The sequence below is a fragment of the Anolis carolinensis genome, chromosome 1, assembly GCF_035594765.1.
Source record: "Anolis carolinensis isolate JA03-04 chromosome 1, rAnoCar3.1.pri, whole genome shotgun sequence".
Classification (NCBI taxonomy): Eukaryota; Metazoa; Chordata; class Lepidosauria; order Squamata; family Dactyloidae; genus Anolis; species Anolis carolinensis.
Window position 1 is genome coordinate 236,079,142 of NC_085841.1, and position 66,032 is coordinate 236,145,173.

At 42.6% G+C, this 66,032-nt stretch overlaps 2 protein-coding genes and 1 non-coding gene across 6 annotated transcripts; 1 reads left to right on the forward strand and 2 right to left on the reverse strand.

Moving 5' to 3' along the window:
• Positions 1-449: 449 nt before the first annotated feature.
• On the reverse strand, positions 450-9,572 carry clp1 (cleavage factor polyribonucleotide kinase subunit 1). Of its 3 annotated transcripts, none has more exons than XM_003214960.3 (3): positions 9,438-9,572; positions 4,811-5,435; positions 450-1,535 (listed from the first exon to the last, which is right to left on the reverse strand). In XM_003214960.3, exons 2-3 carry the CDS (start codon positions 5,414-5,416, stop codon positions 864-866), a joined length of 1,278 nt encoding a protein of 425 aa, XP_003215008.1. In that variant the 5' UTR covers positions 5,417-5,435; positions 9,438-9,572; the 3' UTR covers positions 450-863. The 3 variants fall into 3 exon arrangements, with proteins under 3 accessions (XP_003215008.1, XP_008109221.1, XP_062823234.1); XM_008111014.3 differs by lacking the exon at positions 9,438-9,572 and adding an exon at positions 9,248-9,384; XM_062967164.1 differs by lacking the exon at positions 9,438-9,572 and adding an exon at positions 6,497-8,630.
• Positions 9,410-27,908, forward strand: ypel4 (yippee like 4). 2 transcript variants are annotated; one of them, XM_008111001.3, is made up of 5 exons: positions 9,410-9,545; positions 21,443-21,766; positions 22,402-22,445; positions 25,398-25,506; positions 26,758-27,908. In XM_008111001.3, exons 2-5 carry the CDS (start codon positions 21,626-21,628, stop codon positions 26,845-26,847), a joined length of 384 nt encoding a protein of 127 aa, XP_008109208.1. In that variant the 5' UTR covers positions 9,410-9,545; positions 21,443-21,625; the 3' UTR covers positions 26,848-27,908. The 2 variants fall into 2 exon arrangements, with proteins under 2 accessions (XP_008109208.1, XP_008109196.1); XM_008110989.3 differs by lacking the exon at positions 9,410-9,545 and adding an exon at positions 17,790-18,421.
• Positions 27,909-28,582: 674 nt separating this feature from the next.
• Positions 28,583-28,678, reverse strand: mir130a-1 (microRNA mir-130a-1). The gene has a single exon (NR_129844.1). It is a non-coding gene; the product is annotated as a microRNA mir-130a-1 (primary transcript).
• Positions 28,679-66,032: the final 37,354 nt, after the last annotated feature.

The window sequence follows — 66,032 nt, forward strand, 5'->3', positions numbered from 1 at the left end:
GATTATCAAAGCAGATAATCCACATTATCTGCTTTGAATGGGATTATATGAGTCTACACTGCCATATAATCCAGTTCAAAGCAGATAATCTGGATTTTGTATGGCAGTGAAGGGGGCTGCATTGCCTTGTTCCTACAGCCCTAAATACCACAAATGCAGACTCATGTACCTTTCTGCCCATTAAAATACTAATTTATTTAATTTTCTTTGTGAAATACTTCCCTGACGTGGGAGTATCAGAGCATCAATGACAGAGGCCCAACCTCAGGACTCAAGATTTAGAGTTCCACACTCAGAGGAAAGACCTAATTCCTATGTTAGTCATCATCCTTTCTAGGAAAAGAAGACAGTGGAGAATTCCCATTCATTGCACCCAACAGCTTCTCTTCACTATAGATATGTGTATATGAGAGGTTTTCCATGATAAAATTAATATTTACTTACAAACATTAAAATATCAATATTTTGAAATTTATTGAAGTTTTGAAAAATAAATGTTTTTGCCATCTCTACAAGATCATTTTCAGATGGTACAATGACAATGTTAGGAAATATCTCAGTTCATTTTAAATTGTAGGGGGAACAAAATTTTATAGGAATAATGTGAATCAAAGAAGTCACTAGCAGGCATTGCTTTTGTTCATTATAGCAGTTTTGAAGCCACACTCCAAGAACATTTCTGCTTCATCTTTTGTAATTCTAACTCTGGTTCTGAGTTTCTTTCAAATGCCCGAGGGAAACAGAAAGGAGCATATGAAACGGTTCAAACTATTCTTATCCCTCTTGGTAATTTTAATGGATTTGTTCATAATGGAGCTAACAATGGCCTGGTGAAGTCTGACCATTTCCTACCAGTGCTGGCACTATTTGAGATCCATGAAACGAATGTCCATGATGAGCAAGAAGTTCTTGGGCAATGGCCGAGGTGCTGGTGAAAGCACTGTGAAGACCTGCCGTTCAAGATCCACTCCAGTGACTACAATGAAACCAGCCACACTCGTCTCAGAAATGTTCTCATCGGTGCCATCAGCAGTACTCACACTTAATAGGTGGTGTACCATGTCACGGCCAGGTGTAACTGGTACTAGCTTTAGCTGGTTGTCCTCTTGGGACATGCCCAGGGGCAGGCATGAATCCGGGATGGTGGGAGCTCCCACCTTGTATATCTTCACATCGCAGAACTTGACATCAAAGGCATGGGGGTAGAAGCACCCTCGGAAACCATAGAAATATTCACGTATGCGCTCATCACGGAACTCTCGCCGGAAGTCCTTGGAACGCTCCACCACTCCACCAGACTTGGGGAGCAGCACTGTCCGGACAAAATGAGGCAAATCTCGCTTCAGTTCATTGTAAAGGCGCTCTTGATCCAGCACCACTACAACATCAACTTCAAAGGCGGAAGCAGCATGAACAAGTGCCTGGTATCCAGACCCCTTCACCCAGCCACAGGTATTGATGACACAGCCACTGACTGAAGCACGGCGGTTCACCTCGCAGCGCTGGTTAAATACATCAGCCAAGCGAGATGTAATCTGCAGAGATGAAAAATCAGAACTTCATTAACAGAAAGCTACAAAAAAATCCAGGGACTAAAATATTTGCAACACAAAGACAGCTGGCCACCTTTGAAAGTTTTTGTCTCTGGAGGTCTCACAAACTTATAATATTTTCATTTATAAGCATGATATAACTTAAATACAAAGAACAATGTGAGAAATAGAAGGAATCAGAACATTTTGAGGAGGACATAAGGAACAGCCAAACATTCACAGACTTCTTGCTGTGTGCCTTGAAGTAATTTCTGATTTATAGTGAGCCTTCTTCCCTCCCTCCAGCCTCACTGACAAAGTTCGGCCAAAGCCATTGTTCATACTTAGAGTGCATTTACACTGTAGAATTAGTGCAGTTTGACACCACTTTAAATGCTGTGGCCCTATGCTATTGAATAATGGGAGGTGTAGTTTTACAGGATCCCATAGCATTAAGCTATGGTAGTAACAGTGGTATCAAACTGCATTAATTCTACAGTGTAGATGCATCCTTTGTCTTTCAGAGTTGTAATCCCATGCTCAAATCACTATAGTATGCAAGTATTAACAAAGAAATGTAAAAATTATTGTTTGATTTGAATTTATAAATTGAGATGAAAGCAACAATTCCAGACCTTCATACACTGTACTGGTATGCCATACAGCAAAGGTTCTTTGTCTGCAAAAATAAAAAAATGGGACTAAATAACTGAAAACTGTCTGGTCTGTTTATAACTCCTACTGCTTTACCACCTTTGTCCATACATGGTCTAGCCACCTTTCAGCACAATAGCCATCAAGGTTTTTCCAGCACTCAGTAATTTCTAAATATGTTACAGCAGATAAGAAAAAGATATGTTTTGTGAACAAAATTCTCATTATCACCAAATTACACAGATAACAATGGCAGTCACTGCTGTTTTAGTGGTTTAACAGGAAAATATTTGTTCCAAGCACTGTGAGCTGGGGAGCAAACACAGCCATACTTGGATTAAAGATTCCTCTTTTCCATAGCTTCTCCAGTACATGAGCAACATTAGTTCATGTTACAGTGATGAATGATCTTGGGAGAGTGTTCATATAATTGTGAAGAAAGTAATTTTAAAAGGAGGGACACCTACAGCCAATTCCATTGGAAGCAATTTATAAACATAACTTATAAACATAGCATTCCTAGCTGGTATTATACTCATCATTTGCTCATACTCTGCATCAATCAAGTAGCTATATAATTTGAAAACATGGCTCTTTGCAACATTTAAAGGGTTAAACGTAATTTTGTTTTTGTCAGTCTCAAAAGGCATTGTAATATCTTTGCAAATTTATCTGATGTTTTTGAAACTAAGTAGATCCAACCTCTTGTAATTGCATTCTAGATTATTATTATTATTATTATTATTATTATTATTATTGACATTTATTTCTACAACATTTCCCTTTAATTGCCCTTTCTTCACCATGCTTCATGGAGCCCCCGATGGCGTAGTGGACTAAAGCCTTGTGACTTGAAGGTTGGGTTGCTGACCTGAAAGCTGCCAGGTTCGAATCCCACCCGGGGAGAATGCGGATGAGCTCCCTCTATCAGTTCCAGTTCCATGCGGGGACATGAGAGAAGCCTCCCACAAGGATGGTAAAAGCATCAAAACATCCGGGCGTCCCCTGGGCAACGTCCTTGCAGACGGCCAATTCTCTCACGCCAGAAGCAACTCAAGTTGCTCCTGACATGGAAAAAAACAAAAACAAAAAAACCATGCTTCATGTTGGGTGATTTATCTGCATAGTGAAGTTAAGGATGACCAAGAAGGGACATAAAAATGAGCTAGCAGGACTTGGAAATGGTTTCTAAATTATGGGGATTATTAATCTTATGACTGTAAAAATGAAAGTGATCCAAATGTTAATGCATGATTATAAACTCCCATTTATTGAATCTAATTTGTAAATAAATATTACTATTTATGAATTAAGTATGAACATTAGATTACTGTCCTTGCATAGATGTTATAGTTAAATGTATCATCCATCAACAGCCCAGTCCTGAAATTATTAATGGGCAAGCCTGTTAAAATCGATGGGCTTAGGCAGACCTGAATCAGACTCTGAATTAATCAGGGGTGGAACACAAATGCATGAGGAACCAGTTTAACCAGATATGAAAAAGAAAATACTGATTAGAGAGCAATAATCTTAGCACCATGGCATACCCAGATCTATGCTTTCAGATATGCTTCCAGAACCCCTGTGGAAAGAGTTTCATACCTCTCACAGGAATAATTACTGGTTATCTGAATACATAATTAGATTCTCCATCTTACAAAGTTTTAGAAAATAAAGACTCCTATCAAGATATACTTCTATCTTTCTCCTCCCACACTGTTTGTTTAAATAGACATATTTAAATAATATGGGAGGTAAAAGGCATTTGTCCTTCATAAGAATGTGCTGAGAGCAAAGAGGAGCTCTAGGACAAAGTTAGAAAGAAAAACTTGGAAATAATATAATCATGGAGAAAGGCATATAACCACTTGGGGACCCCCAGGGGGATGAATTGGGCCCCAGGTTCTGATTATTTCTACTTTTGCTGTAAGATATGGTCATAGTTCTTTCCCCAACAGTAACTAATCACATGTTTGTACAAGAGAACTCACAAGAAGAACAAGATGGTGATAAGTATTTCTTATTCAACCCTAACATTTGGAATTCAGAGGTGAATAGGGAAATACTCCTATCACCCCAGATGTCTATCTGAGCACAATATAAAAGTTATCCCTTCACATTCCAATGGGATCAAGCAGAGGAAATAAGGAAACACCGGACTTGAATGATCATGATGATAGGGCTCTTTAGACTGTTACTGCAAACCCTGCTGCATATGGAGGTTCTCCAGCTCATTCCTCTTATTATTTTTTTATTGTGTCAGAAGCCACTTGAGAACATACTTCAAGTCACTTCTGGTGTGAGAGAATTGGCTGTCTACAGAGATGTTGCCCAGGGGACACCTGAACGTGTTAGCTGGGAGGCTTCTCTCATGTGCCCACATGCTAGAGTTGACAGGCAAGAGCTCACCCCGTCTTGGGTATTCGAACCGGCAACCTTCAGGTCAGCAACCCAACCTTCAGGTTAGCAGTTTAGCCTGCACAAGGGTTTAAAACACTGCGCTACTGCAGCTCAATGAGGGCCTAGAACCCCATGCCCATCACTTTGCCTTGAATGACTGTGTAGATCAGAATGCATACAGAAACTCATCATATTGCACATACTTTAAACGTGTTACTCACTTTGTTGTAGAGCTTGATGTTTGTTCCAGGTGTTGTAGACCCAAAGTGATAGACCAGAGGGGCCTGAACTGAGAATCCTTCTTCGACATCTGCAGGTCGCTCAATATAGAGTGCCCCCATTGTGCCTGGGATAGAGATCGAGCCTTGGCCTACATCCAACTCCACAAAAGTGGGTCGGCGGCCCAGCCGGACAGCATAATTCAGGAGCAGGCGGCAGACAGTTGACTTCCCTACATCTGTGGGACCCACCACCATAACCCGAGGCCCCCTTTCATCTTCACGCTCTGCCTGCCATCGCATCTGCTCCAGAGCGGTGTGGGTATTGAGGTACAACAGCATGGGAGTGTCTTTAGAAACATAGGCTACTTCAGTCCGGCCAGTCAGCTGCACTGAACAGCCATGCCAGGTGAACACAGCCACTTTTGCGCCTGCATCAAAGGTGAATTTCTTGTTGCGTGTCAGTTCAGTGCCAAAGATCTCTGCCATGCCTGTCATAAGCTCCAGCTGGACAATTTGTGAAGCTTCAACCTCGAAACGGAGCTCTGTCTCCCTTTCCAGTTCAAACTTGGCTACGAATTTCTTTTCATCCCCAGTTTCCTCCGTCATCTTGTTTTATTTGTAATTTCTATAGACACAAAATATAAACCATTTAATTAGCTTGTGTGTAAATAATAGATACAATCTTGTTAAATGGCATGCAAAAATATTGAGAATTCTTTACTCTCCTCATGTTCCATTTTACATAAAGCCGTAAGTATGTCAAACAACACAAAAAGATTTGAACTAAAAGCAAGTACCCTCCACATTTCCCAACATGAAAATGGAAAAGCCACAAAGAAAAACTGTTATATGGTTTTGCCCGAAAGTCCAATTGTCTAGGAATTGCTAAGTCCTCCAGTGCGGCTTTATGGTCAGCTTCCCTGAGAGTCACATTTGAGGACTTGTCAAATCCACAAATAATCAAATCTGCAAAAGATAAAAATCACAAATGTGGAGGGCCGGCTGTATTTTCCAAAGGCTAAACAAATGTAGCTTTCATATTTAAGAACTCATTTATTTTTTCTCATCTGGAGCAGATGGAAATTGTAGTCAATAATATTTAGCAAGAAACTTGATTTAATCAATAATTGGATCATGGTTTTTCCCACCTTATTGAACAAGTCTGGGAACATACCATCCTCTTTGATGTTACTGCCCTAGGCATTTTATTACACTACATTTTTCCTTCTAAAGACCACCAGAAGAAGAAATTGTGATTATTCCCATTCTCTGATTGTAACATGCCATAAAATGGGCCATGTGTTATAAAACTTGCTTTGTAGGATTTTGCATTGGGTCGGAGCAGGTTAGTTAGTTAGACCATTATAGTCATTTACTACTAGAACATTTCAAAGAAAGGAATGGCCAGCAGCTATCCAACTGAAACATTTTTTTCCTATGGTGCTAACACCATTCTAAATTTAATTTTAAAAGAAACAAAAGGGTAGGATGTATTCTGTAGATGCAGGAGTGGGAAACTCCTGCCCTCCCCATATGATTGGATTAGGATGTTGTAAGCCGCCCCGAGTCCCTTCAGGGAGATTTTTTTTAAAATCATGTCAGAAGTGAATTGAGGCAACTCATTTCTGGTGTGAGAGAATCGTCCATCTTCAAAGACATTGCCTAGGGGACGTCCGAATGTGTTACCTTCCTGCAGGGGGCTTCTCTCATGCAGGGCTGACAGACAGGAGCTCACCCCATCTCACAGATTCAAACCACCAACTTTCAAGTCCGCAATTCAGCCAGCACAAGAGTTTAACCCACCACTGAGGCTCCCGGTGAGATATGGAAGGGTATAAATAAAGTTTATTATTATTATTATTATTATTATTATTATTATTATTATTAATTCCTTTTACATCTGCCAAAAGGGCAAGCGCTGATGGGAGATACAATCCAGCATCCATTTGGAGAGCCACAGGAATTACCTATCCTGTCACGCACTAAAGAACCATTTCTCAGCATTTCAGAAACCATCCATGCTGCAGACTTATAGCAGGCTGACACCACTTTAACTGCCATGGCACAATCCTATGGAATCTTCAATTTATAGTTTAGCAAGACACCAGAGCTGTCTAAATATCTCACAAAGCTACAAATTCCAGAGTTCCATAGGATGGAGCCATTGTTGGAGGAAGCAACCTTCTCAAGCCTCCTCTGTTTGATGTTTGTCTGTTTCCTGAGACATATCTTGTTTCCTAAGACATATCCTGAAGTACAGTAGAGTCTCACTTATCCAACATTCACTTATCCAACATTCTGGATTATCCAACGCATTTTTGTAGTCAATGTTTTCAATACATCGTGATATTTTGGTGCTAAATTCGTAAATATGGTAATTACTACATAGCATTACTGCATATTGTACTACTTTTTCTGTCAAATTTGTTGTATAACATGATGTTTTGGTGCTTAATTTGTAAAATCATAACCTAATTTGATGTTTAATTGGCTTCTCCTTAATCTCTCCTTGTTATCCAACATATTCGCTTATCCAACGTTTTGCTGGCCTGTTTATGTTGGATAAGTGAGACTCTACTGTATATGTCTTATTTAGTTTGCAGTTACCTCATCTCTATATACATAAAGCAGTGGGAGGGGCTGCTGGTGATATGAGTACTTAGTGACATTTTAAAATGTTCGGTTTTAAAAGGATGACAGAGAAGTCAGTTGAGGCTTCAGTCAGCCTGAAGCTAGTGTTGAGCCTTGAGTCAGCTTGAGTATATACAGTAGAGTTTCACTTATCCAAGCTTCACTTATCCAATGTTCTGTATTACCTAATGCAGTCTGCCCTTTAGTAGTCATTGCTTTTGTAGTAAAAGTTGTAATGTTTTGGTGCTAAATTCGTAAATACAGTAATTACTACATAACATTACCGTGTATTGAACTGCTTTTTCTATCAATTTCTTGTAAAACATGATGTTTTGGTGCTTAACTTGTAAAATCATAATGTAATTTTATGTTTAATAGGCTTTTTTCTTGACCACTCCTATATTATCCAAGATTTTCGCTTATCCAATGTTCTGCTGGATAAATGAGACTTTACTGTATCTGTTAGAATGCAGAGGCAGTGTTAAGAACTTGGAAAACTGTTGAGGCTTGTGTTTTCTTAGGAAGTAAAGAGACTGTTAAAATTTATAAATTTAAGATACAAACTCTCTTAACGTTTTGAAGTTTTTAACCTAACAAAGAAATATGCCTGTAGCTCTAAATACATGAAATTACATCAATAAACAATCTTGTTACTTTAAAAGAAGTCTGCTTGCATAATTGTCTGTTGAAAGCATCTAATACAGGCCTGGGCAAACTTCGGCCCTCTAGGTGTTTTGGACTTCAACTTTTGGATGAACGGATTTTTAACCATATGTTTTATATTTTTATATTGTTTTAATTGGATTTCCATTGCCATGTTTTAATTATGTGTAGGCATCGAATTGTTGCCAATTGTGTACGCCGCCCTGAGTCCCTTCGGGTGAGAAGAGCGGGATATAAATGTTGGAAATAAGTAGAGTCTCACTTATCCAAGCCTTGCTTTTCCAAATTTCTGGATTATCCAAGCCATTTTTGTAGTCAACGTTTTCAATATATCGTGATATTTTGGTGCTAAATTCGTAAATACAGTAATTACTACATAACATTACTGCATATTAAACTGCTTTTTCTGTCAAATTTGTTGTAAAACATGATGTTTTGGTGCTTAATTTGTAAAATCATAACCTAATTTGATGTTTAATAGGCTTTTCCTTAATCCCTCCTTATTATCCAAGATATTCGCTTATCCAAACTTCTGCCGGCCCGTTTAGCTTGGATAAGTGAGACTCTACTATGAATAAAATAAATAAACTCCCACAATTCCTAACAGCCTACTGGTGTTTTGGACTTCAACTCCCACAATTCCTAACAGCCTGCTGTTAGGAATTGTGGGAGTTGAAGTCCAAAACACCTGGAGGGTTTAAGTTTGCCCATGCCTAATAGAAACCAAGTATAAGTGCCCAGCGATCCTTCATTACCAAATAAACACTATGAAACTCTGCTATCCCATTAGGTTGTGATCCTAACGGGTCATATTCTATGCCCGGATGGGTTGTGATTCTGAGGTCTAATCCAGTCAATTCCTATTGGCCATGGATGTTAAGATGGTGTCAAAGTACTATAACTCTGCAGTGTGGATGCAGCCTATACCGCATTTGCACTGTAGGATTAATGAGCTTTTATAGCAGTTTAACTGCCATAGCTCAGTGCTATGGAATCCTGGGAGTAGTTTGGCGAGGCACCATCACTCTTTGGCAAAGAAGACGAAAGGCACGGTAAAACTAAAACTCCCATGATTCCATTGCATCGAGCCGTGGCAGTTGAAGTGGAGTCAAACTGTATTAATTCCACAGTGTGGATACATACAGCCCCAGTTCCATCCCATCTGCTGTTCAGACTCGGAACGGCCTGAGATGACTGGCGTGGGGCATGGCCAGTGGGGAAACATCTCCGGCAAAGCACGGCACAGAGCCGCTCTGCTCCCGCCCTCCTCGAGCAGGCCGCGTCTCCATGGAAACGGAGCCCCGGCCTCGACGAGCCGCGAAGAGTCACCCACCTCGGGAATCCTCGGGGACCCTCGCGTTCCTCAAGTCCCGGATAGGGGCAGGCAACGGAAGCGCCTCGTGCCCCGGATGTGACGTCGCTCGGTGATTGGACAATGTCGGTGAGGCGCCTTGGCTTTCGGAACGCCTCGTCGCTTGGTGACAGGGTAGAAAGAAAGGCAGCTTCCTCTGCTACACAAATTAGGGGGCAAAAAGGAACCCGTGGCTATTCGCTCGGCCTCTTGGGAAATGTAGTTTCTGATTCGGCTGCGGGAATGAAAGGGAAAGGGAAGGAAGGGGGCATGTTTTTTCTTGTCATACTTCGAAGCAGAAAATGCTCTTTCCCAGTTCGCAAGGCCCATCAAAAGACCCTTCAGGACGGCTGTTATTAACCTAACTCAGTGTGCATGCGTATACTGTAGAATTAATGCAGTTTGACACCAGTTTAACTGTCTTAGCTCAATGCTATAAAATCCTGGGGCTTGTTGTTTTACAAGGTCTTTGGCCTTTTCAGCCAAAGAAGGCTGGGGCCTCACCAAACTACAAGTCTCGGGATTCCATAGGCAGGTATAGTGGTGTCAAACTATCAATTCCACAGTGTAGATGCATCACTCACTTTATCAACTGGAAATAGAGTATTAGAACTGTTTGTCTGCAGAGGACTGAAACTGGGGGCCCGTCTACACGACTGAATAAAATCCCGCATTGTCTGCTTTGAATGGCAATATACGGCAGTGTATAACCCAGAATATCAAGGCAGAAAATCCCACAATATCTGCTTTGAACTGAGTTATCTGAGGGCCCTTCCACACAGCCATATAACCCAGAATATCAAGGCAGAAAATCCCACATTGTCTGCTTTGAACTGGGTTATCTGAGTCCACACTGCCATATACAAATTCAAGTTCAAAGCAGAAAATGTGGGATTTTATTCAGGGCCAGTGTGGACTCAGATAACCCAATTCAAAGCAGATATTGTGGGATTTTCTGCCTTGATATTCTGGATGTATGTGGCTGTGTGGAAGGACCCTGGCTGGCCTCCAGATAGATTCCAGGAGAAATACTGTGGCTCTCTGTTTAAAATTTAATCCTTCAGAACCATTTTATTGTGTTGCTGTTTTGACCAAAAAATGCCATATCATGTCCTTTAAATATTTGATGGCTAATAGAAGCTGAGTAGACACTCCAGCACACACAAGTCTTGAAACACCTTGCAGATTTGCAGATGTTTATCATGGCATAAGCTTTCATGGATTGAAGTCAAGGTCATGCAGAAAGTTTTGTGGTTTTCTAAAGGCGTCAGTACTCCCCTTTTCATTTCATTAATTTAGGATAATGAACTTTACTGTTTTTTTACAAAGCACTGAAGCCAATCTCTTAACATGTCATTTGTATACAGGGGAAAGGCTCCCAACTCCTTACTCACATGTTGTTGCCTCACAGAAAGAATGTTATTTGAGTGTTTTATGTCTGCGAGGAACATTCAGGGGAATTGCAGACCAAACAGTTGTGCATAACTCAAGTTATAGTACAATTTTTCTACAGGTTCTCAGTGGTCAGATACATGTGCTTCTTTAACAATGAGTCATCACACAACTGGGATAAAACACAAATAGGTGTCTTATCAGAAATATTAATAGCTGTCTTCCAAGGTAGTAGTCAAATAAGGTCTACAGAGCTAGGCAGCAACTAAGGGCCCTTCCACACAGCTGTATAAAATCCACATTGAATGGGATTATATGGCAGTGTAGACTCAAATATTCCATTCAAAGCAAATATTGTGGATTATCTTCTGGGTTATATGGCTGTTTGGAAGTGCCCACAGAGGCTCCATCTATACTGCCATATAATGCAGGTTCAAACTATATTATATATCATATAATCCAATTCAAAGCAGATAATCCAGATTATAGAAAAGTGTAGATTCAGCCTATATTATGTGAATCTACACTGACTAAATACAGGCAGTCCCCAGATTATGAACAATATGGGTTTTGTAGTTTTTTTTCTGAAGTTGAATTTGTAAGTTGAAACAGGCACTTTTTAAAGTGTAACTCCAGCAACGTGTGTGTGTGTGTGTAGAGAGAGAGGGGCTTTAGATGGCATACAGGCATACAAGCATACTGGTATGCTGGTAGCATATATATAAGCTTTAGATACCATATATATCATAAACTTTTAGACAGCATAATATTTTTCTGTCTATGCCTGTTCAGAAGATTTTACCTCACTTTCTGTCCTTGTGATAATTGGGTTCTGAACATTTTGGCTTGCTGTGAAAACAAGGATTGGTGATAAAGCTTTAATGGAGACATCTTTTCCCCATAAGAACTCTTCCAGGAATTAATTTCCCTTCCTAGGGGTAGACTTCTCTCACATCCTGTTGTCTCACCCCTGTTTGTAACTGTGAGTCATTTGTAAGTCGGATGTTTGTAACGTGGGGATTGCCTGTAATACATTGTAGATGGGGCCAGAGATTATTAACAATTGCAAAGATATGACTTACAAAGAAATCTAATCCAGGAAAGTTTTGTTGGATTCAGCATTCCTGCTACAGAAGTAATGTGTAGGAAGGAAAGGATTGGGAGAAAAAGGGAATCTGAAAAATATGAAGTAATACATTCATTTATCTCCAACAAGAATGATCTTGCCTTCAAATCATTCCTTTGTAGCAAGATTTTGCACGCACACCTGCACACACATGTAGTATAAGGTTGGTCCTGTACTTAGGAAGAATGAGGTGGCTGTCTCAGGTTGCAGATATTACAGGAGGAGTTGAAAGACTGAGCTCTGTGTGCCATATCATATTGCCCTGGGTTTGTTATTACAGCTGTGTTGCTCCTTTTGTATAGATTTGTTAGCAAATTATCTATCTAGCCTGACTCCTTGTGTCATGTCTGATAGGTTGTCCCTAGGATATCTCCTCTCCAGTCTGACTCTCTGTAGATATTTAATTTGTAGTCCCCTCCCTCCCTTTAAAAACATCCTTCTGTATTCCTTTCTCTTGTTTTATATGACTCATTCCATTCCTTTCTTCCCTGAATATTTATACCTTTTTATTTGCTGTTCAAGTTGTAGCATAACATTGTTATTTAATTGATCCCAAATAGGGTTGGATATGGATTGAACTGTTTGGGTAGACAGCTAAATTCATCTGACTGGGTGGACAGATGTATTTCAACACAGATAACATGTGTTGAAGGGTTTATCTGATATAGCCAGTGCCTCTGGACTAAACTCTCGGCTACATTCCTACTTTGCAGGGTGATTATTTTGTAATGCTTCATATGTACAATCAGAAGTAGAGTGCAGACTCCAGATTTCCTGTACTTTCAGAATTATGGCAGAACATGTGCTGACAAATATTACTGTTCAGATAACCGTAGGAGTCCATCAGGTTTTTGAAGGGTTGGGGTAAGTTAAGTATGCTGAATAAAAAGTTCCAGGGAGAATATGGAGCCGAAAAATAATAGCACCAGGAAAAGGGTAGTACAAGATATATTACAACTTCTGTAGATAGAAGTGAAATTCAACACAATGGACCAGTTAAACTCCAATTTGTATAGCAATTGCTGTCCAGACTTAATACAGATTCAAGTTTGAAGAAACATGTCATTCAGACTATTAACCAGAACACTGTTAATATGGTAAAACAGAATATTACAGAGATAGCAGAAAATGTCACAAGAAAAAGGTTCACAATGCTTCTTCCACTTTTCTAGGCACTCAGCAAGGTCAATGAGTCTGCTTGTTTTGATTGAACATCAGTCAGTTTGGCTGTGGCCAAAGCACTGTCTGAAGAAGAGTATACAATGATTAATGTCTCTTGTGGGGGAAGTAGTCATGAAAGCAGAAGCTTCCACTGCTGTTGACACACACAGGAAGACTGAAATGAGAGGAAATCAACAGTAGCTGAGGCCCAAACCAACAAGCATCCTTGTAACAATTGCAGGACAGACTGGCAGAACAAGCTCAATTAACTTGAAACAGCAAGTTCTACCCAACTTTAACTAGGTGTTGAGCCAAAGTAAAAAGAATATATCCAATATAGATAAGACCAATCCATGCTCCATGCTTTTTTGGAATGATCCAGCTAAACGTATATGGGTATAATCAAGTACAGGACAACACACTTACTGTTTGAATGCTGTCACTGGGAGAAGCAAGTTCAACAGAGACTTGCCAAAGCCCAAGTGAAGGAGTAGAGCATTTATACCTTGCATTATTTGTATACACGTAACAAGCCAAACGTGACTATACTATTATAACACTGTAATTATAGCAATCCCACAACACAATTTAGGCAGAAGCCACTGGTTTGACAGATCTTGCCATATGTCTAATTTATCATGAGCTTGTTCAAATAGGGCTCATCAAGTTTGACGCTGGTCCTGAAAACTATAGAGCATATACCGTATTTCAGAATGCTACAAAGAACCTAAATATTGCTGTGGGTGGAGAGATTTATCTGCTATCTAAATGCTCAGGCCTATTCATAACAAAAAAAGGTCAAGATATCACACAGAAGACAGTGTGTATGGAAGCAAGACATTTCTGATCTTCACTGTTCCTCCTAAATTAGCATGCTGCCTTTGTTTGTGATGGAGGATATTATCTCAGGCTTGAGTGCTAAAGAAATATTGAATCTTATCAACATTTGAAACAGACAACAAATTGTCATGAACTGGATGTTACGAGAGATTTAACACATCATGTCCAGATGTTTCTCCATTCCCAACATAAGTATTCAAGGACTGAAAGAGTCAGTAACACAATCAAGAATGGCATTCTTAATATTAGGAAAAAAAACCCTAACACAACAAAATACGATTAGAACAAAAACTGGCAACCAAATATTTGAAATAGAGAATTGAAATTGTGAAGATAATTCTTGAAAACCCTAGCATATTTGTACATCTGTATTTGTTCCCTTCCCATTTTTCAAAACACATTTTTGGATTTTAATGTAGAAGAGGACATTTTAGCCCCGGCAATATTTTAGATTGCAACTCCCACAGTCCTTTACTATTAGGCATGTTGAGTAAAGAAATGGAAGTCAAACTATCTGAGAAGCGAACACTTCCTACCCTTTAAGTTCAAGTTACCATTTTATAGGTGTGGTTTTAGAGAGTGTGATGTCAGATTGTAAAACAGAACATTACATACTGTTATAGCTATTATTCAAATATGTCTGCATAGTTTGGCTGTTAAAATAAGAATGAAAAGATGAGTTGTCTGTCATTTAGAGAAAAAAACTATAATGAAAATACAATTCTTTACTTATGGAATATACCACCTAGACTGGGCTGCTATTTAGGATTAGGGCCTATGTGCACACTTTTCAGGTACCAAATAACATTTCTGTTTAATGAAACATAAAATATAATGGTAAATGAATGTTTGGAGATAGGACCTACTTAATAAAGTGTTTCCTGCCATTAAAAAAGCCCCTGTACAATGTGCCCTTGATATCCAGTGAGATTTGGTTCCAGGAACCCCCATGAATACCAGACCCATGGATGTTGAAGTCCCATTATATACAGCAGCATAGTAAAATGGTATCCCTTACATACAATGGCAAAATCTAGATTTGCTTTTTAATTTTTTTAAAAAGTATTTTTAAGCCATGGATGATGGAATCAATCAATACAGAACATATGGATACAGGGGGCTACCTACATTGCTTGGAACTATCCAAAACTAACAGATGGCGTCACTTTATTGGAAGGGATGAAGTGCCTCCCCTCTGGTGAAGTGCCATCAGTCTTGTATGTTTTCAGTAGAGGTGTATCAACACTGTAGAGTGAATGCAGTTTGACAGCAATTGAACTGCCTTGGCTAGTAATGCAGTGCAATAAGTGGAAATGGAATATGTGCAATTACAACTGGAATGGCCTTGACTATGATTTTGGATTGTGTAGTTTTAATAATTGTCTTTAATCTTGATATTGTTTTAAATTTATATTTTAATGTTTAATGTTTATGTTTACTTGATATTATGTTTGTTTGCTATGGCATCAAATTGTTGGCTATTGTAAGGCCGATCCGAGTCCCCTTTGAGAAGGGCAGGATATAAATACAGAAAATAAATAAATTGGCTCAGTGCTATGGAATTCTGGGATTTGTAGTTTGGTGGGCCAACAGCATGCTTTGAGACATTGTAATTTGAATGGTGTCAAGCTGCGTTAACTCTAGAGCAGAGCTTTCCAAACTGGGTGTCACGACATTTGAGCGTGTCAGCTGTAGTGTGTAGAAGCGCCACACAAACATAACGAGAAATGACAAAGATCTTGGAAATGTATGTTATTATCTTACAAATCCTATATTTTAAAAAATGTATAAATGAAAGGTTTTCTTGAGATACGTTGCATTGCCACACATTTCGTTATTACCATTTATGAGTTGTCAATATCTCTTATAAGGGGTTGGTTTAACCCGAGGCTTGCTAGTAGAGCTGAATTACTGTGTTGTGAAATGATGCATGTCTAAAAAATGTGTCCGAGATATGAAATGTTTGGAAAGCTCTGCTTTAGAGCATAAATACATGCTATATTTGTTTGGGCGAACAAATTGAAATTGAATCCAGGCAAGACAGAGGTACTCCTGGTCAGTCGTAAGGCTGAACAGAGTATAGGGTTACAGTTTATGCTGTGACCTGAAGTCACAGATTCGCAACTTGGGTATTATCCTGGATTCATCATTGAGCCTGGAACGTCAGGTTTTGGTGGTGGCCAGGGGACCATTTGCACAATTAAAACTTGTGCGTCAACTGCGCCGTACCTTGAGAAGTCAGACTTTGCTACGGTAGTCCATGCTCTCGTTACATCCTGAATAGACTACTGCAATGCACTCTATGTGGGGTTACCTTTGAAGACTGTTCAGAAGTTTAAAGTAGTCCAGTGGGCAACAGCCAGCTTCCTTCTTGAAGCGGTGTACAGGGAGCACACAACTCCCTTTTTATGTCAGCTCCACTGGCTACCAGTCTGCTACCGAGCACAATTCAAAGTGCTGGTTTTAGCCTATAAAGCCCTATATCAGTGGTGCTCAACCTGTGAGTCCCCAGATGTTTTGGCCTACAACTCCCAGAAACTCCAGCCAGTTTACCAGCTGTTAGGATTACAGGGAGTTGAAGGCCAAAACAACTGAAGACCACAGGTCGAGAACCACTGCCCTAAATGGTTCTGACCCAGCTTACATCCAAACATATCTCCCTGTATGAACCATCAGGGAGATTAAGATCTTCTGGGGAGTCCCTGCTCTTGGTCCAGCTTCCTTTGCAGGCGCGGTTGGTGGGGATGAGAGACAGGGCCTTCTCAGTAGTGGCCCTTTGGCCGTGGAACTCCCTCCCCACTAATATCTGATCAGTTCCTTGCCTTCCAACCTTCGGAAACCATGTTAAAACATGGCTATGGAACCAAGCTTTTTTTAAAAAAATAATTTTTATTTTACTTTTGCACATATATATGTATATACAGATAAGATAAGATAAAAAACAATAAAACAAAACAAAAACAAAGAACACACCACGGGAGGGGGGAGGGGGGTAGTAAAGTAGGGGGCAGGGAAAGAAGAAAAAAAAGAGAAACAATAGGGAAGATGGGGAAGGGGGGGTCGACTTCCACTTCATTCGGCAGGTAGGTCTGTCTTTCTCATTTTGAAAATTCTTCATCTGTTCCTCTTTACTTGCTTCTTTTCCCATTGCTATTTTATTGTCTTCTTCACGGGATCTGTGATTAGGTTTCGACTCAATCTTAGGGCGTGTTCTGGAATTTCTTCTTCTTCTTCTTCTTCTTCTTCTCCAAGCTTTTGGAGAATAACCATAGTGCAATAAATAAACGTAGAATTTGTGCGATGGCAATCGGAATGACGCTGGAGTACGACTGTAGATTCTGTTATTTTAATAATTGATGTAACTGTTTTTATGTTTTAATTCTCTGGTTTTAATGTAGATATTTACCAATTGTATGTTTTAAAGCAGGCATGGGCAAGCTTCGGCCCTCTGTTAGGAATTGTGTTAGGCTGTTAGGAATTGTGGGAGTTGAAGTCCAAAACACCCAGAGGGCTGAAGTTTGCCCATGCCTATTTTAAGACATGGAATTGTTGCCTATATGTGAGGCCGCTCTGAGCCCTCCTCTGGGTTGAGAAGATTTGTACCTCGGGGTACAAATAAACAAAGAAAAAGGTTTCTGATTCTCCATGGAAGCATCAAGCAGAACTAGATGGTCCTGCTGCTGCTTGGGGAATGGCCGCAACTCTGTCTTGTAGAAATCAATGTCAGAACTTTTAGGAAGGGAGCGAGAGTGGGGTCTGCTCTTCGGCCCCTTGTTTTTGACACCCGGATTTGGGGGGAAAGGCTTCCTCTTCAGGTGGGCCAGGAGCAGGCGGCGCTTGGCGAAGGAGGGAGGCTCAAGGTTGAACGCGTGTCAAGGTGGCGCAGCAGCTTCAAGGTCCTGGCGTGTCGGGTCTGTTCCTCCTCTCCAGGCTCTTCAAGCTGCTGGGCATTGAGTGAGGCTGCAGATTTCCTTTCTTCCCCCTTTCCTTCCTCGGCTGCGTCTCTCCGTCTCCTCGCGCTTTCTCCCTGCGTCAGAGTTTTGCCAGGGACGCGCGACGTGGGGCTGATCCCCGCGCGCTTCCCCTTCTCTTGCCCTTCTTCCAAAACAGCCTTTTCCAATCCATCCCTTGGGAGGCTCCGACTCCGCTCTTCCTGCCCCGTTGCCCCTTGATGCTCTTGCCACCCGTGTCTCTGACGTAGCTGTGGAAGAAGGAGCGGGTGGGGAGGAGGGGGGGGGGTCTAGAGGAGGAGGAGGGAAAGAGGGCGGGCGAAAGGGATGCATGACTCACAATGTTATGATGCGGATCCACAACACACCGCCACATTCGGCTAGAGACGGCGCACCGAAGCCGCCGCCGCCGGGGAGCGAGGAAGAAGCGGCGCTCTCCTTGGCGCGACCCCACGCAGGGCCCCACTCCTGGCGCTCCCACGGGACCGGGTTTCAAGGTGAGCCGGGCAAAGGGAGGAGGAAGAGGAGGAAGCAGATGCTACTGCCTCCTCTTTCATTGCAAACTTTCCCCTTCCCAGTCCCCCCACTCGTGTCCTTTTAGTCTCCGTGGGGCCTTTCCTTCAGTTCACTGGCTCCTTTCTCTCCGTCGCCCCTTAGCACCCCCACCCCCCGTGTTTATTTTCCATCCGAGTCAGACTTCGCAGCGACTCCTTTTCTCTCTCTCTCTCTCTCTGTCTTTCGCTCCCCTTTCGCCTTGATCCGTCTAAGCCTATTTTGAGACTGTTTTGCTGGGTTGCGTCACGAAAAGCCGGAAGGGACCAAAATAACCTTCGAGTGGGGGGACAAACAAGCGCCCCTCGCCTGGAGGACTTCTTCCCTGGAGAGGCGTCGTGCCGCCTTCCCGCCGCCAGGGGGAGCGCCCGCGGGGCCGGGGCCCATTGAGCGAAGGGGGCCAGCGGGCGCCTTTGAATGGACGGGATTCGGTGGAATGGCGGCAACAGGCCGCTAGGGGGCTCCCGCGGGCCAAGGCTTGTCATGAAAGGGGGCGTGTCCAGGGAGGCTGTCAGAGGGTCCTGGCAGTGGCCATGGCTGAGTTTGGGAATGGGGTATGTCGTCTTTTTTTGCTGCCTCCACCAGTCGTGATGAATTCACACATCACGTCCTTGTTGTGTGGCACTACCTCAGTTCCATCCCAGAAGGGAAGGGGGCCCAGTGCCTAGGGGACCATTTAATGCGGTTTGGCGCCATGGCTCAATGCTATGGAATCATGGGAATCATGGGAGTTGTAGTTTTGCAAGGTCTCCCGCCTTCTCCGCCAAACGACAATACCCAGGAACATTAGGCCAGGGCAGTTAAAGTAGTTTTGTCAAACTCCATTGATTCCAGTGTAGATGCACCCTCAGGTCCTGGCAGGAGGCTAAAATGGCTGTAGGTACCAAGGAGCCCCGGTGGCAAAGTGTGTTAAAGCGCTGAGCTGCTGAACTTGCAGACCGAAAGGTCCCAGGTTCAAACCCCGGGAGCAGCGTGAGCACCCACTGTTAGCTCCAGCTTCTGCCAACCCAGCAGTTCGAAAACATGTAAATGTGAGTAGATCAATAGGTACTGCTCCGGCAGGAAGGTAGCAGCGCTCCATGCAGTCATGCCCATGCCAGCCACATGACCTTGGAGGTGTCTACGGACAACGCTGGCTCTTTGGTTTAGAAATGGAGATGAGCACCAACCCCCAGAGTCAGACATGACTGGACTTAACGTCAGGGGAAACCTTTACCTTACTACCTAGGAGCCTATGGGAACAGGGCAGAAAACAAGGCAGATTCCCAAATCAAATGGGCATTTCAGATTCAAAAGTTCATTGTGTTGTCAAAGGCTTTCATGGCCGGAATCATTAGGTTGCGGTGAGTTTTCCGGGCTGTATGGTCATGTTCCAGAAGCATTCTCTCCTGATGTTTCGCCCACATCTATGGCAGGCATCCTCAGGTTGTGAGGTATATAACTACTATGTCAGATTACACAGATAAATCATTGAAATCCACAAGCATGTGGACAATTTCAACAGAAAGGAGGAAACCATGAAAATGAACAAAATCTGGCTACCAGTATTTAAAAAAACCTCAAAAATTAGGACAGTAATTAAAGAACAACACTCAGAAAACAGGGGAATTCCAGGCATGAAACAATCAGGGCCAGCTAACATCTCCCAACAAAGGATTCCCCAGGCAGGAAGCAGCTAGACCTTGAAGCTGCAAGGCTATTCAATGCTAATCAAGGTGACCAGTTGTAACATTCACACTTGCCTCAAGCAGACAAAGAGTTCTTTCTCCCACCCTGAACATTCCAGATATATAAACCCCACTTGCCTAGTTTCCAACAGACATCACCACCTCTGGGGGTGCCTGCCATAGATGTGGGCGAAACGTCAGGAAAGAATGCCAGGAACATGGCCATGTAGCCTGGAAAACTCACAGCTTTTCATTCATGCACAATAACAACAGAAGTCAAAAACACAATATCATGCGCGTGGGAGTAAATCCCACACAACTGTGGCTCATACCCATGACTGTTCAGCCCAGGCATGGGCTGCATATATGCAACTGCATGTCTAAACAAAAGCAAGAACCAGTAGCAGCTTTCACTTGGCTTGTCATGTGATAAAAGTTGGGAGGATAAACAACGTATAATGTGAGACATCTGTATTCTTTGGCTCACAGAGGAAACTAATTTCAATGAACTTCTTCACTCTTCAGCTTTGCAAGAACTACATGAAACAGGAATAATAGGCTGAGCTAGGAGTTTGAATTCTGTGTATCCAAAATTATTTAGAGCATAGCTCTCTTTTAATATATCTCTTGAGCTTGGCACAAACCGGGTAGATCCCCTCTCTCCCACCTTCTTGTTTTACAGGTAATTTGAAGATTCATATATGTTTCTTATTGTGATTGTCGAACAAAGGTCCAATGGTTCTTATTACCAGTCAATGAGCTCCGGATCTACTGAATAGGATAATGGAGTCACAGACAAAACTCCTAGACAGTTGATGGCTTCCATGTCATGCATTTTCTCCTGGTTTTAGTCTGATCTTTAAAAGATCTAAAGTACAACACCCTACTCTCAAAATAGGGCTCAGTATCTTAGGTTCATACCTTTTAATGCAGTTTGAAGCAGGCTTCAAACTGTGGCAAGCAGACAACAAACTCCCATGAAGGCACACAAAAGAAAGCCCTTAGTGTTCTGTGGCTTGTGTAATCATCATCTGGGCCTCAAACTGGTTCCAGGATTTCCTATGTAATCATCTGCACAAAGAAACCACTTACTTCAATACTGGTTTATTACCGTAAATGATCAGTGTAAACGAGGCCCAAAACATGGCATGGATTTGCCGCTCTACTGTATGGAAACCGCTAACCACTATTGCTTCCAGTACCATAAGAGATCGGGATCACTTTTGTTAGCATCTGACACATAGGGAACAGGAAGTGGGATTTGCCTGATATTTGCATGGTTTTTCTTCTTTTCTGCAGGTGACTCCCCTTTCGGTCTGGTTCTCATCTGGGGGGGGCCTGGCAGTGCAGCCCCCCCAAACTTCACTTCTCTGAAACACGGCTCTAGCCAACCTACTCCGCTGCTTCACTTGCGATCGCCTGTGTGGAGGCTGCACAGCGCCAGCTCCTCCACCTAGACAGGGCATTGCTCTCCAGCCTGTCATGCCCAGCTGTGAGCCAGTGCCACCTGCACCGTGCCTCCCCACCAAGACTTTCCGCAGTTATCTGCCGCGGTGCCACCGGACATACAGCTGTGTCCACTGTCGGGCACACCTGGCCAAGCACGATGAACTCATCTCAAAGGTAGGCATGCCCCACAATCCTGGTGGGAAGCTAAACAAAGGATTCCCCCAGGCAGTAAGCAGCTAGACCTTGAAGCTGAAAGGCTATGCAATGCTAATCAAAGTGGCCAATTGCATTCTTTCTCCTACCCTGGACTTTCCACAGATATATAAACCCACTTGACTAGTTTCCAACAGACCTCACAACCTCCGAGGATGCCTGCCATAAATGCAGGCAAAACATCAGGAAAGAATGCTTCTGGAACATGGCCATACAGCCCAGAAAACTCACAGCAATCTAAGCTAAAGAACAGCTACCAGACTTTCTGGCACTGAATGCTTCCCCTGTGTCAACTCTGGACTACACCTGGAAAATTTCCCCTAACTCCCACCCAAAGAAACCCCAAAGACCTCCCAGTATCCACTAGCAATGCTGGTGTAGCCCCAGCCAAAATCTTTCCAAAAACAGCCCAAGTGAACTATTTAATAACAGCAGTAATAAATCCTACCACAATGTCTTATTGGGAATATTGGTAGGTCTAGGAATAGTCTTGATCTCTTTTGAAAATACATACTTTGGGGCAAAATGTTGGGAGGATTTGTTTATAAAAACCTGCCAAGGGAGAGAGTTGTAACTCCTATACTTTATTTCCACAGTCCTTCCAGGGAAGTCACGGTCGCGCCTATCTTTTCAATTCTGTGTGAGTGTTCTCTTGTCATTGGTTTTCTTTATTGGAGGGTGGGCAAAAATGTGGGGAGAATATAAGTGCCGAGGCAGGCAAAGAGATGGTTTTATTTCCTCCTTGAAGAAAATAGCTGCTACAGCTGTTCAGCAAAAGGAGGAAAAGGTATTTGAATTTTGGATGTGGCTTGTTTCCCAAAACAGGTATGGGTGGGATGTTTAGTGTTATACTTAGGCATCCCCTGGAGAAGGCATATCATGGAACATATCCGTTATATCTCACTTATTACTGCATAGTCCACAGGCATGTAATCCAAGTTCCACTAGAATTAAGGCTCTCAGACAGAAGGAGGAATAAAAATAGCACAGCTGAAGTTATGCAGAGGGCAACTCTTATAACAGAGTGATGCCCTCCCACTGTCACCCACAACGTGGAAGTAGAGATGAGGAGTCAATTTCTAGCATCTTTCAGGAAGAAATCACATTCAAGAGAAAAGTAGTAATGGTTCATTTTTTCTCTTTGTACAACCTTTATTGTACAAAGCTAGTCTCTCATTCAACACCAGCCTCCACTACATCCTCCTGTTGAAGTCTGTGCTAGCTCTTTGGGCCTTATACTATAACTCCGGCCTGGCTTCCTTGCTTGTGTCATCACAGTTCTCTTTTGGCTGCTGGGCTGAGTCACCTACAAGATGATATATTGCTGACCTTTGAGCATGATCTTCTCTTGGTTCTCTCAACTGCTGGTGACGGAAACAGTTCTCACTCTGACTGATCAATTATAGTGCCTATGAAATGTGCCTTATTTACCTTTTATCTGTCTTCCAGTTTAATTATGAACCTTCATTCCTCTGGCCTTTTGAATTCATTTTATTACTGAATACTTTTGCAAAGGTTGGCGAGAGTATTAACTCTTCAACTAGCGAATTCCTCGGTGCTCTTCTTACTTACACGGCTGTGCTTTTCCTTTTTGATACAATACATACAAAATACTGCTTAAGGTGCAAAAGGTTCTCTGGGGACTTATGTGCCACGATTCTGGCAGTGAAGAAAAACTCATCACTTTCCTTCTCTTCATTTCTCAGTGGTCTTTGGCAAGGATACAGCATAGCTCTAAGTGATTGAGTCATAGGAACTCAACATTTGCCTCCCATAGCCATCAAACCCAGCCCAGCAAACTGTTGTTTTGGAATGGTGAATTCTCTCCCTTCCCCATAAATAGAATTCAGCGCTGTTAGGATATTGTAGCTATCTTCAGAAACAGTTGCCCGTTTTTCTCAGTGGTGGGAATGTATAAGATATGCTTGACCAGGTTGGTGGAAAAAAGTCTTTATTTAGCAGTTTGTAGGAGGTTCCCATTGATGGTCCATATTAGTTACTGGCAAATACATTGCAGTGATTCTGCTTTTATTATATATTTACATTTAACCCTTTTCGCAATACATGATTCACAGCAGGTTATAATGGAATTCAAAATAAAATAGTTTAAACAAGGCATAATGCCACCCCCCCCCCCCCCCCACACACACAAGAATAGTTGTATTCATGGATTCAACTACTCAAAAAGCAAACCTTGCTTTTGCCATTTTATATATAAAATATAATATTCCAAAAGGGTATATATAAGGGGCACTATTTTACTATAGCATTGTATATAATGGGATTGGAGGATCCATGGATTTTAGGAGGCCTTGGCACCAAACCCCACTAGGACCCACTTTATTAAATATATTAATTTACAGCAATTTTAAAGGCAGTTGAAACATAATGATTATACATCTCAATCAAAAGGCCTTCTGCAATCAAAGCCCTTGATAAATAAAAGGATTATTAGCAAGAAGAGGTCATCTTAGGCTTAAAAGGGAAGGAAATCCACAAGGAAATCTTATTAGGACAAGAGCCAACTTTCTTTACCTGCCACACCTCGGGATGGTGTAATTTAGCTTTTGGTTTTGTATCAACTTGAAATTAAGGAGCACTACTTCATTGGCAGCCCAGGACTCATTTTTCTGCTGCCAGAAGGATCTTGTTATATCATGCTACAATGGCAGTAACTCATTTTTGCATACTAAGAGACTACTGCAATGAACATAAGCATCATGCATTTAGAAGATGCATCAGTGCCTCCAGGGCACATGGAAATTCCTATATTATTTTAGATCCACCTGTACTTATGGAGTTAGTAGCCTGCCTATGCCTACTTCCATCATCTTTATCTGACTTTGAAGACCATGTTTAGCTTCTTGAAAGTTCAAACCTTTGTCATTTCCAACTGTTCTCAAGTTGCCAGAACACCTTAAGGACTTGAAGAACTCCTAATGCTGTTGTATTCACAATAATGTTACATCTGAGCACATAACACCAAATCTAGAAGGAATGTAGAAGTATAAGATCAGAACATGTTTGTCCTAGCTCTCTCTCTCTCTCCTAGACACCAGTGTGATAATTAGAATGGTTCTGCAGTATGGATGTGTCCCAATCTTCTTGTTCTGGGTAAGGTTCACTGTTGTGTAGGTCCTTCTCCTGGCCATGAGAGGTCACTACAGGACCAAAATCAGAGTACTTCGGTTCTCAGAGCTCCATCTTCAGGTTCAGTCAGTAGGCTGGATGTTTCTTTTTTCTTTTAAAGATTAAATTTAAGGGAGGACACAATGGTTGTGACACTTCTGTATCCATAGTTGCTCAATAGATTTAGATCCGTAAATTGGAACTGTTGGGATTTCATACCGAATATATAAACTATATTTTAGATACAGAGAACTTCTCAGTATTATTACCCCTAAAAGCAAGAGTGTGTTTGAAATACTTTTCTTTCTCTTCTATGTGAAAATCTATTACAAATGTCTTAGAATAGTGAAATTGCCCTCTCCTTGCAGAGTTTACAGTTTTCCTTGCAGGCAGAACGGAATAGGATGCAACTCTGGTGAGGGTAACACGACAGATGGTGCCCTCTTAATTTCTTTGACTACAGGGTCAATGTGGGCTGTGGTCCAGCCGAGCAACGCCTCTTGCTCACAGGTCTCCATTCGGTTGCTGATATATTTTGCGAAAGCTGCAAGACTACGTTGGGGTGGAAATATGTGAGTATTGAATGTGGATTGCTTACCTGTATAGAAAACAAATCATCTTCAAATCAGGATTCCTGGAGAAATCTTTCTGAAAATGTGGAAAGCTGGTGTCTCTGTGATATTATGGGTCAAAAGTACAGCAACCCTATAAATCCAGATTAGTCTCCAGCTCTCACATACCAGCGGAAATCCTGATCCCCAATACAATAGAGTCTCACTTATCCAACATAAACGGGCCGGCAGAACGTTGGATAAGCGAATATGTTGATTAAGGAAGGATTAAGGAAAAGCTTATTAAACATCAAATTAGGATATGATTTTACAAATTAAGCACCAAAACATCATGTTTAACAACAAATTTGACAGAAAAAGTAGTTCAATATGCAGTAATGCTACGTAGTAATTACTGTATTTACAAATTTAGTACCAAAACATCACCATGTATTGAAAACATTGACTACAAAACATTGACTACTAAATGGCAGACTGTGTTGGATAATCCAGAATGTTGGATAAGCGAATATTGGATAAGTGAGACTCTACTGTACTTCTGTTGTCATTAATGGTTTTCTTGCACATTTTTCTCCCCCTTTCTGGATGGAATCGGTTCTGAGTCTGCACACTATAGATTTGTAGGAAGGCATATTAGGCAGACACTGTCTGAAACCAGGGAAGTTTAGATCCAGGGAAGTCATGCTACCCTTCTGTTCTGCCTTGGTCAGACCACACCTGGAATACTGTGTCCTATTCTGGGCTCCGCAATTGAAAGATGTCGACAAGCTGGACATTCCAGAGGAGGGCGACTAAAATGATCAAGTGTCTGGAGAACAAGCCCTATGAGGAGGAGAAGCTTAAAGAGCTGGGCATGTTTAGCCTGCAGAAGAGAAGGCTGAGAGGAGATATGATGGCCATGCATAAATATGAGGGGGAGTCACAGGGAGGAGGGAGAAAGCTTTTTTTCAGCTGCCCTGGAGATTAGGACGTGGAACAATGGCTTCAAACTACAGGAAAGAAAATTACACTTGAACATTAGGAAGAACTTCCTCACTGTGAGAGCTGTTTGACAGTGGAACTCTCTGCCCCGGAGTGTGGTGGAGGCTCCTTTGGAGGTTTTTAAGCAGAGGCTGGATTGCCATCTGTGGGGGATGCTTTGAATGCAGCTTTCCTTCTTCTTGGCAAGGGGTTGGACTGGATGGCCCACGAGGTCTCTTCCAACTCTATGATGCGAGTGGGCTCATACCTTTCCATTTCCTTATTCCCCAGGAACAAGCCTTCGAGACCAGCCAGAAGTACAAAGAAGGAAAGTATATTATTGAGATGTCACATATGGTGAAGGACAACGGCTGGGACTGAGGAGGGACTCTCTGGATGCACACCCTCCTGCGTAGCATGCCTTGCCCTTTCCTAACCCCACAACCACAGCTGGCATCCCGGCACAACCAACCCAGCCCCTTCCCCACCCCATCTCTTGCACAGCATCACCCGTGGAAATGGAAAGACCAGGACCCTTCTCCCAAATCTCTTGTACTTCCTGAAATGATGGATCCACAGTTTGGAGGACCCCACCCCTACAGCAGAAGGGCAAGTTCACAGGGTACAGGGGCCAATGTGGGAGGATTGTGAGAGGGATTCTATTTGGCCCGTTACAGGGCATGCTACCCCTTCCCCAGCTAAGCACTTGTTGGGTAGGAAAAACTGGGGCACTCAAAACTGCAAGCCTGGAAGCTGGCTTGACTTAGGCAGTCCTTCGCATAAGAAAGACACAGTCCTTTCTGGATGAGGCAGAAAAGTCTGGGAATACAGGGCAAGCTCTGACAGAAGGGGCACAGCTTAGTGGTTAAAGCACATAGTGCATGTTGAAAGCTCGTTTCACTCCCAGTTTAAAAGAGAACCTCAAGGAGCGGGGCTGTAACAGATCTTGACCGTCACAACTGATAACATTGTGCAGGAAGGACCCAGTGGCCTGGTTCAGCTTAAAGGAGCTTCTTATGCTCCTCTTTTTTTGCTGGGGAGAAATAGAAAGTGTTTGTCAGCCTATCAGTGTTGGGCAGAGAAGGCTGGAGGGAGACTCAGTCTCCCATCGTGAAACAAGTATCCTGGAGGTAGGGGACAGAGGAACAGTCCCTCTCCACATGGGGCCATGGTAGTTCACCTCCCCGTCACCATCCCCTTTCCCTGAACACTGCCGTGGTATTTTCCCCATGTTTATTCTATGGAGTCTATTTCTTTTGTTTTGGGTCGTCATGTGCTTGTGATCCTGGGGCACTTTGGACCCCCACAGTCCCTCCACCACACACACACAAAGAAAGGGTGGGGGGGATCAGGTGGAAGCAAAGCCTCAAGCACTGTCACCAGCGCAGGATTTTTTTGTATAATAAAAGTGTTTTATATTTAAAACAAATTAACAAATGGCACCAATTGTTTCTGTCCTCCTGTTTCCTTAGTAGGGTTCAACACAAAGCCAGCAATTCCATTCACAATAAAAAAGCTTGCTGGTCAAATATTCCAAAAGGGTTTGTTTGAAACAAGCAGCAGCTGACTGCCTTGGCTAAAAAATCTAACATAACATTTCAAAACAGCACTATTGAGCAAACATTAGGAAACACAAGTACACAATGAATGGTTCAATAATGTTTTCCCCCCATTTATAATTGGGAAACGGGTGTGTAAAATTATTGCATTTCAGGCACTTGTTGGCAAAGCCTCCCACATCTTCCATTTCACTTAGGCTTTTCCCCCCTTCAGAAGATCACTGACTGACAGTTGATTACATGTACAAGAACACAAAGGAGATCAGATACACAAATTTATTCTACAGGATGACCTGCTGACATCTGCCTCAAAAAGATTGCCACAGGTGACTTACAAGGAATGAACCCATCATTCAACTACCCCTCAGGTATCCCTGCAGCTACCCCAATGGCTGGTGAATTATCTAGCCCAGCAGTTGATGTTGGTCAACACCACATTAAGGCAGGGATAGATGGACTGCCTACTTTTGGGTACTGTACCTTTTCTCCAAGATGCAACCTTTTGACCTCGCATGTACTGAGGCTCAATACCTGAGGTTGGGAGGCTTCATGCTGCTGCAGCCACCCACCCAATGCCCTTTTAACATTGCACTGCTTGGGTCGGGCACAGACAGAAGCACAATGTGAAAAGAGCCTTGGACAGGGGCCATGCACAGTGCACTTGAAGGCCCTGCATCTCTCTGCTGAAAGAAGAGAAACACCGTTACTTCTCTGAAGGGGGAAGGATCATACAGGATGATGAGGATTTAACTCTTGTCGAGGGCACTTTCTTTATAAAGCCCGCTATGAACATGCTTGGCTCCTTCTGTCATACACAAATCAGTTCAGCCATGTCAGTCTTCTTCCAGAAGTAGTGTCCTATTTCAAGTTTCTAAAAGATTACACAGGAATTCCACCTATGAAGGGATGGTGGTGGTTTGGAAATAGAAGCATATACGAGAACTTGCCTCTGCCAATGAATAGCTCTCACAACACCCATCAGCTCTAACTCTACAATATTGTATAAGGACATTCTGTTGAGGCTACTTTGGTATGACTTAGAAATCTCCAATTAAAATTCTTAAACACACCAAAATTCACCATAAGATGCCCTGAGTTAATACTCAAATGAGAATACAATTGATGCTGGTACACGTAGAGTGCCTGACCTGCGTAGGTACCATGCAAAATGGGTTCAAAAAGTTGGGATTCCATTTTATTATGCCTCAGAAATTAAGTTTGTCTTAGAATTCTTTGAAATGTCAACCTGTGATGGGGAATATTCTGCATCAAAATGAGAATGCAAGAAATACAGTAGTTTTGGTTTTTTTTAACATCAGCAGGTACTAGAATAATAGATCATATGTGTCTGTTTTTTTGGGTGTGGGTTCATAGCTTCACTAATCTTTCTGCATATACCTCTTTGTTTTGTTAGGGTTGTCATCTGACATGCCAATAAGAGCCAAGGAAAGGAATCAGGTTTTCCAATTACAAGTCTGCAACTGCTACAGCAAATCTTTTCATCCTGGCACATGAATACCAGTCAAGTGCTTATAGTTTCCAGCTACCAGCACATTATGTTATATTTCTCCATCCTTTAATGCCAACCAAACTCACACATTCCAGCTCGGTAGCTCTGATGTATACAGGGGCTATCAAAGGAAAGGGGTCCATAGTTGTAGGTTATGCTGGAATATAGGACAAAAAACTTTCTCTGCCCAGAAAACTCAAAAGTAAATAAATGATAAGGGATGGGAAGGCAAACAGAGGTGCGGGTTTGAGAAGAGAACTTCCCCAAGTAGCCCCTGCGGCCTACTGAGGCTGGGAGTCTTTCACACTCCTGCCCTGACTAAAAGTTTGATATTCCGACACAGAAGACCTTGGAATTTGATTCCTGTAAACATCAGGTGGAGAAATTGTAACCCAGGGCAGAACTTCCTTCTCTAGAACTCTTGTTAGCCAAAACATCCACTTAAGGATACATAAAAAGAGAACAGTAAACCATCTACCAGTTGAAATAAACCTAAGATGTAATTTAACAAAGGAAAGATCTCCCAAAAATTCTCTGGTTCCATGGCTCTGAGCAGCACCAGGAGAGAAAGAGAAATGGATGGTTTAGTTACAAAGCTTGGGGATACTGCTGCAACATCATGCCCTCGCCCAGCAGGTTATTTACCCCACTCCTCTGCTGTTGGACCTTGGAGCCAGACATTAAGCAAATGGTATCTGAAAGAGACAACAAGCTTTTGGAATAAAGGCAGGAGAGACACAGCCTTTGGTTGGAGTCCAATGTTAGCCAATTGTACAAAAAATTATCTACATACAATGTCCTTTATAGTCTTCTTCCTTCTCTCATACATGGCTCAGGGGTGGGAAATCCACATTTGATAGCTATTCTGGTGTCCACATTAAAACAAGTCTTCTGTTTGATTGCAGGAGCCCAGTTTTTTATTAGAGAACATCTACAACAATCCAGTTGTTAGTAGACAGAAATAGATGCAAAGATCTGATCAAGATCATATAGTCATGCTTTTTTTTACAACACAACTCGCTGGACTGCTGGGATTATTGCACTGACTGAACGTATTAAATTATAACTGGCCACAGTAGCTCTTTTGGAAAAACACAGGCAGTGCTAAATCCACACCCGCTGGCAGTCAAAGCACTGCAAAACATATTCAGAAATGGTTGAAATAAGGAAGAAACAATTAATAAATCCCTGATACAGACATCATTTAGGTATCACATATGTCACAAAAATTACAAAACAAGAATATATGAAAATAACAAAAACAGAAGTGGATGTGAAGATAATTCATGAAGTTGATAGTTTTCTAATAATTTGTGAAAAGTGGTTTTAATTGGATAGTCAGGTGGTGGGAGAACACCCCAAAGACTCATAGAAGTAACCATTTTGCTACGACTGCAAGACATAAAGAAATTACGAAATCAATCAATGGACGGGAACATTGCTCATGTATTAAGGAAAAGTTAGATAATAAGGAAATAATGAAAATAAAAGGTGGACTACTAATTTCAACAATGCAATGATGGAAAAAATGGCAAAGTATATTTCTGATAAATAAAATGAACATTAATAGAATAACAAAAATTGGCCAATTATTAAATTCAAATGGATCAATGGGGGCCTCCGGTGGCGCAGTGTGTTAAAGCGCTGAGTTGCTGAACTTGTGGACCAAAAGGTTGCTGGTTCGAATCTGGGGAGCGGAATGAACACCCGCTCTTAGCCCCAGCTTCTGCCAACCTAGCAGTTCGAAAACATGCAAATGTGAGTAGATCAATAGACACCGCTCTGGCGGGAAGGTAATGGCGCTCCATGCAGTCATGCCAGCCACATGACCTTGGAGGTGTCTATGGACAACGCCGGCTCTTCGGCTTAGAAATGGAGATGAACACCAACCCCCAGAGTCAGACATGACTAGACATAATGTCAGGGGGAAACGTTTACCTTTTCCTTAATGGATCAATAAAAATGGGAGGAGTTAAAGAGTAAGTGAAGAGCAAGACACTGGCTATTATGGCATGGAGTCAGAGGATAACAGAATGGAAAAGAAAGAAAAGCCCAAAAGCAGACTTAGACCAAATTTTAAAATGGAAATTTGAGAAAGAGAAAGAAATTGGGGGATTTATATATTTTTTTAAAAAAACAACAACAACAACAACAACATGAAACACTTTATGATTGAGGTATGGAAAAACAAATTAAATTGTAAGGAGAATGAGATTGAGAATTGGATAAGAACAATTAAGGAAATTAAACACTTAAGGATTAAGGAAACACAACATAAAATATTGACAAACTGGTATCAAACCTCACACCAACTGGCCCACATTACAAAAAAACCATCAAAACTTTGTTGGCATAAATGCCGGGGAATAGAAGGGTTGATTCATATGTGGTGGGATGGTGAAAAGTTACAACATTTCTACAAAAAGATTAAGGAGAGATGGAAGAATTATTAGGGAGAAAAACTGTTACTTCCAAAGGAAAAAAAGAAATTACCATACTACTACAATATCTCATAGTATCTAATACAGGCAGAAACGTGGGAAGCTTGAAGCCCCCAACTGAGAGATGCTCCCCTGCTCAAAAGTTTACATGGAAGATCAGATGAGCAGACTGGAGGCAGACTTCATTATGAAAGTAAATATTTAGACTCTGCTGAGATCACAGATAGACTGCCTGAACTGCATCTTATATATGCCAGTACCAAGGCCTTACTTAGCAAAGCAGCATAACCTCTGTTCCAAAACTGGATAGATGCTGGCATTCTCCTCACATATTTAGATGGTGGAAGGTAGAAAGAGACCATTAATTTAAGCAGAAATGTATCTGGTTAAGAGATTCATACCTAGAAATGTTATATGGGGAAGATTGAGTGTAATGAAGGTGGGCATCATTACTAAGGAAAACCTAGCATATGTCAGACTGACTTGTAGCTCCCTCCAAGTAAGGCATGGAACCTTTCAGAAGACATTAATTTCTGTGGAATCCCAATTCTATCCAGATATTAATCAAGCTATACAAGGGGTCTTCAAAAAATTTCCACACTTTTATATTTTCATTGGAAGTGGTGAGGAAAGTAGTAGTAGTTGGTCACATCTGAGGGTGTCATGTGACTAGTATGTCGGGAAAGTCGGGTGACCTTGCAGTTTAATATAAGAATTGTTACGCTACCGTGAAAATGGTTGCGAAACTTATACATTGAACCAAAGAGGAACAGCATTCTGTCATACACTTTTTGTGGGCAGAAAGTGTGCCAGAAGCACAAATTCATCTCCGCATATGTACTCACAATGGGGATAAGGTTCTCTCTCATACAGTCATCTATGAATGGATTTAAATGTTCAGAAATGGCCATACTGGTGTGGTGGATGCAGAGTGCTCCAGACTTCCAGCTATAGCCATGTGGATCCAAAGAACCATGATCCCAAAGAATAAGGAAAGAACCCTGGGACTGATTCACATCAGTGCATCAATGACTATGCACTCAACCAAAAACATTTTTGCTGATGGGACAAAAAACTTGATACGCTGCTGGGAAAAATGAATCACAAAGGAAGGTGACTATGTAAGAAAAGTGATGCAATTTGTTTTTGAAATATTCTAGTTTTAGGACTCCCCGGTGGAACAGCGGCGCTCCATGCATGTCTACAGACAACGCCAGCTCTTCGACTTAGTGTACCAATTTTTTTACATTACATCTAGTTATTGCAAAAAAAAAACTCTGATATTTATTCATATCAGAGTATTTCATGTCCCAGCATGCATTAAAAATATTATTTTATTTCAAAAACTGTAGAAGAAAGAAATATGGAATCAATGAGAAATTGACTACGAATGAAACACTCCTACTGTAAAATGTTGAAATATGCAGACAGTAGCTAGTTACCTAGTTGTAGCTCAAAATAGCTATTATGAGACTGTAAATCAAATAGTTGGCCTTGTGTTTTAAATCTTTTTAAAAAATTTGTTTAAGATTTTTCGTGGAACCCTCAGATTTTGTGGAGCAGTCTGGGAACTGCTGCAGCAGACACTGGTGATTCAACTAACATCTTTCCTCTTTAATGAGATGATGCCATCATAATGAACCAGTTTTATTCAAGTACCAAATCTGTGTTTTCAGAAGGTCAAAATGTAAACTACACAAGTTAAAGAAAATTGCTAGCTTGGCGAAACCTTTCAGGTCCCTGGAGCTTGAAAATCTACAGAACTACTCCTTTAATGGCACTCCAGGGAGCTTTCTCCCAAGGAGCACTGAAAAACCCTGATGATTGCTGAATGACTGAATGAGAATCTGCAAAGCTTATAGCATTCTGATGTGTTTCTGCAGACTTCATTTCTCCATATTGCACACTGGCCTGGGGCATGGAGCACAGGTGCTACCTATGTGTCATAGGAAGAGAAAGCAATACCTGAGAAGAGAAAGCATGGCACTATCATCGCTCCCAGGCATGTGGGAATGTGTCGTGCCAAACACTGCTCACGTCATTCCTTTTCTTCCATTATCCTGACCAGAAAGGGAAAAAAACCCCACATTTTCAAATATGGGGCAAAATACAGTAAAAGAGGTCATGCAAGATTCACATCCCTGCTAAAAAAAACAAACCCTCTGTGGACATATTTTAGTATTTTTGCATTTCTTGCAAGTAGTGTGCAAACTACAAAAAAGTGCCAACAATTTTGAAATCCCTTTGTCTTGGGCAACATTCACAGAAATACTGAGGAAAGCAATTTAAATGAGCTTTTTTTTTTGGGGGGGGGGGGGTTAATATTAAAAGTCCTAGAGGATATTGGGTGGAACTGGATTCAATGGCAGGGTTGCTCTCACTGATTCTTCAGTTTCCAAAAGAGACTAGGAAAGTTACCTTTTCGACTTCCAATCTAATTCACTCCTCACTGCTAACATAAGAAACTCTGGGAGATATAGTCCAAAATGGTAATATGTCCAGCTTCTCCTCCTGATTTGTTGGCAGAGAAGGCTAGAGACTTTGTGAAACAGCATCTCACAGAATCCCATAGCCTTGAGCTGTCCAAATAGGAAAATGTCCAACCACTGCTCCTGATTCAGGAGCATTATTTCTGGTTGGTTTCCTTGAGTCCCTATATTGGGAAAAAGATGGGATAAAAATAAAGAAAATAACTAAGCAGGGCTTTCCTTGGACTCAAGCAAGTTCTTCCAAATTTAGAAATGTAGAGGCTCCCAGTGGTGCAAAGGGTTAAACCGCTGAGCTGCTGAACTTGCTAATCGAAAGGTTGGCGGTTTGAATCCAGGGAGCGGAATGAGTATCCACGGTTAGCCCCAGCTTCTGCCAACCTAGCAGTTCGAAAACATGCAAATGTGAGTAGATCAATAGGTACCACTCCAGAGGGAAGGTAACGGCGCTCTATGCAGTCATGCCGGCCACATGACCTTGGAGGTGTCTACGACAACGCCGGCTCTTTGGCTCAGAAATGGAGATGAGCACCAACCCCCAGAGTTAGACACGACTAGAATTAATGTCAAGGGAAAACTTTTACCTTAGTGTTGTGTTTGAACCTTAGACCAAGGGTGCATTCACACGTTAGAATGAATGTTGTTTGATATCACGCTAACTGCCATGTCTCAAGGCTATAGAATCCTGGCAGTTATTGTTTTACAAGGTCTTCAACCTTCTCTGCCAAAGAGGGCTGGTGCCTCACCAAATGACAAGCCCTAGGATTCCTTAGCAGTGAGCCATGGCAGTTAAAGCAGCACTACATAGCATTAATTCTACAGAGTAGATCAGTGGTTTCCAATCTTTTTTTGCCCAGGGACCACTCTCCAACATTAGTACCAAAAGGGTTACAAATCAGTTTTTGGTCAACTTCAGATTCGGTTTGGTTATTTGGGGTGCTGATTCAGAAAATTGCATTGGATAGACCACATCTGTAGTTTCTAATACAGAACATATGCCATCCTGTAGTTTTCATTTGCTCGCCCACAGAAAACCATCTTTCATAGTCTAGAGCTGATGTGGTCTATCCAATGCAATTTTCTGAATCAGCACTCCAAATAACCATAGAAACAGGCTTAAAAATGAAGAAGCAAGGTGCCCCCGCTTCCAGGCGCCAAATGGAATGGCTCTGCTCGGGGGGGGGGGGGGAAGCAGCAGTCAGGAGGCTTGTTGTTGAGCCTTTCGTGGTAGCCAGACTCTCCCTTCTCGACATCTCCGTTGCCTCGGCACTATAGGAGGGTTTCACGAGACCAGTCGCTTTCGTTGCAACGAAGTAGTAACTGTGAGGCCGCAGATCATATTTTAGTTCTTGTGGACCACTGGTGGTCCACGGACCACAGATTGGGAACTACTGGTGTAGATGCACCATAGGACTCTGGCCAATGATGACACAGCCCAACAAAAAACTTTTTTCCCTTGGTGTCTTGGATTTTAGTTAGGCCTGTTCCTGGGGTTACTTGGGACACTGATTCAGAAACTTGCATTGGCTACGCGGCATCAGTTCTTGTTTCTTAGATATCGTTATCATGGTTTTCTATGGGTGAGCAGATGAAAACTAGTAGCCTATGTTACGTATCTCTGAAACTAGAGCTGATGGGGGGAACAGGTGCCATTTCTGGAAGCAGCAGGCCCAATATACCCAGAAACAGGGCTAACATTTGAGACACCACCAAAAGGTGTGTTGGCCAGTGTAATATAATGAACTGGTGAGTTAAAAACAGTGAAAAATGCTTATATCAGGGTTGCTGTGAGTTTTCCGGGCTGTATGGCCATGTTGCAGAAGCATTTTCTTCTGACCTTTCACCTGCATCTATGGCAGGCATCCTCAGAGGTTGTGAGGATTGTTGGAAATTAGGCAAGTGGGGTTTATATTTTTGTGAAATGTTCAGGGTGGGAGGAAAAACTCTGTCTGTTGGAGGTAGGTCTGAATGTTTCAATTGGCCACCTTGATGAGCACTGAATAGCCTTTCAGTTTCAAAGTCTGGCTGCTTCCTGTCTGAGGGAATCCTTTGTTGGGAGGTGTTAGCTGGCCCTGATTGTTTCATGTCTGGAACTTCCCTGTTTTTGAGTGTTGTTCTTTATTTAATGTCCTGATTTTAGACTTTTTAAATACTGGAAGCCAGATTTTGTTAATTTTCATGGTTTTCTCCTTTCTGTTGAAATTGTCCACATGCTTGTGGATTTCAATGGCTTCTTTGTGTAGCCTGACATGATGGTTGTCAGAGTGGCCCAGCATTTCTGTGATCTCAAATAATATGCTGCGTCCAGGTTGGTCCATCAAGTGCTCTGCTGTGGCTGACTTCTCTGGTTGGATTAAAACCTCAATTGCCTCGTTTCCAACATACCTCACAACCTCTCAGGATGCCTGCTTATAGACGTATTCATTTTTAATTTGCAATTATTTTAAGCTTATATTTTATACGTGTTTTGTAAGCCGCCTTGAGTCTCCTTCGGAGTAGAGAAAGGCGGGGTATAAATAGAGTAAATAAATAAACAATAGATGCAGGCGAAAGACCAGGAGAAAATGTTTCTGGGACACGGCTAGACAGTCCGGAAAACTCACAGCAACCCAATGGTTCTGGCCATGAAAGCCTTCGACAACACAATGCTTATATCCCATAGCCTAGTGCAGCGGTTTAGCTGGAGGAGCCATGGTTCCATTCGCTCTTTGGCCATGGAAACCCAATGGGTGACCTTGGGCAAGTCACACTCTCTCAAGCCTTAGAGGAAGGAAGATGAAACCCCCAGGTGTGGACAAACTTGGGCCCTCCAGGTGTTTTGGCCTCCAACTCCCCCCATTCCTCACAGCCTCAGGCCCCTTCCTTTCCCCCCTCAGCCGCTTAAGCGGCTGAGGGGGGAAAGGAAAGGGCCTGAGGCTGTGAGGAATGGGGAGAATTGGAGTCCAAAACACCTGGAGGGCCCAGGTTTGCCCAAGCCTGATTTGAGGGCACTTTAAGGGCCATGGTTTAATACTATGGGGTGTACTTTTGCAAGATTTTTAGCCTTCTGTGGCAAAGCGAGCTGCTGCTGCTACTTCTGGCCTCACTAAACTACAAGTCGTACAAGCGGGAATTAAGAGTGGGGGGTATCCACTCGCGACTCCCTCCCCCTCCCACCTCCCCAGTCCTCGACCTTCCCCTGCTGCAACTCACGACCTCCCCTTTTACCAGAAAGACACGTGTTCGTGTGAACGGAGCTGGGTCTTTCTCCTCACCAGTGGCCCATTCGTTACCCTTCCGGCAGTTTCCCGGGGCTTCTTCGTCTTCTTAAAACTTTGGCGGGGTTTTTCGCCCCTGCTTTGTTGGCCAACTCTGGCCCCGGCGCAACCCGGCGCGCGCCCCCTCCGCATTCCCCTTCCGTCCATCTTGAATACTTGAGATTCTTGAACGGAGCGTGTTGGGAATCTCTCCGCCCGGCGCCCATTGGCTGCCTGCTCGCTCTTTGGAACGCGGCCTCGCCCTCTGATTGGCCGCTCTCTCCCTTTGCTCTCCGCCCACCCCCTGGCCATGTTCTCTTGTTTTGCGCGCCTCGCCGGCAAACTTTGCTCTGAGCCATTGTTCGTTCTCCTTGTGCCTCTGCACAGTACAATCAAGGGAGTTTGGCACCGCTATAATAATAATAATAATAATAATAATAATAATAATAATAATAATAATAATAATAATAATAATAATAATAATAATAATAATAATAATAATAATAATCAAAAGCAAGCTCAATGGACGCAACACCATCAAGGCCATAAACACCTGGGCCATACCTGTCATAAGATATACTGCTGGCATCAAAAATTGGACAACATAAATTGGTCATTAGCTGATGACCCAAAATGCAGACTGTGCAAGGAAACCGAGGAAACCATTGATCATATCCTCAGCTGCTGTAAGAAAATCGCACAGACAAACTACAAACAGAGAGGCACAACTATGTGGCCCAAATGATTCATTGGAACTTATGCCTCAAGTACTATCTCCCAGCAGTAAAGAACTAGTGGGATAACAAACCTGCAAAAGTATTGGAAAATGAGCACGCAAAGATACTGTGGGACTTCCGAATCCAGACTGACAAAGTTCTGGAACACAACACACCAGACATCACAGTTGTGGAAAAGAAAAAAGTTTGGATCATTGATGTTGCCATCCCAGGTGACAGTCGCATTGATGAAAAACAACAGGAAAAACTCAGCCGCTATCAGGACCTCAAGATGGAACTTCAAAGACTCTGGCAGAAACCAGTGCAGGTGGTCCTGGTGGTGATGGGTACACTGGGTGCCGTGCCAAAAGATCTCAGCCGGCATTTGGAAACAATAGACATTGACAAAATTACGATCTGCCAACTGCAAAAGGCCACCCTACTGGGATCTGCACGCATCATCTGAAAATACATCACACAGTCCTAAACACTTGGAAAAGAGTTCGACTTGTGATTTTGTGATACGAAATCCAGCATATCTATCTTGTTTGCTGTCATAAAATAATAATAATAATAATAATAATAATAATAACAATTTTTAATTTATTTATCGTGTCAGAAGCGAACCAAGGGTACAAGTTGTAGTTTATTTGAAAACACAAAGTTAAAAAAAACACACAACAACTTGGTATTATGTCCTTTGACCAGTAGCTGGCCACTTGGAATCGCTGTAAGAAGGTCCTCCATTGTGCATGTGGCAGGGCTCAGGCTGCATTGTAATAATAAGTGGTCTGTGGTTTGATCTCCACACTCGCATACCCAGGTCTCCACTTTGTGGCCCCATTTCTTAAGGTTGGTGTTGCACTCCTAGGCTGCGTAGGCACCTCAAAACTGAGGGAATTTGAAATAAAGACTCCATATTGTGATGGAGGAAAGGGTTGCTATGGCGACAGCTGCTTGGCTGAACCAGCCAGCATTCTGATTGGTTGCTGCCTCTGGCTTAGCAGAGGCAGACCAACGGTTCTTCTAACTGACATCATAATGCATATTTTTTCCCTCTTCTGGAGAGTGGAGGAAAGAAGCTGACAGGAATTTTTGGTCAGGAATGTAATGGCTGTCCTGCTCTCCAAAGTTTGACTATTTAAAGAAGAGATGAGGCATATTTAAAAGGACTGTTTCATATTGTTGCCCTATATATGTATTTGAACTCTTGAAGCTGAATAAAGATACTGTTATTGTTTTATTCAAACCTACGTGACAGCCTTATTACACAGCAGAGTTTATTTTGATTTAAAGAAGGTGATAAAGCTTCCATTTACATATTTATTTTTTTATTTTACATAACCACGCCAATGAAAACCACACTGGAGCCCCAGAATATAAGCAAGCAAGCTGTTTATTGAAGATTATATGCAAGTGATAGCAAATCAAAAGTTCAAAGTCAATAAAATGGGTTTAAATCCACAAGAAAAAAGTACTTAAAAATCTTGAAGCAAGAGTCCATAAAAGTCACTCAAAGAACAGAGTCCAAACCGGATATCAAAGTAAGTCCCAAGAAAGGTATCAAGAATAGTCTAAACAAGATAATCATGAGCCAAGCTGGAACACAGGAAGCCAAACAGGACCACAGGACCAAAACTCCACGTTTAGTCCAGGGCACAAGGTTAATTCTGGAGCACAAGGCAAGGGTCTTGGCTGGAGCAGAAATCCACACTGCAAGGTTACTGGAGCATCAACTGCATACACAGAAATGCCCATAAACAAAAACAAGGCTGGAACTAGAATCAAGGTACAAAGCTGCAGGAAATAACATGGAATTCACATGGAACACGAAGCAGAGCTCTCTCTCTCTTGAAGAAGCAAAGTTACCACCTCTGAATCTTTCAGAGAAAGCAGCCCTTCTTAAGGGAAACTCAAGGTCTCTCCTCGTGAGAAACCTGCTCATTATTTCATTTGAATAGCAATCGTTTACCTCTTCTGACACACACCCTTTCTCTCCTCTGCTGAGTTATCACTTTCCTTCTGTCAAGCTCATTAGGCTTATCACTTCTAGAATCCGAAATAGAATGTCCATCTGGCACTAGGATGTCCAACTTTGACTCCTTTGAGGAATTCTGTTCAAGCTGTCTGCTTGAAACCATTATGTTTCTGGTCCCAGAATCCACTGGGACAAACTCTGGCTGCTTCTTAGGCCCAAACCCAGAGTCCTCTGCCAAGGCAAGTGCAGGGACAATCACAGGCTGAACAGGCTCACCTGACAGCTCAGATGGAGGCTGGGTTACAACACTTGGCTCTGCACCTCGTGGTGCCAGAGCGCAGTCTGTTCAGCACCTTCCAAGTCGCCCAGTCTTCTGTGTGTCCAAGAGGGAGTCTCTAATCTGATGTCAGCCACTGATTGAGGTTCCGGGTTTTAGCCTGCTACTTTTGGACTCTTGCGTGTTGATGTGTTCCTGTGAGTATCTCTGTAAATCTTAGAAGGCTATTTCTTGATTTAAGGCATCAAGGTTTCCCCTGACGTTAAGTCCAGTCGTGTCTGACTCTGGGGGTTGATGCTCATCTCCATTTCTAAGCCGAAGAGCTGGCGTTGTTCGTAGACACCTCCAAGGTCATGTGGCTGGCATGACTGCATGGAACGCTGTTACCTTCCCGCCGGAGCGGTACCTATTGATCTACTCACATTTGCATGTTTTCGAACTGCTAGGTTGGCAGAAGCTGGAGCTAACAGCGGACACTCACTCCGCTCTCCAGGGTTGAACCTGGGACCTTTCGGTCTGCAAGTTCAGCAGCTCAGCGCTTTAACACACTGAGCCACTGGAGGCTCCCAGATCCCAGTAGGGTGGCCTTTTGCAGTTGGCAGATCGTAATTTTGTCAATGTCTATTGTCTTTTGGCATGGCACCCAGTGTGCCGATCACCACCGGGACCACATGTACTGGTTTCTGCCAGAGCCTTTGAAGTTCGATTTTGAGGTCCTGATAGCGGCTGAGTTTTTCCTGTTGTTTTTCATCAATTCGACTATCACCTGGTATGGCAATATCAATAATCCAAATGTCTTTCTTTTCCACAACTGTGATGTATTATTATTATTATTATTATTATTATTATTATTATTATTATTGTAACTGAGGAAGAGTTGGGGGCTCTGAGAGAAGTCTCTACCTTACAGTGTTCCCATGGCTGTCTTTGTGGCTCTTTCTTTCTTTCGTTCCTTCCCAATGGTAGGGGTCCTGGCGGCTGCAAGTGAAGGATCCAGCCCACGAGCCTTGGTTGATGACTGTTCACCAAAGCCTTTGGGCCCCATTAATGCAATGCAAGGACTGTTATTTATAGTTTTAAAAACTAACATGTTTTTTTAATTATAAAACATTATATCAGTTTGATGCTATTGTAAGCTGCCCTGAGATCTCCTGATATAGGACAAGGTATAAATATTTATATAAAAACATATAAATAAAATGTAGGCCTGTGACTCTAATATTGTCACTTTTCTTCTCTTGTTTTATTTTAAGCATCTTTATCAGATGAAGACACCAGTTAAGTTTTGAAAGCTTCCATGATGCATTTTCTCCTTCATAGCCCAATAAAAGTGTCATTATTTTATGGTGACTCAGTTTCACAACCCAGCTATTAAATTATTTGAGGACAAGATATCTAAGCTAAAGTTTGGCCCTTCTCAACTTAGAAAGGCCAACACCTAAAACTGTCACTATCTCATATATTTATGGGATTTCCCTAACCTGTTCTGTGATTTCATGACTTCAAAATTTAGTTTTAATATTTTAACAAGTTCTCTAAGCCTGGGCTGGGAAGTCTTCGTTCTTCTGGATGCTGATGAACGTCAACGTCATAGCTCTCCATTGACCAAACAAGGTGCAGTTGATGGGAACGGAAGATAAAAGCAATCCAATAAATTAGATTGGCTCTGGAGTACATTCCTTGTCAAGAAGGCTCAAATAAGACTTCCAGACATGTCAGTTAGGTTTTGGGGAAAAGAATTTCCTAATTTCATATGCTGGGAAAAGGAGACTTTTGGGCCATTGGCATTCCTACAAATGCCACTTGCATATACATGCATACATAAAAACCCGTTCTCACACATGCATGCACCCATCCTGGTGGATTACAGTAAGAGGCAGCCCCAAACCATATTATTTATTGGATTTCCCATTAAAGAAGAAAAGAGAGAACTTCCTGCAGGGAAGCAGGGAACAGTGGGGCTGCCAGGATACATAGTTCTTGGAGACGGAGGCAATTGCACACAGCCTACGTCAGCAGCCAAACATAAGACTCTGTGCATGTTGTTTCCTATTTTTTCATAGGCATAAAAGTCTCTTTGGCCAACACAGTTCGTCTCATCCAGTCCAATGTTAATTTGCTGTTGGATTTATTAAAAGTATGTTACATAGTATTATCTAAAAGCAGTAGGATAATAAGGGGTAGCAATAAGCAGACAATACATAAGAGGTTGTAAAATGTTTTTTGTAGTTGTGTGTTTGGTATGCGTATACAGGCAGTCCGCAAGATATATGTGTGTGTGTGTGTCTGACTCTGGGGGTTGGTGCTCATCTCTATTTCTAAACCAAAGAGCCAGAGTTGTCCGTAGACACCTCCAAGGTCATGTGGCCGGCATGACTGCATGGAGCACCGTTACCTTCCCGCCAGAGCGGTACCTATTGATCTATTCACATTGGCATGTTTTCAAACTGCTAGGTTGGCAAAAGCTGGAGCTAGAAGCGGGGTTCACCCTGCTCCCAGGATTCGAACTGCTGACCTTTTGGTCAGCAAATTCAGCAGCTCAGCGGTTTAACCTGCTGCACCACACAGGGCATAGGGAGGGGTTAACACCCCTGTAGTGTTTGCTTTGCTCTCTGTGCCCCTGTTCAGAAGATTTCGCTTCACTTTCTCTCCCTGTGACAATTGGATGTTGAAAAAAATTGGCTTGTTGTGGAAACAAAGTTTGGTGATAAAGCTTCAGTAGACACACCTTTTTTTCATGAAAACTCTTACAGAAGTGAATTTCCCTTCCTTGGGGTAGATTTCTCTCACTTCCTGTTGTCTCATCCCCATTTTTAACTATGAGTCGTTTGTAAATGAGATGTTTGCAGCTCAGGGATTGCCAGTATTAGTGTAGGTCTGTGTTATGAAAATCTACTTTATTTGTATTTGTATTTTTGTTTACTTGTGAATAACATTAATCTTAAAAGACCAATGTTCATCTGTACATTTTTCAGTTTAATGTGTACTTAGTCTTAGGAGTTGTGATGCAAGCTTGCAGGAACTGGCATGCAGAAAATTAACACTTTTGCTTAAAGTTAATTCAGGAACCTGCCCCGCCCCTGTCTTTCTTCTTAAATGCTGTGATTTGCATATTGTCAGGTATAAATCTAATGTGCACCTGGACATGTTTCATTCAACAGGGAAATTAAATGTACCACATGAGAGAGATGTGAAATTGCAATACAGGCAAGTTACGAACAAGATTGGTTCTGTAGGTGTCTTCTTAAGTTGAATTTATTTGTAAGTCAGAACAGATACATGTTTAAGTGTATCTCCATATAGCAGCGCTCCATGCAGTCATGCAGGCCACATGACTTTGGAGGTGTCTACAGACAACGCCGGCTCTTCGGCTTAGAAATGGAGATGAGCACCAATCTCCCAGAGTCGGACACGACTAGACTTAACGTCATATGAGAGCGCATACATGCATGCTTTGGATAACACAAGGAAGGTTTAACAACCCTATGGTATTTTTTTTGGTGTCTGTGTCCTGTTCACTTTCTCTCCCTGTTATAGTGAATTTTTGAAAAAATGGGTTTGGTGTGGAAACAGGGATTGGTGAAAATTTTATTTATTTATTTATTTATTTCTCTATCACATTTGTACCCCCCGCCCAAAGGGGACTCAGGGCAGCCTTACAACAGGCAGCAATTCGATGCCATACACATATAGAGCCATAAAATAAATAAGATACAATTAAAATCCAAGCAGTTAAAACATCAGTTAAAATCATGCAATCCAAATCATAATCTAGGGCTGTTCCATTTGTCAATCGCATTAATTTGTAGTCACTTACTGTACTGCTCCCATTACTGGTCAAAGGCATGTTCCCAAAGCTACATCTTAAGTTTTTTTCCCTGAAGGTCAGAAGAGAGGGGTTGATCTAATTTCGCTGGGGAGAGAGTTCCATAGGCAAGGGGCCCCCACTGAGAAGGCCCTGTCTCTTGTCCCCAGTCACACCTTCAAAGGTGTTGGAACCAAGAGCAGGGCCTCCCTGGATGCACTTAACCTCTGAGGTAGATCATAGAGAGAGATATGTTCAGATAGGTAAACTGGGACAGAACTGTTTAGGGCTTTAGCCTATAAAGCACTTTGAATTGTGCTCAGTAGCAGACTGGCAGCCAGTGGAGCTGACGTTACAGGGGTTGTATGCTCCCTGTACGCTGCTCCGATGGGCAATCTGGTTGCTGCTCATTGGACCAATTGAAGCTTAAAAAGCTTCAGTTGAGACACCTTTTCCCCATGATAACTCTTTCAGGAGTGAATTTCCCTTCTGAGGGCTAGATTTCTTTCACTTGCTGTTGTCTCACCTCCATTCTTAACTATGAGTCATTTTTAAGTTGGGTGTTTATAACTTGGGGCCTGTCTGACTGTGCTTTAATGGGAAACATGGCTTTTCTTTGAAAAGCAGATGAGCTAAATTATGAGAACATGAGAATTACTTCTGCTATTTTTCAGTCATCACAACTTTAAATCAGTAGTATATTGTTGAGTCTACCTGCCTTCTTTATTTATAACCTATATGAAGATATTTTTTTTCTGCTTTCGATTAAAACTGTATTGCTCTGGGCACTGTCAGTTGCATCCAACCCTCTTTTTATACAGTGGTTGCAGGGGCTACTGGCCGATATAAATTCCTGTTTTTTATTAAGATTGCAGAATGACTCATTGGCTGGATCCACAGTACCATATACAGCGTTCCCTCACTTATCACGGGGGTTAGGTTCCAGGACCACTCGCAATAAGTGAAAATCTGTCAAGTAGGGACGCGATATTTATTTTAATATTTATACATTATTTTAGAACTTATACACTATTTTAAGTCTTTATCAACCAATCGTGTGTTGATAAATTCTCCTTCTCCTCCCGTTGCCGCTTGGGCTCCTTTTCTCTCCCTTTGGTTTCTCCTTCCTCCCTTCCTTAGGCTGTAAATTGTAATTTTTTATGATTTATAATAGTCTTTTAGAGTTTATTAAAAAACCACAAAACAGCAAATCTGCAAAAAGTGAACCGTAAAGTAGTGAGGGAACACTGTAATCCAGTTTCATAATGCAGATTAAATGCATTGAACTGGATTTTATGAGTCTACACTGCCATAGAATCCAGTCCAATGCAGTTAATCAACTTTCTGAAAGTGGACTATATGGCAGTGTAGATCCAGCCACTATTACATACATTGTATCAGTTGTGGCTTGGCCTACAGTGCTATCCCACTATCCAGCCTAGAAACATTGGCAATATATCTTCAGTTAATATTTGCAGTTGAGACTGTTTCTTATCATCCGTGTCAAATCAACTTTAGGTTATGACCAGGGCCGGCCGGAGATAAATGTATATATAAAGCGGGGGGGGGGGGGGGATGCCTCCCGCGTGGCACATGGCCACGGCTCCCGCGGCGCCGGCGGGCCCCGCCTCCTGCTCCCTGGCCCCGCCTCTCACGCAGTGTGGGAGGCAGGGTCACGGCGAGCAGCGCGGGAGGCGGGGCCAGGGCTGGCCCCGCCTCCCACGCAGCTCACCCCGACACCGCCTCTCACCCAGCGTGAGAGGGGCCTTGCCTCCCGCCCCGCGCGCCCTGGGCTTTTCCAGGCGGGCAGACTGCACCAGAGGCGATCGCGGCCTGCAGGCGATCGCGGCCTGCAGGGACCTCCGGTGCAGTCTGCCCGCCTGGAAAAGGCCAGACGGGCGAGGCTGAGCTGCGTGGGAGGCGGGGCCAACCCTGGCCCCGCCTCCCACGCAGCTCACCCCGACCCTGCCTCTCACACAACATGAGAGGCGGGGCCAGGGCGCACAGGCCGGGAGGCAGGGCTCCGCCCAGACGGGGCCTTACCTCCCGCCCCGCGCGCCCTGGGCTTTTCCAGGCGGGCAAACTGCACCGGAGGTCCCTGCAGGCCGCGATCTCATTCCTGTCCATTTTAGCTTGTTCTCTCCAAGTATTTTAATGATCACATGTTCTTGTTTACGATGTCTTGCTTCCCATGATTAATGCTTTCACATTCCCGGTTCCTATGTCTTGTGCAATATATTAACAGATGAACATCAATTCAGATTGAATCCAGTTGTATTAGTAGCAACGGTGTTTCTCATACTTCTCATTTGCTCTTCTCCAGTAAGTTTTGAATGCCATCCAACCTTAAAACCTCATCTTCTGACATTGTCTCTTGTTTCATTCTGGACTGTTTAATTACAGCATTTTTCTTAGTAAAAGGGTTTTACCATGCCCAATTTCACACAATATTAACAAGTGTTAGCTATGATACCATTGCTGTTGTCTATAAGGACCTGATCAGACTTAAAGCGGGATACTGCTTTTCTTCTATGGATTTTGGAGATGGGATGCATACAGCATACACATGATACTGATTAGTCCGGCATTTATTTTCCTTCCATGTTAAGGAAAGTAAGGTGCTAATAATTTAGTTACTTTCTAACTTATATTAGAAATCATCTTTTCGTTCCTCTCCAGTATTCATCCATCTTGAGGTGACTAATGAATTGTTAACATAGACTTTGAAATATACATTTTAAAATATATGTGAATGAATTATAACATATTCCAATGAAAAATGCGTTTATCACACAAGGCAGGCAAATCACAATGACAGCAGTGAAATATAGCAACTTAGACCGACTGCGGATAGTGAGATCCAGGTTGTGGATAACAAAACCCGAAGCGCAGATACCGAGTCCTGATAAGTGGATTCTGGTACTGGTCTGTGGATCCATGCGCATGGTGAGACTAAGAAGTTACAACCCAATAATTTCCCAATCAATAACTCCACCCAGAGACGTCCTTAGGTATTTTTTTGTAGTAGGCAAAGGTGATTTTGGCGCACCCCCCGCACGGCCCTGCCCCCCACGGGAAGCCCCGGAAAGGAGGAGAAGGAGACGGGAGGTGGCACCATCCTCCCGGGGCCTTGACGGCGCCCCCGGGACGATGGCGCCACAGGCAAATGCTTTCCTTGCCTGGCAGTTGGACCACCTCTATTCACCAAGTTGAAAAAGAAATCACCCAGGTATTTTATTTAAATCAGCTGAAGTGATGCGAGCTCACGGTTATCTGTCAGAGTAAGCTGAGATATCATAACATTGCAAAACAGTCATTTTTATACTGTTCAATAATTTTAAATTCCTGCTCCTGCCCCAGCTGGAACCAGCTTTGTCGTGATTGGCTAAGCTCCGTTGATGTCATGAGGATTCCCTGCAGAGGCGGGACTGCGGCACGCTATAGCCAGTGGGAGAGTGATCCCCCTCCCAATGCAGATTCCCACCCTCCAATGGCTGACGAGGGGCAGGACAGAAACTTCTGACAAAGAAGACATAGTTTCATGATTGGATTACATTGTCCCTTCTCTGGGACGAACAATGTGAGACCATCGGGTCCCATGCATGTTATTGTAAGATGATTGTGATATGAGCCCCCAGTGAATGGGTCCAGTGCCTCAAATGCTGCCCATTGAGTCCAAAAGCAGAAATATTGTTCATAATGAGAGGATTAAGTGGTCAGTTCCTAGGAATGGGGGAGTGTCATTGTTGGAGAACGGGACATGACCTTCTCATCTTTAGGAACTGTCATGCCAGGTGATGAGTGTCTTTGTGTGTCCAAGTAGCTGCACATAGGACAGATGGCCCGTACCCTGGATCCTATTGTCCTCTGCACAGCTGGAGTCTATGGGGCTAGTAGAAATGGACTGGCTCGAAGGTGATGGGTGATTGAGTCCTTCTTATGCAAATGATGCCCAGGGTGGACTTCTTGGGGCATGGAGTGCTGGCAAAAGGTCAGATATGTTTTTATACATAAAAAGTTAAAGGTCTCCCCTGACGTTAAGTCCAGTCGTGACTGACTCTGGGGGTTGGTGCTCATCTCCATTTCTAAGCCGAAGAGCCAGTGTTGTCCATAGACACCTCCAAGGTCATGTGGCCGGCATGACTGCATGGAGCACTGTTACCTTCTCGCCGGAGCGGTACCTATTGATCTACTCACATTTGCATGTTTTCGAACTGCTAGGTTGGCAGGAGCTGGGGCTAACAGCGGGCGCTCATTCCGCTCCCGGGATTTGAACCTGGGACCTTTTGGTCTGCAAGTTCAGCAGCTCAGCGTGACACACTGTGCCACCAGGGGCCGTTTTTATACATGGAGATATAAAATATATACATTAAAAGGAAAAATAGAGATTTGTAGATACCGGGGCTCCCGTTAAGAGAACCGGGGCACTCACGGAGGTGGGAAGTTGGTGAAGGGATTTAGGGATGTGCGAGCATGGTTAGTTTTGGGGAAAAGGAGAAAATTAGCCCCATTCCGGGGGGCCATGGAAGGCCGTGGAAGATCAGGTGGCTCAAGTGGCCATTGGGCCGGCTGCAGATGGTGGAAGCGAGAGGAAGAGACTCAAAAGGGAGAAAAAGAGATACAAGGAAGCAAAAGTTGAGGATAAGTATGTTAATTTGGGGGTTAGAAACCATATAACTAGTAATAAGGGGAAGATTGTTGCGAAAAGTATTTTTAAAAGTATCCCGGGCACCGGTAGCTGCTGCTGGGCTTCTCCCTGTATCCGCAAGCCAATTCACTGAGCTCCAGGCTCCCACTACCTGCGGAACTATTTGCTGCAGTACCAAGGTTGTCAATTTAATAATTTGACATGTGGGAGTGGTCTGTGTTCAACAACAGCAGGACAACAGTGTCTTTGCCTTGGAAAACATTTCTTTTACAAAAAGAAGTAATCCATTAATGTCCTCCTTTAATTTAAAAAAAAAATGCTTTCCAGGCTGCTTTCCAGAAGAGGTGCAGTGCGAAAGGAGAAATGTCCTGTGATAAGTCCAAGACAAAAACGGTGTTCTGCTGGAATGGTGACCTGTCTACCTTGTGTGATAAACTCCTTTATTTCTGATGGCCTGATTTGTGCACAGCCTGAGTTGTGAAGCCTGGGATGAACTTCCATGGCTCTTCAACAAACCTTTGGGAGACCTTTGAAATGTAGCAATTAGATACAGCAACCATTGACCAATCTTTGAAATATGAAAAGTTGGAAAGTCCTTGGATAGCCTTAAATGTACACACATGTATAACCACTTTTCATTGTGCTCATTATTAATTCTGATTAATTGTGAGAATGTGAAATAAAAATTTCCTGGAAATCTATCTTTTCCAATCTTATTTTTTCCAGTCTTCTTGTCTCCCATAAAATCTTCTAAGAAAAAAAAATTGCTCCCAGATTTTGGTTGCTATTCAGGCACACCCACTTTTATTAACTTTTTTCCTAGGAACTCTTTATGTGTTGCTCCATCTTTTTAGCTATATGGGTAAATGATTCAAGAGCATTCGTGATATGATTCATTTAATATTTTTTCATCTACAACATTTATTAATTCACCCATCATTTCCGTTCCCTCTAGGCTATTTCACAGATTGCACATTTACTCATATAGTATGTAATGTCTTGTGCAACATCTCTGTAGGCCCCTCTCCAGCCATAATCCAATTATAGCCTCAGTATAACTATTGCATATTCTAGACATCTGTTTAATTTTCATTTACACATTTTAAGACATCTCTTTCTTTTAGCAATTTCTTTCCCCATATTGGTGTTTTCCTCCCAATGCCACACGTTTCAGTTATGAACAGTTGTTACTTTTGCATTAGTTTATCATTGGATATTTATTTGTTGCCTATGTGTTTTCACATTTGACAGAATACTTGCAACTTAGTGTTCATGTGATCGAGGTGACCACCCCCCCCCCAGGACTTTGTAAAAGATAGTTCAAAAATCAAGACTTTATGTTCTATATTCCATATATTTATAGTAGAAGGTGATTGAGACTTTTTACTGGAGTTTACTGTGGATTATCCCTGCACTCTGAGGCAAGAGATAACAACTTCATGAATTGTAAAATCATGCTGCTAAAACTCCACTTTTATGAATTTCCATGCTGGGTTCTCCAGATGTTATGAACTTCGTTCTTATCAAATATTTTCAATTGTTTATATCATTCATGATTCCCCTTTAGGCAATGTAACTCACTTTTATGGATTCTCCCTTATTTCCATGAAATCTATCTGTCTGCCTATATGTATTTGTACTCTTTGGGATCCCCGGAAAATATGTATTTTTCCCAGCATGGTTTATATTCCAACTTTATTTTATCTTTTTCATTTTATTTCATATAATTGTCAAGTCATGAAATCAAATAGGAAATATTTTGAACTCAACCTGAACCCCAGAACCTATCCCATTTCCTATGACCCAGGCTTCCCTTCCCAAAAACAAAAGGATAATCTGCCACCGCTAAACCTAATCAAATTCAGATTGCATGGACAATATAGGGCTTGAGTCGCCGAATTTGGAGTGTTGACCTAAAGGTGATTCGCCCCAAGGCAAACATTGTCATATCTCACCCAAAGGAAAAACCAGGACACCTCAGGAAGGCGCCCTGCAGAGCCTGTCAATATGGCTCATCACCACCCATCTTTACTTCCACCTCTGACACCCCAAGGCATATCTAAAATCTGTATACGTGACAGAAACCCGGACATCCTTGATTGCTGCCATTAATCCCTTTAGAAATCGGTCTAGCAGGAATTAATCCGATATTTCCTGCCCTGTCACTTCATTGTTTCAATAACTCCCGCCTTCTCCTTCCTGATTGGCCCGAGTAGAGACAAAAGTCAGCTTCCTATTGGGCCAACGGAGCAAGGCGGGAAACGAAAGCCCGCCTCGTTCAACCTTCTAGCCTATCAACGATCAGATGGGCGGAGGAGCAGGGCGGGAAATTCAAGGGGCTGTCAGACTGAAATTTTGTATAAATATGGCTTTATTTTGATTATATGGGACCCTAGTAGACTGAATGATCGCTACTAGAGTCCTCTTCAGCTGAATTGCTCAATAAAGACTCCTTGGCGGAATTTTCCTTCAACTTTGGCGGACCTTCTTCATTTCGGCTTCAGGTTGTATTGCGGCTCATATTTTCCTATTGGCTCCGCCAAGGTCCGTTCTCTCAGGACCGGATCGGGTCTCTCCTTAAGGGCCCGATCCCCTAAAACGCGGTCGATAACATAATTTGGCTTTACCACGAAGGGACTTGCTTGGAAGTTCAAAAAAAAATAATCAATTTTTAGGCTAAAATTCCAAGCGGCGACCTTGGTCCAGATATTCTGGAACAGGTTGGGGAGAGAAACGGCTGCAAGGAGGGCCCTCCGACCAACAATTTGACCTCATTTCACATCCAAATTTCTCTGGCAGTCCCTTTCTCTCTCTAGATCTGATTCAGGGTACTGAACAAAGGAGCCAGATAGGAGGAAGCAGATTTTTAGCTCCTCGAAGGAAAGGCGCCAACGTGAAACAGGGGACGCCCTGAAAAGGAACCGGTTCCGTTGTTAAGACCCAGGTGGGAGGAGCTCTGGAGGTATTGCACTTCGGATCAGGGCTCGGTAACAAATCCTGGTGAAACGCGGGAACATCTGGCACCTGAAAGCATGTGAGAGCAGTCTAGCTTGCAGATTGCAGGTTCAAGGATCGTAGGGTAGGGGAATGGTTGTGCTCCCGGGTCACCTACGGATTCTACGGACGCTAGCCATCTAGCCTTAGTGGAGGGGACTATTGAAAGGACGAGCTGCATCCTACCGGTTGGGTGAGTCGTTACTCCATTAACTGTCGGTGTAGGCAGGGGCTGAGCTAAGGATGGGTGTTTGTTCAGCATGTCTAGGGTGTCCCACCCCAGCAGACATCCCCAGGGATTCTCCATTGGGTAAGATCCTGGCCAATTGGGGTGGGCTTGCATCGAAAAACATGGTGCAGGCCAGGTTGGGCTAACTCAGCGCACATAAGTGGCCCCTTGTGGCCCTTGAAGGGGGAACAGCTTGCCCCCCCCTTGAGTCGCCGAATTCGGAGTGTTGACCTAAAGGTGACTCGCCATGGGGAGGGCAGGTGGTTCCAGCTTGCTTATGCCGCGATGTTCATGGCCCTAAGCCAGGGAGAGAATTGGAGGGGGGAGGGGGTCCACGTCTTCCCATGCAGAGATTTGGGCTCCAAAAACAACCCCCCCAAAGATTCCTCTCTAGACCCTTTCCCCTTACCCCCTCCTCCAGAGGATTTTCTGGACACATTTGCTTGCCTTCTCCCCCCACCCCATCAGCCCAGGCCCTCTGCCCCATCCCTATCCCTACTTTTTCTCCTCACCCTGAGTCCTACACTGATCTAGGACTCCCAAATTGGCCTTCCAAGGGAACCCTTACTTCAGGGATCCCCCCCCCCCAAGAAATTCCCCTCCAGAGAGTTCAGCCCAGTCTAACGTGGAGGAGGGCTCCCAGCCCCCTCCCCTCTCACCCCGAAACACTGTTCCTCTTCTCAAGTCACACTCTCTCAGCCCCCATCCCAGCCGTTCCATTGAAGCCTGATGCCCCCCCCCCAAATTGTATCTGCCCCTGCCACTCAACTCCTGCCACATTCTGAGTTTTCCTCAGATGGGAAGAATCACCCCACCATCCCCCCTCCTTCTCTTGCCCCCACCAGGCTCTCTCTCTGCGCTCATTCCTCTCTTGGAGAGAGAGGAGAAGGAGGGGCCGCGGGGAGATTGTGCAAAGAGGACACTTTTTTCTCTTCCTGTTTTTGGAGGGGCAAAGGGGGGAGAAGATTCAGTCCTGAAGCCTGCCACCAAGATCTATAGTTCTCCAAGGATCCCTTCCTTCTTTCAAATCAAACCTTCTCCAACTTGATATTCTGCCTTGCCTACCCTCAAATTGTACCCTTTTTTTTCTTTTCTCTCTCTCTCTCTTCCCCGGCCTGAGTGAAAATCTCTCTCTCTCAAATCTCAAATCCATTTCTCCTCTCCTTCCTCTCTTCTCACCTTTTAAAATCCCTTATTTCCCTTTGTTCCCATTTTCTAGACACTATCCCTAATGTTTTACCTCAGTGTTGTCTTATATTTTCTTTTGGTCCTTACAAATGGGGGGGCATTCCTTTAGCCGCTTCTGTTTCTTAATTTCCCCTTTTCTTTCTCTCCCATCTGGGAAGCATGGCAAAGGATTTGGGTGGGGGAGGGGGACTCCCAGAAAAGTGTTGGTTAAATTTTGTGTGTTTATGTAATGTGTGGGCTGTATACTCTTCTCTACTCACCCCTTTGCCTTAAAAGCCACCAGTGATATATAGTTTTCTGGGAAGGAGGGCTGGAATGGACTAGCTTAGTGCTATGCTCTCTCTCTCTCCCTTTTCTTCTGTGCCATCTCACCTCCCTATTTTCAAAGGTTCAAGCCCTAATATTTTGTGACCACCCCCCCCCCCCAGAGAAATCCTGCTGCTTCTGTGGTTTTAACTTTTTTCTTCTCTCTCTCTCCTCAAACCTCCCTTATCTTAGGGAGAAAGGGGGTGGTGGTGGAAGAATGGATGTATTTTTCTATATGTGAGTTTTTTTTCTCTCTCTCTCTCTTCCACTTCATGTTTTCCTAGGCCAAAATGCACTTCAACATTCTCCTTTTTCAAAGCTTTCTCCCCCCCCCTTCCTTCCCCTGTGAAGGGGACTCCCAACACCCCCATTTCTCCTTATAAACATACAGTCAAAATCCTGGTTTACTTTTATAGTAAAGGCACTCTTTCACTCTCCACAGTTTCCCAACAATCTCTTTTCTTCCTTTCGGGTCCTTCTCCCTCCCTTTCCCTGAGTGCATGCGTGTGAATGTTTTAAAAATCCCTCTAACTGCCTTTAAATATGAGGAGGCCACTACTGAGTCCAGGGGACCTTCCAGGCACAGCTGAAGAGATCCAGAGGACCGGACCCAACCACCTGACTGAGGACATCAGACCAGACTGCAAGACCCATAATCCATACCTGCCACCATGAACAGTTCTAAGACCTGGGTAGGGGCTCTCGGAGTGCGCTGTGGATTTCATGCAGCAGCTAGAACCCGGAGGCCATTGGAGATGGTCCTGTGAGGGTAAGCCCGGACCCCCAGTCACCCAGAAAAGACAGCCCCACCTGTGGCTGATCTGAGACCCCTACGGGGGAAGCAGCCCCATCTGCCTGGCTCAGGGGCTAGAGACTAAGACACTGCTGAAAGGATTCTTGCACATGGCAGGCTTTTATGGCCAGACCACCGTATGGTGCCCTCCAGCTGGCCTGGTTCTGCCCTGGCAAAGGGCTGCTGAGTGCAGGTCTGCCTTTGACGCTGCCAAGGAGGCCCTCATGACATCACCAGGGGACAGAATTGGCCGCCATGGCAGAAGATGTCCCAGAAGAAGTGAACAGGATTCTACCAGTGACCACCACGAGGGAAGGATGTTCCACTCTCACCAGAGCTGTGCCTAAGAAGAACCCCAGGACTGCTGGAGCCCTCACAAGGTATGAGTGACTTCCCTGACTAACCCCACCACGGGAGGGAGGGGGGGCTTATAATCTGTCCTTAGTTTCCCTAGGCACTCTCTCCTTTCCGTCTCCTCTGTTGGAGTGCTGGACCTGCCTGCAGTCACCAGGAGGCGCCGTGCTGTGAGGCGCAGAAGCTGTGCCCAGTTGCCCCCAGCTGCCAACTACAAAGGGGGGCCCAAGCTGCAGCCAAGAAAAGGCAGCCAAATGGGAGTACTGCATCACAGCCTCCATCATCCCCAGCCCTCACCACCTCCACCTTCATGCTCCAGTTCCCATGACTCCAGACCAAGGGACATCTGCTTCAACACCATGGGATCACCCACCACTGACTGAACCTCAGCTTTCACCTCTTCAAGCTCCTGCCCTCCAACAAAAAGGCACAATCTGATCTACCAAGGCAGAGGCCCTGCATGCAGTGAAATGTCGGGGCTTTGGGAAATGTTCATAGCCATTTCCAAGCCCCGAAGGGGGGAAAATGTGATCGAGGTGACCACCCCCCCCCCCAGGACTTTGTAAAAGATAGTTCAAAAATCAAGACTTTATGTTCTATATTCCATATATTTATAGTAGAAGGTGATTGAGACTTTTTACTGGAGTTTACTGTGGATTATCCCTGCACTCTGAGGCAAGAGATAACAACTTCATGAATTGTAAAATCATGCTGCTAAAACTCCACTTTTATGAATTTCCAAATGTGATCGAGGTGACCACCCCCACCCCCCCAGGACTTTGTAAAAGATAGTTCAAAAATCAAGACTTTATGTTCTATATTCCATATATTTATAGTAGAAGGTGATTGAGACTTTTTACTGGAGTTTACTGTGGATTATCCCTGCACTCTGAGGCAAGAGATAACAACTTCATGAATTGTAAAATCATGCTGCTAAAACTCCACTTTTATGAATTTCCATGCTGGGTTCTCCAGATGTTATGAACTTCGTTCTTATCAAATATTTTCAATTGTTTATATCATTCATGATTCCCCTTTAGGCAATGTAACTCACTTTTATGGATTCTCCCTTATTTCCATGAAATCTATCTGTCTGCCTATATGTATTTGTACTCTTTGGGATCCCCGGAAAATATGTATTTTTCCCAGCATGGTTTATATTCCAACTTTATTTTATCTTTTTCATTTTATTTCATATAATTGTCAAGTCATGAAATCAAATAGGAAATATTTTGAACTCAACCTGAACCCCAGAACCTATCCCATTTCCTATGACCCAGGCTTCCCTTCCCAAAAACAAAAGGATAATCTGCCACTGCTAAACCCAATCAAATTCAGATTGCATGGACAATATAGGGCTTGAGTCGCCGAATTCGGAGTGTTGACCTAAAGGTGATTCGCCCCAAGGCAAACATTGTCATATCTCACCCAAAGGAAAAACCAGGACACCTCAGGAAGGCGCCCTGCAGAGCCTGTCAATATGGCTCATCACCACCCATCTTTACTTCCACCTCTGACACCCCAAGGCATATCTAAAATCTGTATACGTGACAGAAACCCGGACATCCTTGATTGCTGCCATTAATCCCTTTAGAAATCGGTCTAGCAGGAATTAATCCGATATTTCCTGCCCTGTCACTTCATTGTTTCAATAACTCCCGCCTTCTCCTTCCTGATTGGCCCGAGTAGAGACAAAAGTCAGCTTCCTATTGGGCCAACGGAGCAAGGCGGGAAACGAAAGCCCGCCTCGTTCAACCTTCTAGCCTATCAACGATCAGATGGGCGGAGGAGCAGGGTGGGAAATTCAAGGGGCTGTCAGACTGAAATTTTGTATAAATATGGCTTTATTTTGATTATATGGGACCCTAGTAGACTGAATGATCGCTACTAGAGTCCTCTTCAGCTGAATTGCTCAATAAAGACTCCTTGGCGGAATTTTCCTTCAACTTTGGCGGACCTTCTTCATTTCGGCTTCAGGTTGTATTGCGGCTCATATTTTCCTATTGGCTCCGCCAAGGTCCGTTCTCTCAGGACCGGATCGGGTCTCTCCTTAAGGGCCCGATCCCCTAAAACGCGGTCGATAACATTCATGACTGTTTCATTTTTAATTCTTTAGTTTTTTAAATTAAATATGACATTAAAAAAAAAAGAAAAATCGTGAAGAATTGAACCAAAGTGCCATCTAATTCAGGAGTTCTCAGTTCTTTGATCTTCCAGGTGTTTTTAACTCTCAGAATTGCTAACCACGAGCTGAGGCTTCAAGGAGCTAGGTGCAATCCATTGTCTAGCTTAGGGGTTCTCAGACTTTTTCAGCCACAGAGCCCTTTTTAAAGAAAAAGTTTCTCATGGAGCCCCCCGAAATGTTTATCTATAGATAAAAATGTAATGTGCATTTTTCCCATGGAGTAAACAACAAAACCACTGAACCAAATCACACCAAATTCAGCCACAAAAGACATCGTCATTCCATCTATGTCTTTCAATAAAAACTAGACAAAAATTAGTCCAAGTTACAGAAGAAGAGGAAGAGCCGTTCTCCCCCTGGCTGCCAGTCAGGAGGGTAGGCCTAGCCCCCTTTAGGCCTCGCTCACTTTGTGTCCTAGCAACTGCCTCAGCCACAATGGCTGAGAGTTCACTTAGGCCTCTTCCACACTGCCTATAAAATACAGATTATCTGATTTGAACTGGATTATATGGCATTGTAGATTCAAGGCCCTTCCACACAGCTATATAACCCAGAATGCCAAGGCAGATAATCCACAGTATCTGCTTTGAACTGGATTATCTTGAGTCCCCACTGCCATATAATCCAGTTCAGTGTGGATTTTATACAGTTGTGTAGAAGGGGCCACATATAACCCAGTTCTAAGCAAATAATACAAGAATAGGTAAAGGTAAAGATTTCCCCTGACGTTAAGTCCAGTCGTGTCCGACTAGGGGTTGGTGCTCATCTCTATTTCTAAGCCAAAGAGCCAGCGTTGTCCGTAGACACCTCCAAGGTCATGTGGCTGGAATGACTGCATGGAACGCCATTACCTTCCCGCCGGAGCGGTACCTATTGATCTACTCACATTTGCATGTTTTTGAACTGCTAGGTTGGCAGAAGCTGGTGCTAACAGTGGGTGCTCACTCCGCTCCCCGGGTTTGAAGCTGGGACCTTTCAGTCTGCAAGTTCAGCAGCTCAGCGCTTTAACACACTGAGCCACTGGGGGCTCCTATACAAGAATATAAATATAATATATAAAAATTACAGTGGTATAATAATACAGAACAATATAATCTCTAAAATCAGGAAAATAAATAACCACACTTTGAAAACAGGGCAATTCCAGACAGGAAACAATCAGGGCCAGCTAACACCTCCCAACAAAGGAGTCCCCAGGGAGGAAACAACCAGGCTTTGAAGCTACAAGGCCATTCAGTGCTAATCAAGGTGACTAATTACAACATTCATGCTTTCTTCCACAAATAAAATCCCACTTAGGACTATGCCACAACAATGCGTGGCCGGGCACAGCTAGAATATTATATATTATATATAATGTGTGTGTGTGTCTGTGTATATATGTGTGTGTGTGTGTGTGTGTATGTATGTGTGTATGTATGTGTATATATATATATATATATATATATATATATATATATATATATATATATCTGGCATGGGCAAACTTTTGGACACAGGAGACACATTGCGTTTTAAAATTTGACAGACGGGCTGGACAAGTGGCAGATGGATGGAGAATATTTGTATGAACTAATTGAAAAAAACTTCTGCCATGCAGTAAAAGCACAAAACAATGCATCCCCAATAGATGGCCATCCAGTCTTAGTAGTAGTAGTAGTAGTAGTAGTAGTAATAGCAGAAACCCCAGGGGCCATTCAGTCCAACCCCCATTTGCCATGCAGGAAAAGGGTTCAGGAATCAAGGAAGCATGGGAGTAAGGGTCTGCATGACGAGGAAGGAAGGAAGGTAGTGCTTCGGCAGCTGCACTTCCGGCGCTTTGGTGGTGGGGGAGCACCTTCCCATGCGCTTGGAGGGCAGAGGAGGAGGGAAGTGCAGAGCCCCAGACTGCTTTGCGGAGCCCTAAGGGCTCTACGGAGCACAGTTTGAGAACCATTGGTCTAGCTGTATGTCATACTGAGTGAAGAGGTCCTTTATTTTATTAGAAATTGACGCCTGGATTCTATTCTTACAGATGGATGTGTGTGTAAAATATTATGAAGCCTTATATATCACCTGTCACATCAGCACTTTTAATCTTGTACCCATTACTCTGGCCCGGCCCAGTTTTATTGTGTTTTAGCGTATTGTTTATTGCTTGTTGTTTATACTGTTTTAATTGTTTTTAATTTGCCTTTTGTTTTGTATTGTTATATTGTGTGTTGAGGCCTTGGCCTTTGTAAGCCGCATCGAGTCCTTCGGGAGATGCTAGCGGGGTACAAATAAAGTTTAATAATAATAATAATAATAATAATAATAATAATAATAATTATGAGAGAGAAATTGATGCCTAATTACTTTATATACTCGAGTATAAGCCTAGTTTTTCAGCCCTCTTTTTAAGACTGAAAAAATCCCCCTCGGCTTATACTTAGGTGAGGGTCTTAGTTGGCTTATATTTGGGTCGGCTTATACTCGAGAATATATGGTACATTTATTATTTTTCTCTATTATTATTGGTATTATTACATTTATTATTTTTCTCTATTATTGTTGCTATTTATTTTACATTATTATTATTATTGTTGTTGTTGCATGTATTATTTCATTCTGATCTTATTATTATTATTGCATTTATTATTTTACTCTATTCCTGTATTTATTATTATTATTATTATTATTATTATTATTATTATTACATGTATTATTTTACTCTGTTATTATTAAAAGGATACCTAAGCACATTTACATTGAAGAAGATGAGAATAATGATTTGATCAGAGTTGGATAGTCTTATCTTAAATTTGAGCTTTATGTAAATATTCACAAACATTTAACCTATTGATGCCTCAATTAATGTAATTTTATTGGTATCTATTTTTATTTCTGAAATTTATCACCCTCAGCTTATACTGGAGTAAATGTTTTCCCAGTTTTTTGTGGTAAAATTAGGTGCCTCGGCTTATATTCGGGACAGCTTATACTCGAGTATATACGGTACTTCATATGTCGTTATGTCACTTTTTAGCTTATTTAAATATTTATCCTGGCTCTGTTGAAAGATCTGAGTGTGGCTAGAATAACTAAAAACTTAGGCCTCATCTACACTTCCATACAATGCAGTTTGAAACTGCATTATATGGTCAGTGTAGACTCATATAATGCAGGTTAACTGCAGTTTGGAGCCCCTGGTGGCGCAGTGGGTTAAACTTGATGACTTGAAGGTTGGGTTGCTGACTTGAAGGTTGCCAGTTCGAATCCAACTCTGGAAGAGCACGGATAAGCTCCTTCTGTCAGCTCTAGCTCCATGAGAGGACATGAGAGAAGCCTTCCACAAGGATGGTAAAAACATTGAAAACATCCAGGTGTCCCCTGGGCAACCTCCTTGCAGATGGCCAATTCCCTCACACCAGAAGTTACTTGCAGTCTCTCAAGTCGCTCCTGAAATGAAAAAAAAAACCTACAGTTTAACTGCATTATATGCAATTACACTGACCATATAATGCAGTTTCAAACTGCAATATATGAAAGTGTAGATGAGGGCAAAGTGTAGCATTGATGGAGAAACTGACAGCAATTGCAGTGCAGCCCTTTCCTACTACAGTGTTCCCTCGCTACTTTGCGGTTCACTTTTCACAGATTCGCTGTTTCGTGGTTTTTCAATAAACTCTAAAAGACTATTATAAATCATAAAAATTACAATTTACAGCCTAAGAAAGGGAGGAAGGAGAAGCCAAAGGGAGAGAAAAGGAGCCCAAGCGGCAACAGGAGGAGAAGGAGGTGATTTGTTAACACACAATTAGTTGATAAAGAATTAAAATAGTATATACTACTAAAATAATGTGTAAATATTAAAATAAATATAATGTCCCTATTTCGCAGATTTTCACTTATTGCAGGTGGTCCTGGAACCTAACCCCAGCAATAAGTGAGGGAATACTGTACATTGTTCTAGCACCATGAATCATCTTTAACTGCTAAGATTCCGTCCTATGGAATCCAGGTACTTGCAGTTTAGATGGGAGCATTCAGAATTTTCAGACTTTGTTTTGTCTGGATTAAGCTTCAGTGTGTTTATCCCCATCCAGTTCATTAATGATGCCAAACTCTAGGTTGGAACAGAAAAACTTTCCTTTTTGCCTCAAAATCCATACCATTGGACTAAAAGTTGACATTTCCATTATCCCATTTGGGGGGGGGGGGTCATATTATCATGGTGTTTAGTCCTGTTGCGTTACAAAGCACATGGTTCCATTTGTCATTCCTTATTCTATTTCGCCTTTTCTCCCAAAATACTCCATTTTGGGATTTTGGGAAATGCTTGATAGGGGACTGCTCACGGGACCGTCCCTTACTCCCTGTCACTGAAGCAATTCAACCCGGGCAAATTTCACAGCTCCTATCCCTCGTGTTTTTGGTTGTTTTCTCCAGTTATATCCCAGTTCCTGAGTCCAGAAGATTATCTCTGACCGTCTTCTCCCCCTCCCTTTTTTGTGACTGTTTCTGACATTTCCCTAACAAATCCTGATGGAGCTGACAGGAATTCCTCTGCGTTGTGGGAAGAGCTCCGTCATAAATCGTACCCTCAAATGATTTAAAATGTTTTAAAACAGGGGTAAGGGCATGGGATAAGGTTCCCCTAGTCACCATGACTTCAAAATATGGTTTCTATTCCAGTAAAACCAGTAATGCCCTGCTGGTTTACATAAGGAGTTATGTAAGAAAGTATTGCGTTGCTCAACTTTTTTGTTAACAAGCTATGCTTTCTATATAGCCCTGAAGGGTAATATAGCATCCTTTCCAGTTTCTCAACATCCTTTTGAATATGCGATAATCAGAACTGGATTCAGTTGGCTCCATTGCAGCTCTGCATAAGTGTTTACGTGATTCCAACAACTTCCTTGGGTTGGAAACCCCCAAGTTGTTCTGAAGATGATGAGTGAACATCTCAGTCTCTCCAAGAATGCTAATCTTTGTCACGATCAGGCTCTGCCTCTGATGGGGGACCCTCCGTGGGGTGTTCTGCCTTGCCCTGCCCCACCCAAAGTGTCCAATGAGTTCATTCTGCTTTCTTCAGAGCTTTGTTTCCCACATCCTGTCCATTCACAGAAATATTATGTTGCTTTTTCTGGGAAGCTAGAGTGATGTCAGAGTAGGGGTGTGATCACAAGCACAGGTGAGATATAAAGACCCTGGAAGGCAGGAGGCAGACAACTAACTTACAGCAGGATGAAGATGGGTAAGTTGAAGCTACTGGAGAGAACTGCACTATCCTGCCTAGATGTTCCCCTAGCTGAGAAAGAGTGAGATGAATTGAGTGGGTAATAAAAAGCATCTGAAAGCAGGAGATTGAGGAAATAAGTCCTGCAAAAAGCTTAGAAAAAGCCAGTGTAGACCCCCCAGATGATTTTGTAGCTCCCAAGTCTCCAAAATCCCTGAACCACCCCTTTTTGTCTTAAAATGTTAGGTTGTCCCTCTGGATGTGATTATCCATCTTTTTAAAAAACTGCGCTTAGCCCAGAGGCTTAACAGTGAAAAGAAGATTTTCAAAACCAGATGTGGACATTTGGCCATTTCCCACTTCGTCTTAATTTTTTGCAGTCTTCACAGTCTGTTGACTCCTAGGCTTCCAGGGCCAGAAAGCTGCACATCCCTGGTTAAATATTTCATTGTTGTTGCTATTGTTCTAATCATGACTTTCATTCTGCATTCTGGGTGGAGCGCAACTTTGGGAAGTCTTCTCGGAGAAAATATTAGCAAGAAAAACTTAGCTTAGTAGTGAGTTTCTTGCACCCTGAGTTGTTATCATCAGCACAATCCAAGTTCCCCACATAACTGTGATACAGAACAGTACTGGGGGGAAAAATATCCAGATTCTTGTTTGGGCATTTGATTGAAAGCTGAGATGTTTTGCTAGTTTTTTTTTTTTTTAAAAGAAACTACTCATGGTTTCCTGGATTGTTCTGTTGTAGTTCAAGAATTTCCTTTGAGCCTTAGAGGCATGTTTAACTCACCTATAAACAAAGGGCAAGTGTCTTTACCATAGTTTGACTTGTCCTGTGATGAGTCAAGCACAAGGATGCCGTAGGGCTGCAAGCATGTCAATAAGGCCATGTGTGCTTAGAGAAGCAGGTAGTTATGCCTAGTTGCTGGTTTTTGGGTGCTTTTTTGTTTTGTTTTGTTTTTTTGCAGGATGGGCCTGATACTACTAGGACTTATTATTTTGTTTAGTTTTTTTCCCTTTTGGAACTTTCATAACTCACCTGCCCAGTAAAAACAATGACATGGGTGATGCTTCCTGGTATGGAGCTAGAAATGTGTCAGAATGCTGTCTTGCCCAGCAAAAAAGTTATATTGATGGAGCTGTGGATTTGGAGTACCAACTGGCTGATCTAGAGAAGAGAGGATGGAGAATGATTAGTAACATATAGCTCATGGTCCCTTCAGCAGAGCTTAGAAAGTCACTTATAATGTAAAAAAGGCTACAATTATGCCTGTAACTAAGTACTGGCGGGATAATTTTCTGTCTCATTTCTTAGTTATGGTTGGCTTCTAGATACCATCATATATATTTATCTTTCCCCCACCCATGACATAAATTATATTCCTTGCATGTCAAGAACATGGACGAAGTTGGAAATTGACAGAAGCTAGATATGGATCTATTGATGGATCCCAAGAGATTTCCAATGGAACAACCAATGTTCCAGCTATTTAACAACAGCAATAATACAATTCTCGTATTCCTCCATCCCTGTTGAATTATAATACTGTAATACATAAAGCTTAGGGATAAGCAGAGTTGGAATTTTTAAATAAAATAACTATGAACCTGATTAAATTCTGGCAGTTAAATTAATAAATAATTATTCCAAGACCACAATTCTTAATTCTGTATCTTTTATATGATACTCCAGTTGATGGATCTTGTTGTTCAAGTAGAGAACAAAGCAGATCCTTCATGCCTGAAGGTATTCCATCCATGTTCTCACTCAGAACCTTAAAATGCTACTTCTGGGACTGCAATTCCCTCAAACTAACTTCTTGCAGTTGTTCAAAAACTACAGTGACATCATTATTGGCTGGGAGATTATAAGGATATTAATTTCAAAAAATGTTGGCCTCATATTTTTTCCACACTGGAATAGTGGGGATTGTAGAATTTTGTGCTGAGGTTGGTAAGGTTATTTTTTGGGGACCACAGCTGCCAAAAGTCCCTGACCAGCATGGCCATCTTGGCTGAGGAATTCCATCAGTTGCAATCTAGGAAAGGTAGCTTTCTTAATGCTGGCTCTATGGAGTATCAAGCTAGGGACACAAGTTGCTACAGGCCAGGAGGTGTCAGCTAATAAAGGGTGCAGGGATTCCATTGTGGAGACTGCATCAATTGCTGGCAGCATCACCTTGCCTTGAACCTGACAGTAACCGTGACCTTTCCCAGGTATTCAGCCATATCTGTTCCTCCATCAAGTTGCTTTTCCTTCTCACATGTTGTGGGGAAGTCCCTCTAGGACTGTTTGTGCTCCGAGGCATTAAGAAGCAAAGCAGCAGGGTACCTTTCTCTCTTAACAAATATTTTCTGGTGAGGAAGTAGTGTCTTTCTCACTCTGCCTGAAGAACATACAGTTGGGCTTACAGTCATGTTACCTGTTATATTATTTACTGTATACCTGGTGTTGCCCTGGGACTCTTGGGTATGCATTTTATAATGCTGTTCATTAGACATACTCATTGTTAGCTTTACAATTTTATGAATGGTCCAATTAGAGAAGCTGCTCCCTTTGCTCTCCTCCTCCCTTTTATGGTTGCATCTCTGCACTGAAGTATGAGGTTCATTTTGGGGACCTGGACCCCAAAATGGGGTGGATTTTTTTGAGAAGGGGGGTGAAATCATGCCAGTATTTTAAGTTGTATAATGAAGGGTATATGTGCCAAGTTTGGTCCAAATCTATTAAGCTATGTAGGAGCATTTGTGGAATACACACACACACATACACATACACACACACACACAGTGTTCCCTCACTTATCGCAGGGGTTATATTCCAGGACCACCCGCAATAAGTGAAAATCTGCAAAGATGGGACGCTATATTTATTTTAATATTTATACATTATTTTATTAGTTATACACTATTTTAAGTCTTTATCAACCAATCATGTGTTGATAAATCGCTGCCTCGGCTCCTTTTCTCTCCCTTTGGCTTCTCCTTCCTCAGGCTGTAAATTGTAATTTTTTATGATTTTAAATAGTCTTTTAGAGTTTATTGAAAAACCACAAAACAGTGAACCCACAAAAAGTGAACCGCGAAGTAGTGAGGGAACTATATATATGTGTGTGTGTGTGTGTGTGCGTGCGTGTGTGCATACAGTAGTCGTCGCACTTATCCAACACAAAGGGGCCGGCAGAAAGCTTGATAAGTGAAAATGTTGGATAATAAGGAGAAATTAAGGAAAAGCCTATTAAACATCAAATTGTGTTATGATTTTACAAATTAAGCACCAAAACATCATGTTTTACAACAAATTGACAGGAAAAAACAGTTCAATATACGGTAACGTTATGTAGTAATTACTGTATTTACAAATTTAGCACCAAAACATTGCAATGTATTGAAAACATTGACTACAAAAACATTGACTACTAAAAAATCGACTACAAATAAAGACAGAATTGCTGCCTAGAGAAACAGCTGTGGATTCGGGTGGGAGGCAGACTGCATTGGATAATGTTAGATGAGCGAAGGTTGGATAAGTGAGACTTTACTGTATATACATATACATATACTCACATATGTATTTTCACACACACATACACATATTTAGATAGATAACCTTTTGTTTTATTTCATCTGGTTTTATTGTGCACTGCTTCCAAATTTT

Excerpts from the sequence above, each read along its gene's own strand:
- clp1 (XM_003214960.3), bottom strand. The coding sequence starts at position 5,416 with ATGACGGAGGAAACTGGGGATGAAAAGAAATTCGTAGCCAAGTTTGAA. Across the intron at positions 1,536-4,810 it reads ACATCAAGCTCTACAACAAA|ATTACATCTCGCTTGGCTGA; the intron begins GTGAGTAACACG and ends TCATCTCTGCAG.
- ypel4 (XM_008111001.3), top strand. The coding sequence starts at position 21,626 with ATGCCCAGCTGTGAGCCAGTGCCACCTGCACCGTGCCTCCCCACCAAG. Across the intron at positions 22,446-25,397 it reads GCCTATCTTTTCAATTCTGT|GGTCAATGTGGGCTGTGGTC; the intron begins GTGAGTGTTCTC and ends CTTTGACTACAG. Across the intron at positions 25,507-26,757 it reads CTACGTTGGGGTGGAAATAT|GAACAAGCCTTCGAGACCAG; the intron begins GTGAGTATTGAA and ends CTTATTCCCCAG.